The following is a 69,546-nucleotide window of genomic DNA, read 5'->3' as shown; positions in this document are numbered from 1 at the left end:
GTCTTTTTTTACTGAAGAGGAAAAGAAGCGTGGTTGCAGTTCTAACAGCTGCCTTCACTCAACGCTTACATAGCTTACAGAGCAGAACAAGGAGAGTTATGGCCACAGAGAAATCACTTGCCATTTAGAGAGCTCTCAGCACCCTTAAGTAAAACTTTCCGCACCTGAATGAATCACAGAAGAACCAGGAAATGACAGAATCGTCCCGAAGTGTCAAAAGTTGACCTCTCTTGGTAAAAAAGTAGGTGTCTGTGCAATGTATTAACTAATCAGGAAGACAGAACAAACTGTTCATTCTTAAGCAATTACCATCACACCTTGGGTATTGCCTTGGGACAAGATCACGGCCAGCTGAAGAGGTGTGACAATACCCTAAGTGTATGGCTGCCTGGATTTGTTGTCAGAGAACCCATCTTCAGAGAATGCTAAATTTCACTCTGGAAGGTAGTAACTGAGAGGCAATGAGAAAGCACTATTTGTGTTCTTAATTTTGCACCATTTCATAATAGTACAACTGAGCAACACGCATATATATAAATGCTTCATGACTCTTTCTGTGGAGTCTGAAAGAATAAAGAATACAACAGAGCAGTTACAGTTGTCATTGTTTTGTCAACTGTTGCACAATTTTGATTGCTATGCCAGTTAACAGTGCTTTTGAAATGTGGATGTTTATTTGTTTAGAATTACACTGATTTTTTCAGTATGTCCATCACAAATATGGCCACATCTCTAATGTCAAGTCTTAGGTAGAATCAGCAAAATGACAGATAACTCAATTAAGAACTCACACTAAATACTATACTAAATGCACTCAAATTACTCAAATTCCTTCTTGAAACACTTCTTTTTTTCAAAAAGGCTTCCTGCACTGACTTGTTCCTCATCGTATCTTGTGTCTTAGGGCCCAACTGCACGGATCCTGTCTCCCTGAATGTTTTGTAAATTAGTTTGCATATTTATCAGTGCAAGATGTTTGAATATGACCAAATAATGTACTGGCATTTACAGGAAGACGGAGCCTAGAAACTGGGCTGGGAGTCTAAGGAACTGGTGCTGTTTTACTTCATACCTGGATTAGAAAGGAATTCGGGCCGGAGCCAGACAGCTTGCTGCACCGTCTGTCATGCTCATCCTAAATTCAGATGTCCAGGGAAAAGTGTCGTCCAAAATGTAGGTTCTGGATGAATTTATTTGGCTCTAAGTTTAGATAGCCTCTGCATCATGGGCTTTCTGGGTTATTGGCTATAGGATCCTAAATTCTGTCTAAAGCTCATTTTATGTACTAAATTAGTCTCCCTAGATCTCACGTTTTTAACTAGTGTGTTAATTTATTTAGGTTTAATAATTATATGTTATATTTTTGCTCATTTTACTGGCAGACATGGCACTAATTGTAGTAATTTATAGAGAAAGTTAAAAATTCTAGGTTAAACAACTGAATTGTACCCTGTAAATTATCCTTTAATAGCCCCTTCTTCCCCAGTGTGAACACCGCATTAAATACGTACTGGCAGGGAAGGCCATGGGTCTAACAGGTGCTCGTAATTGTTGGGCAGCTATTTAAGCGGTGAGTGTTAGAAATAAGTGTTTCAGGTACAGCCCATTCAAAAGTGAGGGCTTTACCCCAATCAGCATTAGGCTTCTAGTCTTCCTAAATCTTTCTGATTTATTAATTCCGGATGAATGTGAACACATTTATATTGTTGGAGAACAAATATTTATCCCTGGATCAGTTAAAAAAATAAGTGCTGAAGTGACAGGTCTGGAGATTGATGACCTTTCTTTATCCTTAAAACAGAAATAGGTGATGACAATTCTGGCTCTCCTTGCACATTGGCTGTGGTCAGAGTGCCTCATCTTCTGCCTGGAGGCAACACATTTAACAGTGAGGAGGGAGTCTGATTAAGTCCCTGACCTCAGTCAGCAAAGGTGCCAGATAATGCCATTTTCCAAGCCCTTTTGAAAAAAAAATTCTCAGGGTCTTGAGAATGCCAAGTAACCGTATTACAAAAAGGGGGGGAAGCTACAACATCACATTATGGAATAGCTTTGCTTTTTGCCTCATATGGCTATGTAAAGTTAATTGCTCTGATTAGTCACAGAGATGGTTACAGTGCTAAATATGTTCATTATGAATACAGATTAATATTATGCTTAAATTTGAAGATACGTGAGTTTGGAAGAATGAAAGAGTTACTGTTGAATGTTAATATTAACTACTGGCAAGAACCAGAAATTCTCCTTTTAATTATAGTGAAAACATCCATAAGGAATTTGTCGCTGCTGTTTTCTTAATTACAATGAAGTATTTTTCCATCTGGTTACATAAGCTCATTGGACCTAGAACTCCTGTAGTTCCATTGTCTGCTGCCTCAGGAATCAAAGAAATGAAGCACAAGAGTACGTCTAAAGACAGCATGCATGAAAGAAGGCAGTCTCTTCATTTCGCCTGCTTTGTAATTTGCTGAATACATGTGCAGTCAAAAAGACCAAATTCTGCCAGACATAGTTGCTCAAACCACGGTTTCATGTACAGAAATGAACACTTGGCAGCATGTAAATCTCTTTATACTATCGGTCTTTGCAGAATCCCCTCTGTCTCCTTCCAGCCTTTCTTTCTTACCCCATTCTCCTCCTTGAGAACACAAAGGATGTTTATGCCCAGGTCCTGTAACAATTTTCATTAGTATTTCTAACATTTAAAAGTTTTTTTTTCATTTCCTTTAAAGACTAGCCATCAGCATAAATGAGTACCCAGCGTGTAGAATGACATAGACCCTTATAGCTCTGACTTACCTGTCTTTGCATGTCAGTGATGCTTTGCTCGTATTGGTTGAAGTCATGCCTCTTGCTGTGAGACTTTGTCTTGTGCCACTCTTGGATGCAGCTTTCAAGCTGAGCATTAGCTGCTTCTAAAGAGCGGACCTTGTCCAGATAGGCAGCCAAACGGTCATTCAAGTTTTGCATGGTCTGTTTCTCATTCCCACCCAGGAAGATGCTCTCCCCATGGTGCTCGCCGAAGCCTCCCCAAGATGCCCCTCCTCCAGTAGCCAGCCAGAGGGGTCTGGCAGAGGAAGAAGGGATATGTGTGCTGCTGGCACCACCATCTGCACTTGAAGGTCTGTAAGAGCTTCCTTGCTGGGCCAAACCACACCCTGAACTACCCCTGAGGGACCCAGAAAAAAACTGAAAAGGGCCTTGGCTGGTACTCATGTTTAGCTCAGTTATGGATCTAACCCAATGTTTCACTGACTAGCACTCACTGAGCAGCTTCTTAGCCTCCCCTGAGCAGCTTTATGCCTTTTCCTGTGGGAGTTCCCTTCGATGAATGACTACAGCAACAAGATTGTGTCATCGTGAAACGTGCTTCCTCTTGGTCAACTCTGAAGCATTTATGAGCCTGCACACACTGTTGTTATTATTTGGAATCGCAGCCGCATACCAGATTGCTTTCCTTTTGGTTGGTTTTTTTTCTTCTTTTCATATTATAATAGTGAGGTGTGGCTAAAAGCAGTAGGTGTGGAACAGGATCAGCTCTGCCTCAGATTTTTTTCTAACCCTGTAGTAAATATATTGTATTTTCATGTTTATGAGGGGAAAAATACCTTCGACTGTAGAATATATGAAGAACTAGGGCAGGGACGGGTCTCCGAAGACACTTGTAATTATCTGCCTTTTTTGGTTCTGTAAATCTCAGGCTTTAGAATTATAGCAGTTTGTGAATCTTGAAACACAGCATTTCCTATCAAGCAGTCATTAACATACCTGACAGCTTTAACCTGTGTGAGACAGTGAGGCTTTAATGAAGTCATCCAAGCTCTATCTTTTAACTAAAACTCCAGCCCAAAGTGAGTAAGGCTTAGCTATTCCAAGGTTTCTTCTTCCCCTTTAGCTGCCTATTTCCCATTGAAGTATATGGGAATTAGATACCTAACGATCTTTTCTACTGATTTTTTTTGTGCTTCAAGGTGCAGGTCAATTTTCAATTTCAATAGTCATGTTGAAATAGGTAGTAATGCAGGAATTTACTGCTGTTATTAGTATTAATGCTATTAAAATATCTATGTGTTTAAGATGTAAAAAATATTTGGAATATGAGTTTGTAACAATACTCCAAAGATTCAAGTGATTAGTTGAAGTTACTGGAGCCTAAAAATTGATATTGCAAAAATTGATATGTGCAATTGTGTGGGTTGAGTTTAGGATTCAGTTTTAGAAATGTGGAGATGTTCAGACTGAAAAAACACTAACATTGTTCAACACAGTACAGTTCCAGAAAATTATATTTAACTAGTAAAAGAATCACAACATTAAAAACAAGATATTATAGGGGACACAAACTGCAATTTTATAATGACAAAGTGTTTCTTCCATATAGATACTATTTTGGGATATTTTTTCCTTCATTCTTTCCTGCTAGAGTAATTATCTATTACCCTAATATACTGTTTTGGATTACATTTACCTCTAGTAAATGAACCTGAAATGTTACTGTCAAAGCATTTATGTGTAATTGTTTTCTGTGCTCTGTTATATAGGTACATAGATGATTGATATTGCTAAGCAGTCACTGCTTCTGTAAAGTTTAATCATTTTTAGAGAAAATATATTTTTTGTGGTTTAGGCTTCTGCAAAGATCTTCTCATTCCTCTGGCAGATGGACCCATCATCTTCTTTGTAATGATGGTGAAAAGAAAAAAGGCCAGCAGAAAATCTTGAATTCATTCCATTTTGCTGCCTTCTTGTGATTCTCACACCAGTATGGTAGATTAAAATTCATTTGTATTATGTGTAAAAGCATTTGATCTTATAACACTTTCTGTGAAAAAGATGGCAAGAGAAATCAATCTTTTTAGAAGATTATTAATGTCCTAGCTAGACTAATTGCACACAAAGTTTGGCACCAAGAGTTAGGCTAACTTTAGGGGGAGACTTATTTCCTTTAAGTCAGGTTAGGAGTTAACACATAGTCAATGAATTTAACTAAGCCTAAGTATGGCTGTAATCCTCAACAATTCCAAACAATTTGGATATGAACATAATGGAGATAAGTCAGTGATTACACCCAAAATAGTGATGTAGTGATCATTGTTTTAGGATAAATGTGTGAGGTATGATGCTGAGATAATACACTCAAAGAGAAACAGGACTACGTGCTGATAAGCTGTCATAAGTTATGAATGGTACCCTGGGGTTATTGAGTTTACATTTTCTTTTTCATAGTAGTTCTACAGCAGGATTGATGGATATGATAGAGGAAGAAGATTTGGGAGGAAGTGGAAAGCAGTGTGTGAGAGCGACTGGGAGTGGGCTCTCTGAGAAGCGGTACAGCATTTCTTCTCTACAGCTGTTGAAGGCTCAGCTCTTTCACAGGATCCTTTTACTTAGCACTGTTACTGGTTCTGAATGGTAGGGTCAGACTGACTGTATAAAATAGAAATACATCCTCCTGCAAAAAGCTTGAAGAAAGCTCTTTTTCTGTGGTTCTTTTTTCAGTTGAAAATTTTCAGTAATATTGAATAAAGTATTGGTGCACTTCATCTTTTCCTGGGGAGGCAAGAAAAGATACCTGCTGATCCTGATTTACTGAATTGGGCAGGATTTGAGCTCCTCCTTGTGGTTCTGTGTCAGCTCTGCTCTTCTCAGCAGCTGTTGATTTCTTTTTACCAATTACATTTCCATTTAGTACCTCTTCCTTCTTATTCCCCATACACTTAATTGTATAGAAATGCTAACATTTTTAATTGTTTGGGGAAATTTATCAGTGAAGATATTACTATCCAGTAAATACAAGGTGTGACTGCTACAACAGGTAGCATTAACAGCTAAATTTGAGTATCAGCACTGTTTCTTGGTAGTAAGAAGAGCTTGAAGTACCAGACAAAAATGAAGATGTAACTTGAAAAAAAAGAGATTATGTCAAGGCAAATGATATCTTCCTGTTCAGTTCATCTGACAAGTGATTAATTCCAGATGGAGTTTTTTAGCCTGGCAATTCAGTAAGCTAATGTTCTATGAAATACTATCTGAATGCTAAAATGAATCCTTTGTTTCACATGAAATCACTCAGTGCAAGTCAAAACTTGGTTTGAGGCTGACAGTTCATGAGAAAAAATAGCCTCTCTCTTACTCCCTAATAGCTTCACTGAATTTCATGCAATTATGAAAAACAGAATTGTATTTTTTCTAGCAAGTTATACAACAGCAGTCTGGCAAATGAGAAGTGATAGTGTCTCCTTTGAAGCTCAGCTTTGCTCCAGAAGTATGTCTTTGATACCAATGGCAGATTAGTAGCTTGCCATTAATTTCAATGGAAAAGATGCCACCTCGTATTCAAGCATATGTGTTGAGGATCCACAGAAAAGACCAAAAAACTTATCTGGAAACCAGACATGGCTCTTCTCTGTTGGGTTGCAGCTATGGGGTTTGGTTTTAGTCAATTATTTTGTTCACAGAATACAGAGTGAAAGTAATGATCAGGGTGAGAAAAGGAAACGTCAGGAGGTGGCACCATTAGATGACGGCTTCTTTTCTTTGTTTCATATAAACCGCTTTTTGTAAGCTGGGGAGGTGCTAGGCAGGTCCAGCTAGGGGGACCTGGGGAACGTATAGTCCTGAGTTGCTCTCGTTGGGAGGGGTGTTTTTGACCGTCCCATGGCCGCTGAGCCAGTGGGCCTCGACGCTGCCGCTCGGGCATTGCAGCTCTGCTGCCTGGCTGCTGCAGCGGGGTCCTGCTTCTGCCAGGCTGCTTCTCCGAGCAGCACTCTAAGACCAAAGGACCAAATCTAGGGAAACCAGATTGCTGTTTGTACAAGCCGGTTCTTGAATTCTCAATTCTAGCTTAGGAATTACTGGTATTCCCTTCCCACTATTTTGGTTTGGGTGTTGGGGCATCAAGGCAGGAAGGTAATAGAAAATTCCAGATGAAATGTTGTGCATTTCAAATAAACTGAGATAGGTGGCAGCAATGATTTGAAATTTAGGTCAGTAACTAAATTCTGTTGCTTCCCAACAGAACTTTTTAATGTATATGTCTGAAATCTGAGTGTTGTTTCAATGCAATTGTAAGAATTCTTAGCTGTACAGATAAAATACAGTCACCAACAATTTCAAACTCTAGTTACAGTGATGTGTCAGCTCTGGCACCTTGTTCATTTTCAGAAGTACCAAACACATCATAGGTGTTGAGGGCTCTGCCCACCATGCAGTGTTGTGTCTGTAAGTTAATGTCCAGAGCCTGGAGAATGTGTTTTAGCCAAATAATCTCTGACTGGCAGGTCTGCAGCTCTTCTCCACTTAAGATCACTTCCTTACTCCATTTTTCCATCTGACATATAAATAAAATAGGAGGAAAAAATTAGACAATGATAGCACTGGTTTGGAATTTAGGTTTTAATGGTAATTACTTTTTTTGGAATTATGGTATGATCAAACAGGCTCTAACTGGGATCAGGGTCCCATCACCTTTCAGATAAGTATTCATGAAATTTCCGTGATAAAAGCATTGACAGGAATAGTAATGATGGAAGCTAAGTTTGCTTCACCGGAATAGTGAAGTTTATGGAGAGATTAACAAAACAGCTTCTGCTTGCCTGAGACGTTGTAATACAGCCAAACATAGAAAATGCAGTACGTGGGACACCTTGAAAGCAAAAAAGTTTGTGGATGAAGTTCAGCACTTTCAAGAGAACAGATAGATTTTTAACAGTATAGAATTATCCCCTGCTCTCCATCATGGTGGGCAAGGATACTTAAGACTGAAATTACATGTGTTGGGGAGCAAGGAGGAGAAGGAGCCTCCTGCCAAGCCGTAAGTGGTGTAGATCCAAAACACGAGGGCAGTGGTGAGGAGGGAGCAAAATCTGCAGGTGGTGCAGCTGCAGAGCAGGGAGGACAGTTAGGTCCTGACTGTGATTTCAGCAGTCGCCTTGACCAAGTGGGCCTGAATCTTCTCCTGCCAGCTCTGCTCTATGTAATTATCTGTGCTAAAATCTCCTATTTCTTTTCGAGATAAATTCTAAAATACTAATTTAAGCTGGACTTTGCGTTTATATCTCTATTCTTGGAATTGTGACACAAATTGTTTAATAACTGAAAACTGTCAGGATCTTGGTTTTGCACCTTATCTAATAGGTGGATTTCAGTATCGAAGCAACAGGAAACAGGGGTGAAAGCAAGAGCCTTTCTTTCACAGGCTTCAGGAAAACAATCACGGGCTGTTTCTGATCCAGTTTTGGTAAGACCTCTGCCTGTAGGGAAACTGCTCTGGTCTTTACACAGGAAAATCAAATTAACTGTGTGTTTAACAGCTAGTTTACGAAGCACGCGCAACAAACGCCCAAATGAATAAATGCGAACGTTTTCAATGCCTGCGGAGATTTATTAAGAAATTGGCAAAGGAGCTTCCTTGCACCTGAGAAGCTGCCAAGTTTACAGGAACCAGATCCATAACGTCAGAGACATTTGGAAAGCAGAAACATAGTTTGGAGTGCTCCAGTGCTAAAGCCATGCAGGAAAATAGAGCTTTACTAAAGAGAATGCTGTAGCACGCTTAAGCATATTGGTAGGACCACTGTATTTCCACTTTCAGGTCGTGAGTGGGTTTCATCGTCACATCTTGTTGTTTGTTTTAAACAGGAGGGCAATGCTGGACTTGTTCATGGGAAGAAATGACTCTTCCATCCTTAATCTCTTCTGTGATGGTGCGGATTTTTGTGGTGATTGGAGATACTGGTGCAGTCTCCGTTAGACGTGAGAAACAGGGAATTCTGCAGGGAGGAGGAAGTAAACATGCAAACACTTAGTAGAAAATCAAATATAATTTAAAAAGATTGTGAAGGGAACATCAAGAGATGATGCTGTAATTTTTGTTGAATCAAAATCATTTAATTAGTTTGGTCCTTTGATTACTTCAAAGAAAGCCCCAAAGTAAAAATAATAATCACTCCGAACATTTTTTGCACACCTTTAAAGAAGCAGTAGAGTAAGGCCTTGTAAAGCAGCAGTTAATGGAGCTTACAGCCCTGAAAGGTGGGGCTTCTGCTTTTTTAAAAAAATAAGGAGGAGGGGAAGGATTTCCTTGGATATTCCTTTTGCCCGTTCCTTTAACTGGTGAAACTTTTTTGAACTCCACAGAGTTACTCTGGTCTCTACTGGCAGAATATTAAGCTGTGTGCTTTTGAAACTTATATTTTTCCTAAGTTATTATTAGCAATGGCTTCCTCTTTCTGAATATAGCTTTGCCAGTAACCTTTTGCATCATACACACTTGCAGTCTTCTCCATCCAGCAGGCGGCGGTAGGTGGAGATCTCACACTCAAGACGGGTCTTGACATCCAGAAGAATTCTGTATTCCTGGTTTTGCCGTTCCATGTTGCATCGAAGTTCAGCTAGCTGAGCCTCTTTGCTGGTGATCAGGCTCTGGAGCTGTACGAGCTGGGAGGCATATCTGTTCTCTGTTTCTTGCAAAGTACATTCCAAAGTAGATTTCTAAAAAAGAGAAGAAAAGAAAATGAACGTAAAAGCAAGCCAATGATGTCAAATCTCAACAGTATCCATTCTGACCTTTCAGGATAGCAAAGAGACTGGAGTTGGTCTAATCACATATCGATATCAATTTTGTGCAAATTTATGATTGCTGTATTTCCCTTATGCTACTTCCATTTCAGCCTCATTCAATGATTATTAATAATTATTAAAAAGTTGTTAAGTAATAGGACAATTTTTCCTGGCACATGCTTAAATAAAATTGTCCTCTCCTTAATGCTGCAATTACTCAGCTACTTACATATAGTAACCTATAAGCATCTCTTTAAATGTGATTGTCCACACATAATAGCCTAAGCATCTTGTTTGTTTGTGTAATTAACATATAAGAAGGGATTCTGGATGAAGACCCTTACACACCATGCTCAGCTGGGTTTCCAGCTCAATTTCTAGGCCCTGAATGGTCCGCTGCAAATCGGTGATCTCTGTCTGGCAGTGTTGCAGCTGTTCTCCACTGGAAATCACTTGTTGGTTCAATTCCTCCATCTGAAATACAAATAAAAACAAAGAGAAGAAAGAGAAGATGATTCCTCTGCTTTAGAGGAAAGTCAGAAAATTGGTAACTTGGAGTCCATTAGATACGCACCTTTGTGCAGAACCAAGACTCAACATCTTTACGGTTATCTTCCACCAAGGCTTCATATTGGCATCTTATTTCGGTCAGCACTTTATTCAAGTCACATGATGGGGCAGCATCAACCTCCACATTGACTCTGGTGCCAAGCTGAGAACGCAGTGGGCTGGCTTCCTGCAGAAGCAAAGGAGTAGATCGAATGCTCTCTTAAAATTGTAAATTGCTTTTGTAAACGGGATGCTTTTACTCATCCTACTGTAAAGCTAAGTGAGATTAAGTTAACTCCTGGAGAGTGAAATTGCCAGTTGGGCCAACAAGAATAGCAGAGTTTCCCTGTGTCCGTGATAGGAAAGGTGTTAAAGAGACACACCAAATACAACAATAGGCTCACCCCCGACACAGATTTTCTTTTTAAAAATATGTATTAAAAAGCGACTACAGATTTAATTATCATGGGGAAATATACAAACAATCGTACTACATGTCTTTTTGTTAACTCCCTCGTCATCTTACACATTTCTCCATGTATTAGTGTTTTCTTCATTGCCTTCTGTCTAATATATTCACTCCTGTCTGCCCTCATATGCTATTCTGTGCTGCTGGTTAGGCTCAAATTAGTTTATATTTGCTGCTTTTAGGCTACATATTTATTTATTTATTTATTTTACCTCTTCATGGTTCTTTTTGAGGCAAAGTAGCTCCTCCTTCAAGGTTTCCAGCTGCATCTCCAGGTCAGCCCTGCACAGCGTCAGCTCATCCAGAATTCTGCGCAGCCCACTGACATCAGCTTCCAGAGTTTGGCGAAGAGCTTGTTCACTCTCAAACCTTAAGATGTGATGTAAATAAATGTGAAACACTGGGATATAAGCACTGGGCAAAACCCAGAAGACTGCAGTTGAGCCTCCTTTTAACACTACAGATTTGTGTTAATGGTTTTCATTTTTTAAATATTTTTCTCCTTTTTTCCCTCTGTAACATTTGGGGAATCCTCAGATCTTTCATTCAGAGAAGCTGGGGTGCTGCTTAGTGCTATCCTTCTGAAAAGTACTATCACGTCCCCTGTGCAAAACACTCATAAAACATTTTTGATTTGTTCCTAAGAAAACTTAAGTCAGTTTTGTCAAATGACACATGATAAGTTATTAGATCAGATATAGTCCTTAGAGGAAATGCAGAAATTAGATGGCTTTTAAAGTGAATGAAGGAAGACAGAGGCAATCGGCCAAGCTCTCAGGTTCAAGCTGGACTTACTTGGTTCTGAAATCATCAGCTGCCAGCCTGGCGTTGTCAATCTGCAAGACTAGTTTAGCATTGCTCGTCTTGGCACATAAAATCTGGAAATAAGACGTAACACTGAAAAACAACTTAAAAAAAACCCTTTCAAATACAGAACAGCACCATAATAGAATTAAATATTTCCTATGCCCAAATTCTGTCCAGGACTGCTCAGGCAGAAAAGATATTTAAAGCACACAATTCCTTACAATTGGATATATTTAGAAGTTACATTGCTGTGGGCTTTTCTTTCTGTAACACAAATAATATATTATGATCCTCCTATTTTTCTGTGAAGAGAATCTTATGCCATTATTCATCTATAGTTAAAATAATGAGACCTCGCAAAGGCTTAGGTGGATGAATATTAAGAGGAAATCTCAAGTGAAAAATGACCTTCAGAATAAGAGACAATAGAAATATGATCTCAGTCTATGCATTTCGCCATTTTGTTTTTCAAAGTAAAAATGGTTTAATAAAAATTTATTTATAAGCCACAGTTCCCAACGAACAATTTCCTGCTTCAGTGAATCTAACTTGTCAATGAGTTAAAAAGCCTTTACCTGTTGCTGTAGGTCTTCAAGGGTCTTGTAGAAAGCCTGGAAGTCAGTGCATACATAGGGAACTTGACAGTCGTACCAGTCTCTGATCTTGCGCTCCAGGTCAGCATTCTCCTGCTCCAGGTGATGCACTTTCTCTAAGTAGCAAGCAAGGCGGTCATTTAGGAACTGCATGGTTTCCTTTTCGTTACTGTTGAAGATCCCTCCATCATGCCAGCCAGCAAACCCTGGGCCATAATAGCTAGTAGGCAGAAAAGAACCAGATAAGCATGTTTCTAGGCCAGAAGGTCCCAGTTTAGCAGAGGTGTCTGAAACTTTTATCATGCCATATGAGAGACCTGGAATCCTGGAAGAACCACCAGAGTGTACTGAGGAAATCCTAGTGAAACCACCACCTACACCACAGGATCCCTTTGCAGACCCTGAAGAGACAGTCTGAATATAGTGCTTGGAAGTCATGGTGTTAGTAGCTAAGGTTAGTAGACCTCAGATTAGCTGGAGAGCCCAAGTTATGAAAGCCTGGATGGCTCGTTCCTCAGCTGAGCGTTTTTATATCCTGTGCACTGGGTGTTGGCAGGTTGCAGAAGCCACTTCTCTTGGGAAAGTTTATACCAGTTTTCTAAACAATCTCATTAGTCTGTTATTTAGTTGTTTATAAAAAGTCAATTTCCTCATAAAAAGTTGAGATAAGTTAGGACTCACCAGGCTAATTTTTGCCACTCCAATATTATTTTTCTTGTGTCATCAAAGGGACATTTCATCATGTCTTAAAACAAAATTTGTTTATGGGTATGAGTAAGTTAAGTAGCTGCACAGTTTGTTTGTTGCTGTCCACAGGAACACGTTCCCTGCCGTCAGTTCAACGCTGCTTGTACGGAAAGCTCCAAAATATTAGAGATTGTGGTAGCTCCACTGTTAGTTGTTCCATTAGGACCCACCGATAGCTATTTTTTGCTGTGCAATTTCTGTCTCTTCCTCTCTGAACAATATATTTAGAAGTCTGATTTCTGGATTAGGAGAAAGGATAATTTCTATTGTTTGTTTGGTTTTTCTTTTCTGATTCCCTGTGATGTTGCTTTGCTGGAAAACAGTTTGCAGGAAACTGTTCTCAGTTCTTTTCAGTGTGAGTAATAATCCTACAGAATATATGTTTCCTAACAGCGATGGGTTAATGATCCTGCAGGCTCACTGATGGCTAAACTGTGAGGCTGGTGCTAGCAGTGCATATTTATTTTTTCTAAAATGTCAGAAAACAGAATAGATAAAAATATTGATGACTATATTTGTGTGTGTGTGTTCAGAGAGCAGAAAGGGACTCTTAGTCTCTGCATGGGAATTAAGCAGGTAGGCAATATTCCAGACATCTGAAAAATCTGGAAGTAACGCTGCAATAGAATCTAGTAGGAGAAATGAAAGGGGAGCAGAAGCGTGGGGATAACCATTAGAAATTTCGTAGGCGCAGAGGTTGTAGTGAGAATAAGGACGTAGATGAGAATGACATGGCTTCAAAGAGCTTGGAAGGAAAATATAATTCTGGAAATGGTACCATTTTTGTAGATACTATTCTGTGAAATAGTGCAGGGTGAGGGCTAACAACACATTTTCCAAACAGTTTATCTTAGCAAAATACAGCATTTATGTAAATGTTTTATATGCTTCTGAAGTTGGGGTTTAGTAGTCTCTTAAATCTTTATAAGCGTCTCTCTTCAATTACAGTGGTGTAGATTTACAAACCAACTTATTGCTTAGAAAAGGGCAGTGTTGCTAATGCAAAAGCTGCAGTAACGATGCGTGCTGGCGAGTTCCTTCCTTACGCACAGAAACCAAAATAGTCCCAGCAAGCTCTGCGTGAGCCATTCGTTTCACGCAGCCCCTGCTTTGCCCTTCCTGCCGAGCTCTGGGAACCAGCCTTGCGCTGCGGGAAGCGCAGGACCCATCGCTCCTGGTCCAGGTATCTGGTTTGGGTTGCAGGAAGCAGTGTAGTAAGAGGTGCAACAAAAAGAGTGTATATGGCCACGGGGATGGCAGTGCCATACTGACTATAAAAAAACAACATAAAACCGAATGTATTTGCACAAGCAGGAGAGAAACTTTATTATGTTCTTTCATAAGAGCACTATATAGCTGCTGACAGAAAACAGGCTCTTCATCTCTGAGCTGCAGAGCCAAAAATCATGTAAAAAGGGAGAGCAAATTTAAGGAAAGACACCAAGCTGTTGCACATTATTGGATTAAATTCTTGTGATTTGGCGAAAGTAAAAGGATATTTCTGTTAGCATTAGCCAGTGTGTATACTGAATGGTTTCCTTGTCACTTTGTAGAAGCTGTTTCCCGAATTCCCTCTCAAGTGTGTACTGTTTTCATAACTGGTACAGTACAGATGATCTCATTTACAAGAGGGCATTCAGTATTTCTTTTTATGGGAATTTCTTTTCACGAGTAGAAACAACTTTTCCATCTATTGAGTCTTCCATGCTGATGCGAACTCTTCCGCTGCTCAGATGTGCTGTGGTAGGAGAAAAAAAGGTAATTCAAGCAGGGAAAAAAACCTGCACTGCTAACACCCTGAAGAGCTGTGTGAGGTTGGATGGTTGTTTCCTGACAAGATTTTTTCCACATATCAAAGAGAGTCTTGAAATAGGAGAATAAAAGATATAAAGGAGGAGTGCACAATTTCCTCATGAAAATCTCATGTCAAAGTTGGATGTATCATGTTTATGTTATATGACAATATAACAATATAACAGGAATTCAGGAATCTCTGGGAGATTTCCTCATTTTAGAACTATATTAGGAGTTCATGTAATCATTTTGGCAAACTGCTGATTTCAAAAATATAAAATATTGTATGTTGATCTCTAAATGGTAAAGAATGTGGCCATAGTGGAGAGACTGTGATCTATATCTGTGAGAAGAAATCCCAACCAGAAAAAGATAGGCTCATTTAATTCTGTTTTGTCAATTCATTCCAGCCCCTCTTTACATCAAAATTTTTCTTACCTTCCTTAGAGCTCCATCCCGACATCCTGCAGAAAAAAAGAAATGTTTAATTAACGACTGCCACTGAACCTGTCCACTGATCACTGATCGCTGATTTAGGAAGTGGGTTGTTCATTAGATCTTCTGTTACTAATGTTGTTGTTAAGGCCCTCTCATGTGCTTTGAAGGCCCTCAATAGGAAATATGAATATACTCAATAGGAAATATGAACATCACTCAGACCAGTGCTTGTTCTTGATATGTCTACATGGACTTTTCCTCTTGATCTGGAGGTTTAGCTTGAGTAATAGCTGCTCTTGGGATTTTACTGGGCATCTGCTTTGACAGTGCACAAAAGGCTATGTATGCTATGTATCAATGTAATTTAATAATCTGGAGTCAGTTTAGCAACCACAAATTAGTGCTTTACAATATGTTATGTTATTAACCTTATCTAATCTGCATAGCATTTGCATAGAGTAACATACTGAGAGTCCTGGCCCTCCAGCAGCTGGCGGTACGTGGCGATCTCCTGCTCCAGGCGGCTTTTGATGTCCATGAGCATCCGGTACTCCTGGTTCTGGCGCTCCATGTCGCATCGGAGTTCACTCAACTGCTCCTCGACGTTGGTGATGAGGGTCTGAATTTGTGCTAGTTGTGCACAGTATCGTGATTCTGTATCTCGCAAGTTGGCTTCCAGTCCAGCTTTCTAAAGCAGAGCAATATTAGACTAGGTTATCATGCAGATTTGTCCCACAGAGAAACAGTTTAAGGGAAGGGAAGACAGAAAGGGAGGAAGGAGAGTGTGTGCTGGTTGTAACTTGTGATGTGCCTGGAACGGCTCCGTACCATGCTGAGTTGGGACTGGAGCTCTATCTCCAGGCCCTGGAACGTGCGTCTCAGTTCTGTGATCTCCGATTTGCTGGTCTGTATCTGTTGTGTATGTGTGGCTACTTCACGGTTCAGCTCATCAGTCTGAAAGAAAAAAAATACTGTGAAAATCAAATACAAATTGTATCAAAATTAAAAAATATGTATATTTTGAGGAAGGGAAGGCCCATCCCATCTTCCCCAAAATACTGCGTGGAGTCTGTTGTACTCTTCAGCGTTTTGTGTATTATCCTTCTGAATTTATTGTTTCAGTTTGCCTGGGAAGAAGCAAGTGCTGTTGCTGAGTACTTCTGGAATGATGCTTGCGATGCTAGTGCCAAAAAGCAGCTTAATGGTGTTTAAAAGTGAAAAGACAATGGACCTTTGAGAACTGGGTATGCTTCTCAGTACACTTCCCTGCTTGCTGAATGCGGAGACTCTGATCAGCAAACCTGGGGTAGTAATAATGAGGCAGTGCATCAGCTGAGTAACTATACCTGAGTGAAGAACCAGGCCTCAGCATCTTTACGATTCTTCTCTGCCAGAGCTTCATACTGTTCCCTCATCTCTGATAGTATTCTGGTCAGGTCGATTCCAGGAGCAGCATCCATTTCTACATTGACTGTTCCACTTAGCTGATTCTTATATTCTTTCATTTCCTGCATGGGCAGAAGGCAGAGGACACAGAAAAGATTATGCTCTATATTCTCATATACTTTCTGCCATCAGGAATCCACACAGTGGTGTGTGGTACTTTAGTTATCAGTGCTGAAGGTAGGACACACTTAGAAACATTTACCAGTTTCTCTCTTTCATCACAAATACTTTTACTCTCTGTGTCTGTATATACACACACACATAAACACACACACGTGTGCATGTGTGTATATGTATATACACATACATATATACACACGCATGTATATATACAGGTATGTTCCTTTTACACAGCTTTATTATCTCAGTGGCCTGTCACATGCTTATGCATGTAAAACTGAAAATTCATAGTTCTGAATAGTTTGGAATTAGAGAAGTGCTTTATAGGACACAGTTTGGATTCTTTTGAGATCACAATTTTCTTAATCATTTAGCTGTAAAACTGTCATTCTGGTTTGTTTTTTCCCTGAAGTGGGAGGGGTAAATTCTAAACGGAAGTAATTTTCTCTCTTGATGGTTAAGGACTCTCACCTCCTCATGGTTCTTCTTGAGGTAGGCCAGCTCCTCCTTCAGCGTTTCAATCTGCATCTCCAGGTCAGCTCTGGTGAGAGTCAGCTCGTCCAGGACTCTGCGCAGGCCGTTGATGTCAGACTCCACGCTCTGGCGAAGGAACAGCTCATTCTCATATCTGCAGTTTTGAAAAGAAACAAACGTTGGAACACACAGGAGTTGGTATTCAGTGGAGCTGTAAAACTATGACATTTTATGCTGAATGCAGAAGGAACAGGAGGATGTAAATAAAAAAAATACATTAAAAGGAAGTTTAAAGGGAATACAGATTTTTTTTTCCACTTTCAAGTGTGACATTGGAAAGAACATGGATTGCCATCTGATTTTATTCCGGAGAAATACATGACCTTTTCAGTTTGCAATATCTAATAGTTATTATCAGCACTGACAGAGAAGTTACCATACAGGACAGTCCATTTTCAGCATCTTCTCAAGTCTGGCGTGAAGGAAAGCATAGATTGCCCAGCTCTGCCTAGGGCACTAGAGGAGAAAATACAAACCTGCAGGTACATTGCTGTAAGAGAAAACAGTTGTGCAAGTATCTTTGTCACCTTTTCAGCAGTGCCTGATGGGCTGTTCTGAGTCCCTGAACTGGGTAACACAGAATCACTTTGTCTTTCCTTTCTTAATTTCACATGCTATGAGAGAGAACTACCGCAAGGAACAGCCATCTCTTCACACCATTCTGTTCCTTTTAAATGAAAATTCCAACCTGTTCCTGTTTTCTTTTCCCGAGTGATTTAGCCTAGTAAAAGTAGTCAAGAGCATTCCCCAAAACAAGACATGAACTATAGTTTATTATGTAAACATCTCAGTAATCTGGACACTATGTTCCATCAGGTTTCTTTTTCCATTTCTTCCTTCACCACATCAGTTCTTTTGCCTGGGTTTTTTCATCATAAGTTATAGAAGAAAAATATCTGTCCGTAATTTTGAAACGTATCCTTTAGTGACTGAAGAACTTTTTTTCTAGATAGGAAGTAATATTAAATTTCAGAAAGCAGAGAGAATGAGGGAGAATACAAATGTGCTCCAGCTAAACTTACTTCAGTCTGAAGTCATCTGCAGCCAGCCTGGCATTGTCAATCTCCAAAATGATTCTGGAATTGTCAATAGTAGCTGCAAGGATCTGGCAGTTGGAGATACAGAAAAAGATTCCTGTGAATAATGGTGAAATACCCCTGTTCCTGAGCACCTAGTAGGTAGTTATTGAAGCTGTAAACCATTGAACAAAGCAGAAAAAATTAACCTCTGTTGAGATTTCATTAGTTAAACGTGCTTTTTGCATTGCAATAACCATTTCATTTTATTATATTGCCTTTTGGTCACATTGTAATTCTTATGGCTTTTATGTGGGAAAACCAAAAAAGCTAAACTCTCTTCCACATTCCAGATGCAAACCAGATATCTGAGACACCTCTGCTGTAGCCCAAGAAAGGGCAGTTATGTCTGTGTGAAATTAAATACATTGTTGTTGCAGTTTCTGTGTGTAACCTTTAAATCTTCTTTCTTTACCAGTTCATAAGTACTAAGTGGATTAGTGAGAAGATAAGCAATGTGTACAGTTCACATTTAACGTAATTGTAAAATACGTTTACACAATACCTGATCTTATCTTTGCCCTGGAGAATTATTTTTCCAGACTATGGGATCTATGTATCATATTTTTGCTGTTTGATTATTCTATAAATATATTGATAATTCTAAACCCACTTTGCCATGTTTTGCTAACTTTTAGTGCAATCATTTTAATTTCAACAAACTTCACCTTTTCAGGATGACACATTTGCTTTATAAATTAGGAAAAAAATACTCTTTTCTGCTGGAAAGCTTATAACTACAATATATTTGAGTTTGGGGAATCATTTTTTTATTTGTAGTTATTTTAATTGGTTTGAAAGAGCTGGAATGTGCAATTTAGCAATTCTACTGTATTCTTATAACTCCCTATAGCTGTGAGTGGCATACCTTGTCTCGGAGATCTTCAATTATCTTGTAGTAATGGCTGTAGTCCCGCTCTGGGCTGGTGGGAGCTTGCTTCTGATACCAGTCTCGGATTTTGACCTCCAGATCAGCATTTGCCTCTTCCAGTGCTCGTACCTTGTCCAGGTACGCAGCCAGACGGTCGTTCAGATTCTGCATAGTTATCTTTTCATTTCCAGAGAGAAGGCCATCACCACCGCCACCAAAGTCAAGACCTCCACCAAAGCCAGCACCTCCACCAAAGCCAGCCCCTCCACCAAAGCCACAGCTTGCACCCCAACCAAGGCCACTTTGTAAGGCGCTAACTCCTCCGTAGCCTCCTCCATAGCCGCTACCTAAACCAGAACACAAGCCACCACCATATCCACTTCCTACGGAGGAGACATACCGAGCTGAAGAGACGGAGACACCCCTGCCACCAGATCCTCCATGTATGCTGGGAGCCCTGCAGGATCCTCCCGTTCGGATTGAGCAGAGGCGAGAGCTGCTGCTTCCACCACCCCCAAAGCCACCACCATAGGTAGAAGAAGAGCTCTGTCTGAAGGAAGTAGTCATGGCAGCTGCAGGGAAGGACCTAGTGCCAGTTGCTCAGCTTGGTCTAGAGGGAGAGCGCGAGTGCAGGGGCTGCCCTGGTGCTTCATTTATATCCCTAGGCAGGGTGTTCGGAGCCAAACCCACCCTGCAATCTCCCTCCGGAGAATCCCCTCCCTTGGGGTGAGGCTACTTCTGATGACATTCCTTACAAACGGAGCTGGCTGCACATCCCAGGGGCTAGGGCTTGTTTTTTTTCTTTTAATTAAACAAAAGGGATGATTCAGGTTACTGTTTTTTCTTTAGGCTATAGTTCTGAAACTTGCAGTTTATCTCTCTCCCATTCAAGAATGGAAAAACAGAGTGAGTTCAACCACACCCACTTAGCCATCTGCAGCAATTGCCATGCCTAAAAATGAAGTTCATTTTCAGTAAAATTCCACTTTCATTGAAAAATGTACTGTCATCATTTCATCCCACCATTTCTTCTTCATTTTTATCCATATTCTTCCTGTTACAAATTTGGAATTGAATTTGTCGTGTTCTTATTCCTGTTCTTTGCTCAGAATTAATTTTTAGATTTTGGAATCTGAATTTTTAGTAAAAAAATTGTATAAGCATATCATTGCTTGGGGGATAATGAACATCCATCAGTGTACAGGGAATATAAGATTGAAATAATTCAATTAAAAGAATAAATGTCAGACTAAGTTACCATTGCTTTGGGGAACCCTAAACAAATTGGGTTTAAGATGAAACTGTTCAGATAGCAATTGATGTGTATAATGCCAATACGCAGTAGGAAATGGAGTAAATCTTGAAAATAAGGTTTAAGACCCACTTATGAAAGTGATGTTAATCCTTCATTTAAACTTGGAGTTTGAAATATTGGTCTGTTTCAATCCTAATAATTTTCTAGTGAAATTCAAAAGTCAGTAATTCATAATTTGTTAATTAACATGATTTAATACTGCATAATTATGGGAAACCAGATTTTGGAGATTTTTACAGAACACTTAGCTGTTTGCTTGCACCGGGGTGTGTCGGTGGGAGAATGTGTGTGTGGCTGGTGTGGCAATAGCGTGGGCTTTGAAGGAAGAGCCCCGTTCTCTTTGCACAGCAAGGTGACGTTTGGACAAGTGGCAGCTGACAAGCAGGGACACGGTGACTCCGTCGTCTGCGGTTCTCAGCGGTTTGAGGAAACTGAGGGTTGAGAGAGGTGGGACAGAAGCAGGGACAAAGCAGAGATGGGCGGGACGTTTTCTGGTCTTCAGCTCGGAAACACCAAATTTATTTTAAAATAAAACTTGGAAATAAAGAAAAATTATACATTTGCTAACAAAATAAAGGGTTTTTTTCACAGCTTTTGACATAGTGATAGAAAAAGAAATTAGAATACAGGGTGGGTGTTTTGAGGTAAACTGAGGATTGTATCAGTTGCAGCAATAAGCTGAGGGGTTTTCTGCAGTTTACAGCTGACACTTTAATGCAATCTCAGGGAAATACCCAGCCTTTTTGCCGGGAAGAGGCAGGAGTGTGTGCACTGGGAGGAAAGATGTGCCAAAAGTCTGGCTCTGATATGTGGCTTAACAACCTGCTTCTGGAAATGTCCACTTGCTCTTCAGCTATTTAGAAAAGACAGGATATTTCAAAGTTGTGGAAACATGTTTCAAACTGAACCTGGCCCTTTGCCATAGCAGTTCAGTTTTGCCATGGGGAAGATTATTAATATTTCTGAGTATCTTGCCAAATCTGTACATCTCCAGGAGTTCATATCTCAGGAAACAAGTTTTGACAAACTCTCCTAAAGATAAAAAAAAGTTTCTTCCAGCCCCCTGTAGTGTGAATGTGCTGCAGTGTGCGTGCTGCTAGGCTGTTTCGCTCCAAATGGTCCCATAATAAGCCAGATCAAATTCCATTTTAAAAAAATCCAGCAAAACCACTTCTAGAGAACATCATAAACTTTAACAAGGCACTTTGGGGATTTTTCATTCAGTCTTATTTCATTTAGTCTGTATAATTTCTTTGAAAACTTGTTGGCAGAATACGCTTCGCTGCTTTTTAAAGTGCCTCGTGCTGTATTCCAGATTCTTATCAGATGAACACACCAGGCAGCAGATACAAAGCTGGGGGGTTTTTTTGTAGAATATTAACTGTTGGGAAAAAATAAAAATAAATCAAAAAGCCAATACAGATTATTGTCCTATAACATAATTCAGAAAACCACAGTGGTGGGGAGTCTGTGGCTTTTTCAGCTTTCTCCGAAGCATCGAGCTCAGATCCTGAGATTGTGTCCCACAATCAGCAGCCTGGGAATGCCGCGTGCAGCCCTCGCCAGCCCGAGGCTCGTCCCTGCCTTCCTCGTCTTCTTCTCTATTTGTTCTTCCATATTAAACAACAAGCTCTGAATAGTTCCTAGTATTTTCCCATATGTTGTCAGTAATATCTTCAAACCAAAGCAGGATCCAAGAAAAAGTTCCTCAAAGAAACACTGTGAAGATCAGAGGTAGTCAGATATGTGTTACTTATTTGCAGCTTGTGCCAGCCACTGTACTTCAGAGATACTTTCCTAATCAGAAAAAAATGTAATTTTGGGGAGTTTTCTTATAAACGTTTCTTCTGAACATTTTCTTTTGGTAAAAGAAAAATTATAAATTAGTCTACATTGCCACACTGACTGCTGAGAAATGCTTTGTGTATTTTCAGAATTCAGTAACCTTAAGTTATTTATTTATATACAACTTAGTGTTTTATTACTGTCTCCGGGTTGAGCACTTCATATCAAAACCCACATGAATGATATCATGTAATAATAAATCAAGTGTTTTGATGAATCTAATTTCATATTTGAATTTGAACAAATACTTTATGAAAATGATCTGTCTTTAGCTCAGTTCTAGATCTAGTTATAATTCTGCTTACAGGCATATTAGGCATATTTTTCTTTTTGGTTATTATTTCTCCATTTTAGCCATGTTCTATCATTTAAAGTCATTTACATTTCCCTAAATTCGTGAGGTTTGGAATGCTTCAGGGTTCATAACCTCTTATGGTTTTAAATGAACTTCCCAAAGTTCTTTTTTTTACTTGGTGCTATCTCTGTATCAGTAGAGATTTGGATCGTTCTGTGCGTTGCTCATTTAGCTCTTTTCTGCAGCTGGAGCACGAAATGAACTCTACAGAGTTTTCTTCTCATAGTCTGTGCGGGGAAACTGAACCTTATCACTTGTCAAAGTAAAAAAATGGTATTTCAAGCTTATGCCTTTGTGCTGTTCACACTGTCTTCACACAAAGATTTCTTATCTAATGGCTTGACACGCTGAGCTTGTATTTATGGGGCATAAGCTCCTTGGTTTGTCTTGCTTCCGCAGAGGTTTCTAAGGAGACATTTTCTGACATGCCTATGCTCTGCAAACTCATTACTTCTGTTACTGGATTAATGAAGTTGACACACTGTAGCCTCTCCTTCCATGAAGACAGAGTTTCATTCAAGAAGCAGCTTGTTTATCATCTCGGTCTTTTGCTGATAAAACTATCACTCAGACATTACATACCTTTAGAAAATCCTTTTTTTCTGAACCAAGCTCTAAATTGTATTCTCTGGGTGATTTTATGTTAAACGTTTCTCCAGAAAGCCTTCATTGCCCTACAAATTTTGGACAAAATCATTAAAATTATAAACTAAAATTCGAATTAGGATATCAAAACATAAATGATAGCATTTTCAAGATTGTTTCCAATCTCTGAAGCCTCCGGTTACTTTAACAGAGTTTATGAATTCATTCAATTCTTGGCACTTTTAAGCTCTTAAACACTTTTAAACTTTTAACCTTTTAAACTTGTTTTTCCTAAACATGCATTTAATTTAGTCTTTGGAATTTAAAAACCAAAAATAACTTTTTGGTTGGAACATATGTCTCATAAGTGTCCTTATACCTTGTATTTTGCATTCTTGGAGAATAAGAGCTTGTTCTCAGACTCTTAACATTTGCAGCTATATAACATGCAAAATCTGGACCAGTAATCACATGTTTTGACTGGTTTTGTGACAAGAATTTACTGCCAGGGAATGGGCTTTTGTCAAGATTATAAAAGAGACCTGGAGTTGTTTGTTGTTTGATCTGAAAGGGATTCCAGGCCTAACCGCTGGAGGGAATAAATTGGGTATGAGATATTTATTAGAAAGTGTGTCAGCAGTGTTGAAGCATTTAATGCACAAGAGCTCTCTTCTCCCTGATCCTCCAAAAGCAGATACCGTGTGCAAGGGTGTATTTCTGATGAACCGCTTTCATCTCACTTTACTGCCATTGATCCCTTTTGATTCTGTACCTGGTTCCCCCAAAGCGCCTTAGTCCAGCTCTTCTTTCCATCTTAGACTCTTCTTCTCTGTATGTCTGTGTTGGTTCAAACTTTTCATGACTGTTTTTTTCTGTCATAGTTTTTCAGTGATGCCACTGTCTAATGTTACCTTGCCAGATTTCCAGAGGCTGAGCTGGGATTGTCTGTGTCAAGACTTGAAAACTGGTGTTGACAGGTCCCCTGAGTCACGGCTGAACCAAGAGCGGGCATCAACGTAGTGCTCGCCCCTGTGATTGAGAAGGATTGCTCAACCTTGGTAGAGGTGATCCAAAGCTTTGGGATGGTCCTCGCTATGCAGATGTTCCATTAAGCTGTAAACTAGTTATGAACAAGAGTGAAATAATTTATATAGGGGAGAAGTGATGAAGGACTTGATGGTGTCTCCCTGAAACACAGGCTGCAAGAGGATCCCCGCTGCGAGGGTCTGGTATCGGGGTGCTTGTAGTCAGGGCATACTGTCATTTTGATTTTGCCCTCGGGTGACTAGTTAACTTTATGCCTCTTCCAATACCTGGAAGTGGGAATGTGATACTTAAGCTATAGCCCTGATTTGGTTTTAGCACAAACCCTGAAAAGTTTCCTTTTCCTTGCTTCTAGAGTGCTGGTTGGGAATGAAATTACTGATTTGTAAGGGCTAAACTAAAAGTGTTTACGTTTTGAATTTCAGCTATGATAAGTATCCTTTCCATGGTTTGGGAATGAAGGTTGCTAAAGATTTGTTACCTAATTGTATGAACTGAGGATTTTATTTTTATTTGAAGATCAATGTATCAGAATAGAAAGTGAATGAAGAAATCTCACACTAGTTTCTCACTCCAATTTGTTTCCATAGGGATATCGTCAAACCATTTTAACAGCTTTGTATTTTACCCTAACAAAATGTCTCCCAGCCCCTCCTTCTTACCAAAGCCACCTAACATCTCGCTGTTCCTGCTCTTCAGAGCCCACAGCCGCTGTAGTTAGGAACGTAAGTCACCCCTGCATCCCCCACGCTGAGGAGCTGAGATGCGGTTGCCTCCGTATTCAGAGCCCCTGCCAGCAAGAGAAGTTAGACAAGGAGGTCGGGGATGGAGCTGAAGCCACCCATGTGACGCTGTGAGCATTAGCCTGTCGGGGAGGTTTACTTTTTCTGATTAAAGTCAAATTGCAATAAGCATATCACAATAAACAGAAAGAAGTTACGTTTGCAAGAAACAGATCATTTTTATTAGAGTAGATACAGCAATTCAGTACATGAAAGAGCTAGAAATGACTGAAAACCTAACCTAATTCAAAACTTAATCAGGACTAAATGGACCAATCTACCTAAACTTTGTGTAGTCAAGATTTTTCTGTGCTTTGACATGCTCATTTCCACCAGTTTATAGTAATTCCTCTCCATTTTAATTCCTATGTGTTGGCTTTTTTTTTCCATTTTTAAGGTGACATTTTGAAGACTTTCAGTACTTTTTTCCATCTGCCAGCTTGTCTCCTTTGTCTGCAATAATACGGAAAGAAAGATCAACAATTACTGAAGTGTAACGCACATGAGAACGCTCTCTGCAATGGACACTGAGCTTCTATTCTGTCTCATCTCTCATTCCCTTCTCCCAGAAATTTTCCTCTTCATAGCATTGATTTGAATCGTACATCACTTTTACTATACAGCTGACACTTAAAAGCTCAAGAAATATTTTACCTACATGTTCACACAATACCCCTGAGCTGGCCAAGCTCAAGTTTCTTGTATCCTTTCATCTGGGGGAATGATGATTCATTTTGTGATGTACTTAACCTTTACTGTAGCATAGTCTGAGATTTTTTTCTGATGTCTAGCATCTTCTAATGACTGTAATTTGTTAAATTGTAGCCAGAGTCATCATTTATTACTACTTAGATTTTTTTCTGAGTCAATGCAGCAGTCCAGTCTCTAAAATTGACACAGCTACCATAATGAATGTATTTTTCTTTTTAGAAAATAAAACTTGACTCTTCAAAGTTTCCCTAAAGAGAAAGGAACCTTACCAGCAGTTGCAGAAAGGGAGCTGAACATCCTGTAAAACAAAGAGATAATAGATGAAAGGAGGGGTAGCACATCAAATGCTGGGTGAGAGAAGGATATATGAAAGCAAAATCTCTGTCAGGTACATTTTATACATAGTCAGACAGGAGATGTTCATCTCCTTGCCACCCCTTTCAGCTCAGGAGAGGGAATTGTTGAAAGAATTTTTTTTTAACAGCTGAAGTGGGAAAAGACATTTCTGGAAAACAGGGAATAAAGGAAATCAAAACCTTTCAACTCCTACCTCATTTCTTGTTCTGGGCTATGAAATATTTTCCTCCTTGAGGCTATATGTGAAATGACAGAGAGCTATGAGCACTTAAATGGCTGTCGGAAATTAGCTAAGCTGCTCTGCATTCAGTTCTCTTCAGAATATTTATTTCTACAGTGAATCCTATGAGGAAGAACTATTTACCTGGCAACAGGATGTTTGTGGGAATTTGGTATTAATCCATATATTTTTTAAAGCGTCACTAACTGCATTATGTTCCCTAAATGCTAAGCATGTGATTAGTTACCACTTTAACTGTTCATTGTGTTTGGTCTCTCGTACTGTTTGTCAGGGCGTCCTGCGGTTTAGAAGCTCTTTGAGGTACCTACTTAACGTAAATGGAAATTGTAACATTTCTAGCTCTAGCATGGTCCAGAAAAATTAATTTGTTAAACATTTTAGAAAACCCAGGAGTATTGGAAGCTGGGTTTGCTGCGGTGCTGTGACACAGTTATCTAATGAGCACCATGGCATGGTCAAACTTTATGAGCCTAAGCACAGAGGTCTTCCCAGTGAGCAGAGGTACTTACTGGCTCTCCTGGCCTTCCAGGAGTTGGCGGTAAGTGGCAATCTCTTGCTCCAGACGAGTCTTGATGTCCATGAGGATCTTGTATTCGCTGTTCTGGCGCTCCATATCGGCTCGGAGTTCAGCCAGCTGGGCCTCGATGTTGCCTATCAGGGCCTGGATCTGCGCCAGCTGGACACCATAGCGCCCTTCTGTGTCTGCCAAGGTGTTTTCCAGCGCCGCTTTCTGAGAGCAGAGAGGTTGGAGGGGAAACAACAAAGAAAGAAGTTGCTGCCAGATACAGGATTGCTCATGGGAAGGGGAGTATGGACATGTTTCAGTGTGTATGTGTTTATGCGGTGCGTGTTTGAACACACCATGCTGAGCTGGGACTGAAGCTCTATGTCCAGCCCTTGGAGGGTGCGTCTCAAGTCAGTGACTTCAGACTTGCTGCTCTGCAGTTGCTCGGTATTGACAGCTACTTCACGGTTCAGTTCTTCAGTCTGAAACAGGGAGAACATTACATGAGAAATGCAAGGCCTCTCACTGGAGGTCATGAGGCTTTCACAGTACTTTTCTGTACGTTTTACAAATTATTTTCTTTCTTTCATGGATCTTTTGGTTAATATATTGTATATGTGTGGAGTGTTTTCTACCTTGGTGTGGAACCAGGCCTCCGCATCCTTCCTGTTCTTTTCAGCCATGTGTTCATACTGGTCTCTCATATCCGCCAGGATCTTGGACAGGTCAATGCCTGGAGCAGAGTCCACTTCAACACTGACTTGGCCAGCTACTTGCCCTCCCAGGGCACTCATTTCCTATGTTAGCATGGCAGAGGAAGACAAAAGGGGGTACAATCATAAACTGAAAACATTTTGCAACTTCCTTCCTTTCTTTAGGGTCTAATGCCTGACTAACTACCCTTAAATACTTGCAGAGGGTGTCTTTAGTTACTTAGTCTACACAGAAGTCTTTTGTTCACTGCTGGAGAGCCCAAGGCAGTCCTGAGGACTCCACGTTCACACATGGTGTTTTTCTAATGTCATTTTCAGATGTGTGTCTTGGGGTTTTTTTTACCTCCTCATGGTTCTTCTTTAGGTAGGCCAACTCCTCCTTTAAGTTTTCAATCTGCAGCTCCAAGTCAGTTCTAGCCAGGGTCAGCTCATCCAAGACTCTGCGCAGGCCGTTGACGTCAGCCTCCACGCTCATGCGAAGAGCTTGCTCTGTTTCAAACCTTAAAAAAAACAAAGCAAAACAAAACTACTGAGGTTAGCTGATAAAGGCAGCCCACTGTGAAACACTTTGTACGTTGTAAATGTGTCCAGTTTTGTAGGACTGAAAACCTAACATTTAGCAAATGTTGTTCAGTATTAAACTGTTCTCCACATGTATTGCATGATATAAAATTGTCTGTAGTGTAGATGAGGCTTTCAGCAACTGCATAAAGGGTTAAATTGCAACGACAGGATCAAACTACTGTTAATACACAGACTTTTATTGACATTTCTTTGCTTTTTCACAGCCACTACCCTGTGGCTCAACAAGGGTACTCACCCGCACAAGGGACCTTTTTCCTTTCAGAAAATACTCACTTGGTTTTAAAGTCATCAGCAGCCAGCCTGGCATTATCAATCTGCAAGACAATCTTGGAGTTGTCGATGGTGGCAGCAAGGATCTATGAACAATGAGAGTGATTCACTGCTGAAGCTGAAACAATTCTGTTACCTTCTTCCTTGATACTGAAGATAAAACAGTGAAGATTCTGTTTCGTCTGTAGCTACACCAAATAAAAGTGTACTGCATTTCGTCTCAGCAGCAAAGTAACAGTGAAGTATAGCAAATATATAGCACAGATTTATCGCAGTACTTTTTGCTATAATTACCATTTCTGGACAGGTTCCCTTATTTTTTGTCTGGCCTATGAAGTGGCCTGTCACCGTATGAATTCACCACAGTGAGATGAATCTACATGTTCTGTGAGCCAGTGGGTAGGTGATGTTTTAAGACTGAAGCAAGAAGACTCTTTCCTGGTAGGATGCAAAGGAAGCAAAGTCTGCAGAGCCTTCTTGGCAGAACTTGTTCTCATTACACATTTTCTTGTTAGCAGTGATGAGTGATTGCAAGGACTGTATCATTTTTAAATAGATGATATGTTTGTGTATCATAAACAATATACATTCATACTGCATTTCTGTAGTCCTTGAATACATTTTTGTTTCCTAGACTAACCACTGTTCAGTGTTCAGTGACTCTTCTAATACACCATGAACAGCCGTAAAGGAAATTTTATTTACTTAAGAGTAATCCTGGTTTATTTTTATCTAGAAAACGTGTCTTTTCATCACCGACTTTCAAAAATCAGGTCATCTAGAAAAGCAGCTGGAACAACATCTTCTCTCCCCTAACTAAGGGGAATAAAAGACAAGCGGGGAAAGGATACTAAAATGAGAAAATCTAATTTCCGGTTCTGCTTTTTTCTGGAACTCGATTTCTGAAACCAGTACAGAGTGTGAATGGGTTAAAGCAAGGGAAAGTAAACTGTGTGGGAGGGGCCATGAACTCCAAGCTGAACCTCAAGTTTTCTTTCATTTATTTACATAGTTCGGTCAGCTACTATGTATGTTTTCAAGGTGTGTATCCTCTTAAAGTAACCTGTTATCACATACTCATGGGCTGCTGGGGCAACATAGAACCTGCATTTATGTATGAGATTGATTACGTCATGTCTGCAGCTGTCTTTATCCGTAAATCAAATGTTTGAGTGCTCTTATTTCCATTCCTAACTCAAGGAAGTGAATTCTACAAGACAAATATATTGATGGTGATGAAGTCCTGAAATGTTCTCTTCACATTTACAAAATTGAATTGGACCAGTTTTTATTTTTACTGTTAAAGCAGTGTGTATGTGCCAGTCCAAAGTTTTGTAAGCTATGTGGCAGAGACAGGCAGGTTGCTGTTATAGTTTGGTCTGATCTAAAAGGCTTGCTTTATACATACATACATACACACACACATATATATATACACACACACCTGTTAATTCAGAAAATAAGTGAATACTTTCCAGTAAGTACTATCTGCTGAAGCTATTGAAATATAGAAAAAGTTCTACACAAAACTCTGCAAAATTAAGTGAATGCTGTTAGAGAATTTACTGCTGTTTACTGGACCACTATTTAGATCTACCTCTGTCTGCAGGGTCCTCAAATCCACTCATCGCTGACTGTTTAAAAGCAAGTATTATCAGGGAACTAAGCACTGAGGCATCTCAGACTGACTGCTGTATACATTCTCTTAGCTAACATCTTAAAAAGTAGATAAGTCCATACTGAACATGCTCTTTATCCATCCCTGCTGACTCATTTGATGTATTCATTTCATCTTCCTATCCTTTTCATAATCCGCAGTCCCTCCTGGCTGTTTTTCTAGTAAAGATTTTCTCTGAGTGTTTGTGCAAACTAAGCTGCTTTTTAATAAATGTTAACACCTACCTTTTCTCGAAGGTCTTCGATAGTCTTATAATAAGGACTGTAGTCCCGAGCAGGCCCTGGTCCTTGTTTCTGGTACCAGTCTCGGATTTTAATTTCAAGATCAGAATTTGCCTCTTCCAGTGCACGCACTTTGTCCAAGTAAGATGCTAGGCGATCATTCAGATTTTGCATAGTTGTCTTTTCATTTCCTGAAAGGAGGCCATCACCACTGCCCAGGCAACCACCATATCCACCACCAAAGCCACCACTGAAGCTACTGCTAAAACTACTACCATATCCACCACCCACGCCACTTCCTAGGCCAGAGGAGACAAACCTAACGGAAGAGACTGAGACACCCCTGCCACCAGATCCACCATGGATACTTGGGGCCCTAAAGGAACCTCCGCCAAGACGGGCTGAGGAGCCACCAAGTCCCCCTGACACAGAAGAGGTAGTTTGCCTGTAGCTGTAGCTGGCCATGATAAGAAGTCTCAAGGACCTGACCCAAATTACAGTTCACAGAGTTTGTGATCCTGGAGCAGGAGTGCGCGCTCCTCTCCCCCACCCCACTTCTTTTATGCCTGGAACAATGGGAGTTGTCTCTCGAATGTGTTATCTGAGCCCCGTGGAATTTATCAGCCCTAAGCCTTCTGCCAACACCGAAATTCCTCCCATTGGTCAGCTGCTGTCAAGTGGGCTGTGTTTCTTTTCCAAATACCTTGTTACATGGGAGCTGATTCCCTCCCCCCAGCCGTTTCCTCTTGAAACAGAAGGTGGGATTCAGAGAACGTGTCTCCCTGCTAAGGGCAGCGTTCATAAATCTAGAGTTGTGGTTCACCTGTATGGAAACGAAAGGGCTGGGAGCCCACACCTCTGCTGCAGTGTACACTGTGTCCATGGTGAAGTCACACGATGGCTTTTGTCACGTAATCTCGGGAGAGGGTTTTAATACAGAGGAATGCAGGTGGTAGACTGATAACAGAGCCTGAAAGGAGCCCAGATGGTAAACAGTACGTGTGGGCCTTGGGAAAACAGCTTCCCACCTCATCCAGTTTTCATCATTTCCCTTGTGAAAAATCCTTCTGTCAAGAATAAGATTTTCACCATTTGTTTCTTTGCTCTTGGTTTCTTTTGGGTAGCAGTGGAAGACAGATACAGAACATGGCTTATGTGAAAAACTCTGTTTTTATACAGAAATGAGAATTCAACCATAGTTGTAGCAGAAATAAGCCTTAAACTTCCTGAGTACTTCTGGTGTGAGCAGCAACAGAAACAAGTGCCTGATTATACATTCAGTCCTTTCATTGTTATTGAAAGAGGAAAATAAGGAGAAAAAAACATAATCACTTAGTCTTCTGGTCTTTGAGATTCATGAAAATGTTATTTCTAAAATGTTTAAATCCTCTGTTATCCAAAGTGAATTTTCAAAAGAAAGTTGCTTTTGCTATTCCAGGCTCCTCCATGAGCATCCCTCACATATGAGTGGATATTTTCTTCAGTTCTCTTTCTTTCACTTGTCCCCCCTCACTCCCTGCAAACCTCTGGGATTCCCCAGAAGATGCTGTTTTTAAGAAAGGGGGAGTGAGCTGCTTCCCCAGCATTCACAGCTTTCAGGAAGCAACCAGGCTGGGATGGGAATTCTGCCACATAGATGTGCTTCCGCTAAACAGAACACCTGGAGCACAAGACGCCAGGCTGCGATGTTTCAATGGGAAATCCATTTAATACCAAAAGAAGGAAGTAAGCACACACCACATGAAATGCATATTCTGTATGAAGGCCTGTCTAGTCTTGATACACACATAAAAATGCATCAGATATTTTAAACGACACACTAATGCTGCACTCACTTTGTACTGAGGGAAATGTCAAACTGCAGGGCAAATATGGGGAGTGTGAAAGAACAAATATACAAACTGGAAGTTGGCCAAGACACCTGTATCAACAATTCCATTTATCCTTCTCCAAGATTTTGGGCACAGCTAGCGCACTGCAGCCTTCCCCGCTTTGTTCTAACTAACCAAAAAATGGTTGTAACGTATGTACATGGTTAAATTTGGACCTTCTCCCCTTTTAGTGCTTAGAAAGCCCTGAACTGTCAGTGAAATTAGAGCAAGTGCTCATAGTATTTATGATAGGGACACATGTCTATAGAGAGCTGCATTGAGCCACAAATTTATTTCATAGAGCTAGTAATTATTTAAATACCAGGCAGTAATGATTTTTTATCATTACTTAGTGATGGTCCAGAACCTGTTACATATAAATGAAGAGCTCATAGTCTACTATTGCCCTGAAAGCTGTTAAAAAAATCCTTAGAAAACTTTGTAGACTTCTTGGGTAAAAGTTACTTGAGCTTGCAAATGAGAAATTTTGTTAATAATAGAAACTGTTCAAAATCCACTAGGCTGCTAATGGGGGGGAATATATCTGATCACTTTATTTACTTCCAAATACTGCAAAGAAATAATTATTGAATAGAGAAGTATGTATTTCTTTATCCTGTAATTAGGCACTGAATTCCTGTTCTCCCTATATACTTTTAAAATGTATTCATTTTGCCATAACATATACCAGCCACTTTTCTTTCCTGCTGTCATTAGCCTCCTGTATTAGCTTTCTGTGCTTCATAACTCTGCATTTGTGTGGACTGATACTTACCTTTTTTCCAGGTTATATGTTGCTTTTTCACTTGTAAATGATGGAATTAATTTGCCACTTAACAAGAATTTAGTAATTTTAGTCAAATGTGCTTTATTGTGAAAGTGTGGCTGTCTAGCTCTCTTACATACTATTCTTAAGGAACTCTCAAACATGTTTCTATAGCTATATTCTATGTGGGTAATCTATATCCCAAAATGAGAAAGAGTCATATCCTAGTGGAGCAGCTTCTTCGCTTACAAAACTTTCTGCATCTGATTATTAGGCTGTATCAAAAAGAGGAATTCTGCAATGACTCAGGTACAGAATATATCATTTAATATAAGTACTGCCTATCACCCGACTGCTGCTGCAGCACGGCACGGCTGGAGCAGCACACCTGAGTTCTGTTCTTTCGGTAGAGACTGCTGCATTCACACAACTCTCCAACTTGCGCAGTAAAAATATACGGCCTTTCTTAGAGATGTGGAGGATAGTTCTGCCCGCCAAAGACACGACACACTGGTCGTTCCTTCCCGTAGATCTGAATGTCCCATTCAGCCTTGGGTAGGAAAAACCTGCCCAACAGGAAACTGTTCCAAGTCCTGTGAATAGTGTCAGAATGTTAGTGTCTGCATGCAGACAAAAAAAAGCTACACAAGAACAGTTATTTTATTGTTAACACTAAAGCCCCTAGTTAGAGCATAGAAGACTTAAGTCCATGCGATTTTCTTCACTGAACAAAAATGCAAGAGGCTCGAAGGATATATTCTGGTTTGTGTGATGCAGCGAGGAGAAGGGGACATCCTTTCCCCTAGGTAGTTCTTTGTTATTCCGTAGACTCCCTTGTCAGGTCCTCAAAGCAGTATATTTTGAGTTTTTGCAAAATAGAATGCACATTTATTAAGTTTGCATATAATATTATACGATCTGGTTCATGGAAATCAGGGTCTGGAAGGCCTCTGTGTTCCATGTGAAAAAATTCCCAAAGAACGGATTGCAGCTCTTCTTGGCAGTTTGGGATTGCATCTGAAAAGGAGTGTCATCAGCGGAAAAACTTGAGAGACACTGTCATATGGAATAACTATTTCATCTTATTTATTCCACCAAATACATCATAAGCTACTAGACTGTAGCAAAAGAGTCCCTGATGCAGCATTTCTAGTAAGGCTGTGTTGTACATTCCCAGAAAGATTCTGCTTTTTCTTTTATGTATCTCTTTGACCTCAGTGGCTGCGTTTGTTTTTGCTAGGACTCCTCCGAGGTGGTATCACGTACTTAAATGCTTGGAAAAGCCTTTTTGGCTTATGGCAAAGTCTTTGCTCAGGAAAGAAGGTGCTTTTGTCAATATGCTCAGGTCTTTTCTCCCACTGCAATAAACTTAATTTGTTGCAGGGTTGGTTACCTATGAACTCTGAAAGCATTAGAACAGCCTTTCCCTAAAGGAAATATAAGGAGCGAACAACACGGGGAATTTTGTGTATCTACAACCTATCTGAGAGTAAGGGAGACTCCCTTATTAAAGCCAAGTCATCCAGTGTGCTGATGGGAAAGGTCCACACCTAAACTCCTTGCTGACACCTGGTTTGTTCTGCTTTAGCTTTAGCTACTCTGCTTTACTTTTCACTACTGCTCTTAAAAAATTGTATGTACTTTTTCAGGGTATTTTTATGAATTCTTTTTATAACCCCTTTTTTTTAATTGCCCTTGATTGACACTAGCATATACTTCCCTCTTCTCATATCCTGCTAAATTTGCTTCCAGGGAAGTTCTTAAATTGCTAATGTAATTACAATTAAATGAACTCTGTGAACATTTTAATGTACATTGGTAGTGCCTGCAATTTTGCAGGTATTTCAGTGAAAGAATCAAGAAAGTGATATTATTCTGAATTTAGCATGTAATTCTTTAAGTGTCCCTTCTGGTAATTCTTCCTTTCACAGCTGCCTCCATCAGTGAAAATGTGCTCCTTGAATCTTTTGTCTGCACATTTTATGTCTTCATATCTTCTCCTGCTCATCAAAACTTTGGCTGCCCCAAGCTACTGATCATGAAATACGCCTTCTTAAAAATCACAGCTCTGTAAGTTTTTCTCTCCTATCTAGAATTTGTCTCTGATATTTAAGTAAACCGTGATCCTCAGATTCATTGTGTACATATTCTTTTTTGAGAAAGTAGCGAGTGATGGATTGTTACGGAAGAACATTTTATCTCAGCTGCAGATGTATTTTGACAATACGCCCCTCCCTGCAGCAGGGGTGCTCAGAGTCATTGGACCATGGTGGGGGGAGCACGAAAGAGGGGCGCGTACCTTTTAGTTGTTGCCAAAAAGCAGCTCCTTGCTATCCCATATACACTGCTGTTGTATTCAATGTATTAAGGATCATAGGCATGAGACATTTGAATCTCTTTAACTCAGACACTGATTTTCCTTCTATTTTTCTTTAAACTTCCTTGTGGCAAGAACCAATGATATACGGAACTGATCTGAGGCTGTTTCTGAAATGACTGTGTGTTCAATGTCAGCCTAAAATACAATTCTTAGCTTTCTTGCTTTCATATCTCATCATTAATCATTTTTGTGCAAATCCCTGCAGAGTTTGTCTTGCCACATGCTCACTAATTGTGCTAACAGATTCAAAGACAAGAATGTTTATTGTGCCAAAAAAGGCAGGTTCTAGCACATACATGTAAAACTGTTAAAAGTTTAAAGAGAGGGTGGATAGAAGCAGGGCTGTATGCAACATTGTTAACTTTCTCAAAATTACTGTTTTTGCAAATTAGAGGGAATGTGATTAGGTGAAGGCTTTACGGTATGAGAAATGCAGATTGGTGCCCAGATTTCTGTACTGAAAGATATAAGAAATAAAGTCATATAAGGGTTCAGTTTTAAAAGAAGTTACAGGACAACTTTCTCATTTTTATCTGGGTGTCTGAGCTGAACTTGAAAGATCTGGATTCCTGTTCAGCTACAAGCTTCTTTATTGATATTGGGGCATAAAATTTAATTTCTCAGTGTTCCTCATTTCCTCATGATATATTTCAATAGAGTATTATGAGGAAAATACACAAAAGATTATGAAGTACTCAAATACTTCAGTAACTGGGAGCAATATAAATACTTGAAAAATACACGAAACTGGATGTGCTGTGTACTTTTGGAAATCTCTCAAGTATTGTCTCTGTTTCCCTAGAAGTGTAAATAGCTTTAAACTGTGGAGTTGATTTATTTCTCAAACCAGAACTATAATGATAATGCACATCAGCGTGTGAAGTACCCAAGGAAGAAAAATAAAATGGATTAAAAATTATACACATTGATAATGTCCCCCCTGAGCCTTCTCTTCTCCAGGCTGAGCAGCCGCAGCTCTCTGAGCCTCTCCTCGTGTCGCCCAGTCCCTGGAGCACCTGGCACTTCCGATCGTTCCAGCAGTTTGCTCAGTTTTCAGCAGGGAGACGGGTATGGGCAGCTCGGGCAGTATTTGTGTATGTGCATGGCGTTACCTTCCTGGCTGCTAGCTGTAGCTGAGATCCAGGGTTTCCCACCGGCCTCTGACACTTCAGCTTTAAATCTTCTCATTTTAAACAGTAAGATCTGTGTCTACTGTCTAGATAATGTAATGCATCCAGCTTTAATAACTGATAAAACTGTAAGATTCTGCTGACATGGTATCTAACAGCATTTTTAACAGAAAATTTTCAGCAGTTATTTAAGATCTTTGCATGTGTGAAATCACTCTGAACTTCTTGGTATTGCCATCATGAAAGGACTTCAGCCTTTTCAGCAGTCTGACTGACATTAGGCTGTGGGGAAGACTTGAACTGAGATTAGAAATACTGTAAGAAAAAAAGAGGTTGACAAGGCAGTAAGCACCTCTGATCCCTGGCTCTAGTGCAGCCGGGGCAGTTTAGGCGCAGGAGCACATGCCAACGGAAAGGTGTTCCCCGCAGCCAGTCTTTGCGCTGCTTCTCTGAGCGTGGGTTCATAAATAATGGGCTATTAACAATAATTGCAATGTGCATAAACTTCTCTTAAGGCAGTATTAAGCAAGTTATGCGGGTCAGCTGCAGTGTACTTGAAATTGCATGTTTGCTGTGTCAGTCCTGAAAGAGTATTTGCCCTGAGGTCTATCATAGTGTGAGAACACTTAAAGAAAATCAGAAGTTTGCTGGGATTTACACTCCAAAATGTTTTGTGTAACATGAAACTTAGTAGAAATGTGTTATTTGCGACACAGAAAGAATGGATTTTTCTATAAGAATTTTTGTACTGTCTTAACTTGACTACTGTTATTTTTTATGATTATGGTAGGCTAGTAAATACCAGACGTATCACAAAAGCAGCTTTTTCTCATCCTTTCCTTTTGTCTATTTTTTTATCAGAGGCACAGTGAATCACGAGATTTTCTTTGATTACTTGAGATAGTGGTGACAGGCAAGGGGGAAGGTTGCCTTGGAAAAGGCTGTCGGGAGTTCAGTGGAAGGCCCTGCCCAGGCTGCTGCCTGCAGAGCCCGGCTTAGTGGTCCCGTTTCCTTGTAGCCAAGAGTGCAAGAGACTCGGGGCAGCGCGTGCCCACAGCTGCAGGAGCTGGAAGCAATGCCCTGTTGTGCCTCTGCCTACATGGACAGCTGCCCTGTGAAACGGCTGCGTTTGGCGTGGGTCTAGATCCTGCAGGCATATGGCACTCCTGATCCGGAGGAGCTATCTCAGGGAGTTCAGTCACCGCTAGTCCACGGTTCTTGTTGGGGATCTTCTCTGTCCGGTTAAGTTCGCCTCTCAGCTGTGATGTTACCCACGGGAACGGTTATTATCTTGCCCTATAGCTCAGGCTTCATCTGACTTCCTGAAGATTTTATATTATGCGGCTGGAGATGATTAATTTCCAGAATTAAGAAACTCAAACACACCCAAAGATTGTAATGCAGAATACCTTCGGTTGCCCTTGGGAAGAGGAAGAGTGCAAAATGTCAGTATCTCCACAGTCCCCCCTGCAGGCCTGAATTATAAACACACCACCACATAATTAAGGCTCATTCTTAATGAAATTCTCTGCCTCTTTAATGGGTAATGTCAGGTTCCCTGTCTTTCTATGACTATCCGCTACTATTTCTGCTAAATGAGTTGAACACAGAGACAAAACAGCTTATACACTAATTAAAAACATGCAAAAACAGTCCACTAGGTTTAGACTTAGCCTGAATTTGCTGATTTCATATGGAATTACCTCAAAACCTTCAGAGAGCATTACATAAAACAGGTACTTATTCTCTTTCCTGTTCTTCATAATGAATGAATTTCTATCAAATCAGCATCTTTATTAAATCAGCATCTTTATCCTTTTTAATGTCAGTCTATTATTTTACTTTATTGCCCCCTCTGGTACTACAATATTACTCTTGGGGAAAAAATGATCTATTTTATTACCGTATTTTTCCTTAAAAATGTCAGATTACTTATGTATTTTGTTAGAAAAATTTTTCTTCCATTTTTTTTTAGCAGCACATTTTCCTTGTAGAAAATGTGACCATGAAACACATTTTAAGCTGCATCTTTGTATAGTTGTCTCTGTTTGAATCAATGATTTGATTTCTCAGCAGGTAAGTATGATAGCCAAGTAGGAAATGGTGCTGTCATGGGCAAAAGTAGCAGCAACCGGGATTTTATAATATTCCAGAAAATACATGTTGCTTCTGCAGGTGATGGGTAGGTTCCTTAGCTGTAGAGACAGGAGATCAGAGCCTGTGGGAGGGCAAGGAAATACACCCTGGGGAGGAAGGCGATGTCAGGTTTCAAGACAGGCTGTTGTGTCAGTGGAGGCAGAAGAAAGAGCAGGTAGAGATTTTCTTTTCCAGCAGAATTATTTGCAGAGTTTAAAATTGCTCCTTTGTTGGCCTGTTTCCCAGGGCCTAGACTTGGATTTGATTTTGACACGATATTAAAGAGTTTCTGTCACAAATCCAATTGTATATTTTCTGTATTTGCCACTAGAGGATGCTGTACAAACTGACATACCGCTTCATCAACTTTGAAAAAAGCCTATTCCTTGTAGCAAAGTAAAACATTCACATGCCTGGAAACTGCAAATGTTTCTGCCAGATTTCAGCTCACCCCATCTTGCTTTGATGGGCTTTGATATTACGACAGGCAGATTATGCTCTGGTGTATCCTGCCTTAAAAACACCAGCCAGCAAAGGCCAAGGAAAGCCAAAGGTGGTGGTACGCTCAGCTGAGCTGTGGCGGCAGCCTCAGTGTAGCTCATTACCATTAAAACGACGTGCAGGACCTGAGGGGTGGCACACCCAACCCGAGCTTTCTCCTCTTTCCCACTTAAGACGGGCAGCAGAGCGGGGCAGGAGCCTCCATATCGCTCCTGACGGCCAGCCAGGCAGCAGGCAGCACCCTTGGGGGCTCAGCAGCGTTCTTTCTACTTAAACTGCAGTCAAGTAGGTATTTTATCCCAAAGCACATTATAGTTAGGTAATGTTGAGGTTTAGATCTTTTTTTGAGGTAGTCAGAACTGGTCGATCTGAGAAGTGCATAGCGTAAGGTAGAACATGAGCCTGTATGAGCTTGTGGCATGAGAGTCCCTTTGTGACTCAAGGGAGAGGCATTTTTGCTTTGACTTTGCAAATCCCTTTTGTTTTCTAGGGAATGAGTTCCTCTCACCTCCTTTTTTTTTTTTTTCCTGCTGTGTTAAGAATGGATTGTAATCTATAGGCAGTTTGATGCCTTTCTAAATGGTAAATTGCTGTCTGAAAATATGAAATTTTAGCTAACCTGAATCTGTTTGCAAACCAAAGTGCAAGTGCAATGTTGTTTGACAGAATAAAAAATGTTAGTGACTTGTGTTCAGTTCAGGGAACAGCGAAGGCTTGTGGGACCCACCCTTATTTGCCTGTTGAATCACTCCCCTGATATGTGGCAGACCCTGTTCAGCTGCTTTCTCAGCACAGTGCGAATGAAAGGCTGAAACCCAGATGTGTAAGTTTTGAACGAGAGAGTCATTTCACCAATTCTTCTTCCACTGTCTAGCCCACATCACACTAAGTATGTTATATGAAGTGGAACAGTTTGAGTAAGAGCAGCTGAACCTCTCCTCCCCGCCCCCATCCAGAGTACTGCACAACCATGGAGCTAGAACACTCTCTGTATCTCGATCTCCCAACACGTCAGGAGGGATCATCCTAACAACTGAACTTCGTGTTAGAAGGAGAACTTCTCATTCTGACTTGTTTCATGGCTCTAATCCTTCGCTTGTATTGAACAAGAGCAGACAGTCCTCATCTGAAAGTGGTAGAGAAGGCTGTCTGCAGAGGATTGATTTTTTTTTGTTGTTGACCCAGAGGCAAATGTTTTCAATTTAGCAAAAGTTTCATGATATTTCAGTTTTAATTATTCTAAATGATTCTTTCAGCTCAGCTGCTGACCTGGAGATTCAACTGCTTGCACATCCCTTGCCATGTACACTATGAAAAAGGATTTTTCCCATCCTTTTTTCTTCCCCATAGGTGTCACTCTTGTGTTCAGTATGAATGTATTTCTTCTACTCCAGATAGTTTTTCCAGACATCATCTGATTAAGTTAGGACAACTTTCTTTGGGACCATATTAAATAATATACACAACCTTAATTTCTGTGTGAATGTGTCTCTCACTGGTTCCACCCAAATTTGAATATTCATTAAATTAATAATAAACCAGATAACTTGTTGGACACATATTTTTCTTTGCGTTGCAGAAAAGTAAAGTTTTATTAGAGATGCTGTTATCAGCAGAAAGTAGATCACTAACTTTGGTGCAGATTAATGACTATAAATTACAGTGATTGCATATGAAGAACAATACAAAAAGGAAGAAGTAGATAGTTTTAGAAGAGTCCTAGAGAGGAGTCATCTTAGCTTCATGAATAACTTCCGTAGAGCAATCCATGTGTTGTGGAGGCACGCAGTGAATGTGCTATGTGTGTTATCACCGTGTACACTGGGTTGGTCAGACAGCGGTAGGTAGATCGGAGAACACCAGCGTCATTGCTTGTATCCTAACACACTCTTGACTGCCCTGTGAAAAGAAAGAGGAAACCATTACTCTATTTGATGGGGAAATCAAGTGTCTCCTGCAGCACAGATGTTTCAGATGTATCCATTTTATGTAAATGTCCATCTGTATTAGCAAGAAGGTGGAGAAGAAGCTTAGTCTGTTTCTGTAAGTGAAGCTAAGACACCCTGAAGTTAAGAGGTTTGATACTGAATGGTTTAATACCTGTTGCAATGACAAATACGGAAACCATAACACAGGGAATAATATTTACAGGCAAATAGAAATGAAGCACAAAATGGGAAAGCCATGGGGAGAGGATAAATTAGGATCCTCTTTGGAAGGGGTTTCTTACCTGTCTTCTCACCATACTGACTATGAGAGTAGGAAGTAGAAGAATAGGAATGGGAGGATCCTCCCCCTCCTTGGACAGCTCCTTGAGACGTCCTGTGAAAGGGAAGGGATTTTAATGAATGGAACATAACGACATTAACAAACAGACACACTGCGACATACTATGCAGTGGGTGTAACAGCTAGACTTTTTCTGAAATTTGGAGACAGTTCTTTTCATCTTATGATTCCATTCCCTTCCAGCTATATTTTCTTAGAAAGCTGTAGAAGCAGAAATAACAAAGGACTATAAAAGTAAAATACTTCTTCTCTCCCATTCCCACTGTGATTGTTCATCTGTTGAAAGAAGGAAGTGCATTACAGTCTGGTTGTGCTTGGTGATTCCTCTCATGAGATTTATTCTCTGTAATTATGCCAAGAAGAATTGGATAAACTGTAAAAGCACATCAGTAACTGCATGCTTTATTTTTTCCTCTGTGTTTGGTCTGCTTATTAAACTTATAAAATACACATTTCAATGCAGATACTGTGAAAAATGTGTTGTGTTCAGATTTCAACAACAGACTAGTAGAACATTGTACTCTGTCTTCTGCAAGTCTTGATAGAGACAAGACTGTGATGAAATTAAGCCCTTATTTACGAACAGAATACGTACGTAAGGTCTTGCTGTCCCTCCTGCAGCAGTGCCCGGTACTGAGCAATCTCCTGTTCCAGGCGGGTCTTGATGCCCAGGAGCATCTTGTACTCTTGGTTCTGACCCTCCATCTCGCACCGAATACTGGCCAGCTCCTCCTCTACAGAGTTAATCTGGCCTTGGATTTGTTGCAGCAGCAAGCTATAGCGAGATTCGGTTTCTGCCAAGGAGTTTTCCAGAGAGCTTTTCTGAAAGTGGAAATGGGGGAGCTTAGGACCGGAGCACTACCTCTCCCTACCCAAGGAGGGAGTGTCCCGCTCAAAGGAGGAAAGGGCCCTCAGTGATCCTGCCCCACGTACCGTGCTGAGCTGTGCCTGCAGTTCAATCTCCAGGTTCTGCATTTCGCGTCTCAGTTCGGTGAGCTGGTGGCTGCTTGTCTGGATGTCCTCATTGCTAGAGGTGACCTGCCGATTGACTTCTTCCATCTGCCAGAGTGAGATACCAAACACACCTTCTGAGCGAGAAGACCCCCTCACGGAGCAGATCTGCTAGCTGAGAACTAAGATAACCACAGTGCCTCTCCTTCTAGTTCCATCTTGCTGGAAGGCAGCCCAGTCACTGCTCCTCAGATCCTGACTTGCCACCCAGTCTTTGTACATCAGACCCGGCCTGCTCCCTTTCTGCTGCTGGAGTCCTTCCCCAACACCTTTTTCCTTGCAGTTCCCCGAGTTGTGCAGGGGCAGGCTGGTGTTCCACCCAGCAGCCTCTTCTGATCACGGGCAGCCAAAGGACTCCTGTTCATGTGAGCAGCCTCCCCGGTATTGCATGCCTGTGTTTTCCCGCAGAAGGAGACTTCCACTCTGAGCATTGCTACATACCTTGACTTCATACCACTGCTCAACCTCTCTGCGGTTCCTCTCAATGATCTGCTCGTATTCGTTTCTCAGGTCATTTAGCGTCTTTGTCAGATCTATGCCAGGAGCAGCATTGACCTCCACGCTCACGTCGCCACCAGTCTGGGACTGCAGCTGCCTCATCTCCTGCAGAGAGTCCGAAGAGAGGAACAAAGAGTACAGGTCACTTCTTCAACTAGGGACAGTGAGCCAGGCAACATGGAGGTAATAAAGGAATGCCATTCACGTGACGTAAGTCCGAACTGACTTGGTACCTAAACTTTAGGAACCCTGAAAGATCAGAAGACTATTTCTTGCAGATACTATTTATCATTGGCTCTTACCTCTTCATGGTTTCTCTTAAGAGCAATCAGCTCATCCTGCAAGGCCTCCAGCTCTGATTCCAGAGAAGACCTAAACAGAGTCAGCTCATCCAGCATATTTCTCAAGCCATTAATATCAGCCTCCACACTTTGACGAATGACCAGTTCACTCTCATACCTGTACCACACAGAAGAGAGACAGAGGAATGGGGAGATGAGCTGACAACCGTTGTCAATAGCCCTCACCCTTCCTATGTCTGTGTGCCAGTAGAAGAAGATGGGGGCTCAGTCACTGCACTCGGGGCAGTGCCTCGACTCCTGACTTCCGTGAGCAGGACGCGAAAGACATGCAAGGTTCACTCACTTCATTCGGAAGTCATCAGCAGTCATCCTGCTGTTGTCGATCTCCAGCAGCAGTTTGTTGTTGTCCACAGTGGCAGAAATGATCTGCAAGAGAGTAAGTTGGAGTGGATTCTCCTTGTGCCCAACACACCCAGAAGAGGAAGAGAGGAGATGCAAAGCTTTGGTGGGGCTTTCTTGTTGGTCTTGGAGTTCTTTCCTGCAGTAATGCAGGAACCACATGAGAGGGTTACTCTCCAAGAAGTGCTTTCCAAGGAAACCCAGGTTATCACAGAGTCACCGTCAAAAGACATAGTGGTATCTTCTGTTGCTCAAGTTAGAGACAGTTGCCCAGGTGTGGCCAGGGAATGTGTATTCTGCCCTTTCTCTGTAACCTGCTTTGTCTCGGTCCGTTTACTGTAATTTCTACCAGTACTAAAGTAAGGTTTTGTGTGGGAAGGCCTTGGTGCTTCCAGCTGCTCTACGTAGGAGTGTGCGGAGAGAAAGGGAATTTGGATCTTGCAGTCCAGGTGCTGTGGCTTTGCACACCATCCAGCTGAACTGGATTGGAGTGGAGGGAAAGACTGGAAACCGCACATCCCTGATCTGGAGCCACCGGCACAATGTGAGATTTCAGTCACGTGCACGAGCATGTTTGGGCCTGGGGAGTGCTCCTTAATCCCCTGCGCGGTGGCCCCGGAGCACTTGCCTTTCCCTTGTGGGCTGGTGTGTGGGCTCGCTTACCCAAGGGGTGGGAGACATGGCTCCGCAGGTTTCTGCCAGTAATACCACCAGCAAGGCCGTTCACTAGCACCCTCCACCCCCTTAGAGCCACTTCCAGAGGGAAGACGGAAGTGCTCGCAACTGAGAATTGCGTGTCAGAGATGGAGGCCAGTTAGTCAGGGCTCTCTTACCTGGTTCTGGAGTTGTTCGATGGTCTGGTAGTAGGAGCTATAGTCCTTTGAAACGCTGGGAGCTTGCTTCCTGTACCACTCCCGAATGTGGTGCTCAAGCTGAGCGTTTTCTTCCTCCAGTCTTCGCACTTTGTCCAGGTAAGAAGCCAGGCGCTCGTTCAGGTTCTGCATGGTGACCTTCTCATTGCCGCCCAGAAAGACATCCCCACCACCACCAAAGCCACCTCCCAGGCCACCACCGAAGCCACCTCCTAGGCCACCACCGAAGCCACCTCCCATGCCTCCACCAAAGCTGCCAGCGCACAGGGACCCTCCATAGCTAATGCTGCTTGCTCCCCCACCATAGCTTCCGCCGCCTATCACAGAGGAGGCATATCGCCTGGAGGAGGCGGAGGAACTCCTGCCGCTAGCACCACCACAGTGGCCTCCTCCTCCACCACTTCTGTAAGAAATGCTAGACATTCTCTTGATGCTGCAGCTCATGGTGAAAGCAGTAAGGTATCCAAGCCCAACCCCAAAGCGCGCTGCACAGCTAGATACAGAAGATCAGACTGCAGCCTTTCTGTCTTTGCTGATCACTATTTATACCTTCTTGGGTGGGTGTCACCTGCAAGGCAGTCCAGCTTCCCATGAAGTTTGCCAGCCATAGTGCTCATGCCAAAAGTGATGTGCTAAGGGGAATTTCTTTTGGGATTTGGGACAACCCTCCCTATAGGTATTGTGTTTGCAGGCTGATTCACACAAAGCACGCGCTATAATTTCAGGTGGGTGGCTGTGTGTTAGATTTTGTTTCAGATAGTATGTTGCTGGCTGCTCAGTGAGTGAGACTCATTTTAATACTTCCTCTTTGATCTTTGTAGTCATTTTTTCTCCTGAAAAGAGGTGATTAAAGCACCACCTAGTTACTCTTCCTCCTTTAGTTTCAGAGTTGGAGAAATATGAACTCATGCACCCTATGCGTGGATGTTACTTCATCGTGCCTCAGAACTGCCAGCATCTGGTTTTGGAAGCATGGTCTTATAAGGATTTAGGCCCTAAACTAGTGCGAAAGCTAATCGTGGGTATTGTCTTTCATGATACTTAATGATAAAATCCTATTAGAGTAATTTCTGAGCAAGCAACGATACTTCTCTTTCTTTACAAAAAGTTCTGGTAGTATTACCTTTAGGAAACAGTTGTATGTCTTGTACAAAGGCGTATGGATATGCAGAGATGTCATCGTTTAAAGTCATGGTGATTTTTGGAATTTTGTGTAGAATTTCAGTCACTCAAATATTATTTATTTATTTATTTATTATTTATATTGAAATGGATATGTAGAATCTACAAGGCAACACTTAATCTGTCTTGTGAGAGGAGATTAAAAGGATTTAGCTTCTTAACTTAGCAAGGCAAAGTCTCAAACGGTATCATCTTGCTCTCCTTGCGGAAGGAAATACCACAGCTATAATAAAGGACAGTGCTGTTGTCTACAGAACAAGGGGTGTAATCTGGCCTTATCCATGGGAGACATAAGGATCTAGAAGAGGCTTCCATTTTGGGGGCTTTGGATCAAAAAGGGAAGTAGTTTTAAGATGATTGGTTTATGCCTGGGATTTCATCCTTGCATAGTAGAGACTCAGCTGTGATGGCTGTGATGACCCTTTAGATCCTCTTCCCCTCTGTCTTTTGTCTCTCTAACACTGCAGAGGCTCTGTGGCACAATTGCAGCACTTCTGTAAGAGAACACGATGTGATGAACCTTTGTTTGGAAATGTAATTTTGCCTTTAAATGACTCTTGGAAAACATAAATTTTAAGTCTAGAAGACAAATGGCTTCTTTGTGTGACGGTGACACTTTGATGGGAATTCCTCTCTTTGGAAGTTAAAAATTACTATTTCATTTATTTGTCAGTTTTTTTCACTTTATGATTTTACTCACATATGACTTGTAATTGTGGCTGGAGCAACATTTTTACTTATCCACAATGATAATGAGCCCCATAAAAGTCAGTAATGCATGTTATAATTGACTGAAGAATCATGGAAAGCCATTTACCCTCTTTCTAGATCCCCCTACACATATTTTCAGATACGCAGAACATAATTTCGTACTTCGATCTTCATAATTATGATTGTTCTTTTATTAGTAGCACTCTTAATTATCTGCTTGTCAGAACCAGTTGCTTTGCATATTTTATTGAAACTGAGTCATTATTATTAAAAAATAAAAATTATTTTCTCACAGGGTGTGATTCCTTAGTCATATTTTCCTCATTAGATTGTTGAAATGCTCCTTTATTCTTCCCTATGAGCTGTTTATTGCTGATTGGCATTAATGCCAGAGGTGTGATTTTTATGTGTCCTTCTTGGCCTTTTTGCATCATAGCATCTGACCCAACAATTCCCAGTATTTCCCAATGCTGTAATTTTATGCCCTCAGCAGATTCCTTTTCTTTGTCTCTCTGTCTCTGTCTCTGTCTTTCTCTCTCTCTCTCTCTCTTTTTTTTAACAGCTGATCTAACTATGCTCAGTGCTGTAAATGTATCACAAAGACATTTTTATTCTTTCTGTTCTGGAATTCATGGGCATTTCCATGTCTCCTGTGGATTTTTGGTCCGCTGTGTTGTGGACACAGTGCCTTGGCCTGAGATGGCTGTTGTGAGTCCCTTTGGAACAGACACAGTGATTTATTCTACAAGCCAAAAAACCCAGGTCCCTCTAGGTGCCATTAACATTCCTAATCCTTGCAATGACAGAAGAAGTTGAGACATCTTCTGTTTAGAGGGTTAAGCAGCCGTTCAGCTGTTGAAGAGAGTGTTAAAGCTTTGAAATCATATCTTCCTTGGAAGACTTTTTGCTTACAGTGCACTCCATGAATCTCTATAAATCAGAAAGGTTTCTTTGAAGTAACAGTGGTATAAAGCCTTTCCAAGCACTGTTTACGCACTGGTGAAATTGGATGCAGAGCCACAAACAGGTGCTGTGAACTGGCAAAAAAATCAAAAATAGTCAGTGGTTTGCACAGAAACTAAGATACCATTGCTGAGTATGTGTCTTTAGTCACACAAGAGGGAGAGGAGAACCTCGGCAATATTTAGTAGTAATTAATTGTTCTACAAGAAGTGAGGCAACTTTGGTCTGGGTAAGAGTACTACTCCCAGCAGCTTCATCAGGAGCTCCATCTGTGCATTCCTCATCCTTCACCTGTCACCGTTCAGCGTCATCCATCTGTGAATCTCTTAATTTTATTCGCAGATGAATGGATTTCGTAACCCCAAATTCTGTTCTTATTTTTCTCTTAGGTGATTCACTGAGATGGAATCTTACACCTTGCACATCTGTAGACATATAGAAAATACTGCTAAATGTGAACTGTTCTAATTCTCCAGTCTATCTAAATTGTTAGTAAGTCAAATTGCTTTACACATTAAATCCCACGAAAGAAACGGTTTTGATCTTGAACATTTGCAGCATCCAAAGATTCAATTTCTGTTACTCTTTTCTTGAAGCAGCCTTTCTTGCTATTCTTGTCATTCACAGCTATTGAAAATTTTATAAATGTGACCTGACTTCTCACAATACTTTTAATTCCAATAGTCTTTCCTGCCTTTTAGAAAAATTTGTTTTATGAGTAATTCCCAAGGTAAGTGAAGATCTTCCAATATAGTGATCCTTTCCTTGTCTCTTCCTCTCTACCTGCTATAACGTGCTGTCATTATCAGTGTTAACTAATTGAATTGTAAACTCCTCACTGTCAGAGTCCTCTTTTCTTGTAGGTCTTTTCAGAACAACAGGCAACTGTATCACCTTTTGTAAAGAATCATTGACATGAAATGAAGTAAGTGGCAGGAACCGACAGTGGTATCAAGATACCTGATAGAGTATATTGCAAGGTTTCTGGAGCATCTGTCAACCTCAGATGCTGGCAGTGATGTATGCTGTACTTTCAGCACAACTATGGCATGTTCCACGCATTTTCCCCAGGAGGGTCCTTGCGCTAGATTGGGTGGTGGTTAGTTCCTCATGGATCAATGGTGATATGCAAAAGAAGTTGTACTGTCATCAACAGGACTCCAGCAGTGATCTAATACTGCTACACTAACTGGTGGTTTCACTGTGCCTCCACTCCTTTCAGTCTGAAGATTTTGCATGGCTTTGGTTTTGCAGATTTAACTGAAGACTCTTTATAGTGCCATCTATTTCACAAAGTCCTTACACTCTTAGAAGTTAGTTCTGAAATTACTAACTCTGAGATTACTGAAAGAAAATCTGACCTAAATAGTACACTTCTAAATGGTTTATGATGAGAAAACTTTTCATTTCATTACTCTAACAGAACAATACCCTCAGACTTAAATGAAGCAGCAAATACTAGAGACCAGATTTGGTCAGATGAGGAGGGAACAACAGGCACTTGGATGAAAACTGGCTAATTTTGTGAATTTACTTGAGCATACAGTTATGGATTGAGAAGTGGTTCACTATCTACAGTGATCTACAGAAAGTAAAATTTGTAAAAAAAAATCTGTTCTAATTTAGTATTGTCCTCTCTTCTCCAAATTTAATTGCAAATTTTACCTTCTTAAACAACCAGAAAAATGAAATATAGAAAATACTTTTAGTAGATGAAACGTCTCCAATTCCTCATAGGGCATGGTATCAGCCATTTGATAATGTTGACAAAAATTTGGTTCTTGGGGTTATATTGGTATTTAAATTGAAAAATCTATCAGAAAACTAATGTTTCTGTGCTTGACACTAAAGGAAACAGGCACATTACGTTTTTGACTGTATTGCCTAACAGAAGTTAGCAATATGTAATTCTCTGTGCAGTCAAAGTTACAGAAATACTTCATATCAGGAAGCCTTATACATATTGGCGCAACCTGTACTGAGTCACACCTTCCCACAGGAACTCTAGCTGTGATGAGCTGAGTAAAGCCAAAGATGAATGGACTCAGATGAATCATAGTAGTGGCGCTGAGCATAATTTAGTATATTAACAGATAATTAAATAACCTTCAAAAAGTTACCCATCATTGACATTTTCTTTCTCCTTTCACTCACATCATTTAGAGTGTATTTAGCAATAAAAAGCTTGATACACCAAGGCAAGAGGCTGGAAAGCAACCCGTGAGTAGCCATTAGAAAACAAGGTGGTAAATGCCTTGTAATTGCGCAGGAATGAGAAAAATTGTCTCAAGGATAACTTTCTGTTTTCAAGCTTATACTTCTTGCTTTTAAACAGAGGGTCTGTCAGATGATGAGAGGGTCTCTGACTCTTTGACAGTCCCCGTAGGCGTAGTTTGGTACATGTCACACTTCTCTCCCTTCAAGAGTCATGCTTATGGTTAGTGACATTTCCTTTAGCTCAGTGACATTACTTAGTCATATTGTCCATTTTGTTAATACAAGATAGATTTTTCTGAGAGTATGTTGCAAAGTATAACAGGACCACGTGTATTTGATTAGGTAGCCTGATAGATAGACACATGCTGAAAGTTTGCTAAATGAAATTAATTCTCAGACACGTTTTTTATTTGCATCACAGAAGTAGCGCTTTATTAGAGGCAGTGTTATCAGCAGAATATAAGTCCCTGAACAAAGGACGAGTTGAGAAAGACAAGTTGGATACATGCATTGCAGAATGGAAGAAGGTCGGGTGACCAAGCACGCCTTCAGAATTGCTCTAGTTGCACCAGCTCTGCTGCAGAAGTGCTTGTCCGTGGGTCAGTTCAGTGAGTCTGAGTTGGAGGATGCCAGCATCATCATGCTGTTGCTCTAACACACTCTTGATTGTCCTATGTAAAGATAGAGCAAATCATCATCTTAGGGGGAAATCAGATCTTTCCTGCTGCACTGAAGAGAGCAGTGAGAGAAGCTCAGATGCCTTCAAGCCTAGAAGCTTTCTCAGGACTGTATTTTTGGTATCCCAATTTGCGAAAGAGCATATCCAGTCCTATAAAGCTTATTACTTGCAGTTTACTTTTAGATAAAAGGCAGAAAAAAGCTTTTGTCTTTTAATCCTTGATTCTTCCATGACAGAATCAGTGAAGTTCTCTCATTGCTGGGCTACTTGAGCCGGGCAACTTCCCCAGCCCAAAATACAAAACTTCTTTCTGACCAAATATATTGTAGTCATCAGAGTAAGGATAACCCACTAATGGGCATCACCATACAAAATGTCATCTTACCTGTCATTTCACCAGACTGGGAGTGAGAGTAGGAAGCAGAAGAATATGAATGGGAGGACCTTCCACCTCCTTGGAGAGCTCCTTGAGAGGCACTGTGAAAGAAGAGGAATTAATTCACGAAAAAACAACTAACCACTGGATATTCTGTGAAAAAAGATGTTAATGTAGCTCCACACACAGGAAGCCTGTATTAAGAGTGGAGTACACAAGGATTTCTTCTTATTGCCTTGCTCCAGTACAGAATACGTACGTAAGGTCTTGCTGTCCCTCCTGCAGCAGTGCCCGGTACTGAGCAATCTCCTGTTCCAGGCGGGTCTTGATGCCCAGGAGCATCTTGTACTCTTGGTTCTGACCCTCCATCTCGCACCGAATACTGGCCAGCTCCTCCTCTACAGAGTTAATCTGGCCTTGGATTTGTTGCAGCAGCAAGCTATAGCGAGATTCGGTTTCTGCCAAGGAGTTTTCCAGAGAGCTTTTCTGAAAGTGGAAATGGGGGAGCTTAGGACCAGAGCACTACCTCTCCCTACCCAAGGAGGGAGTGTCCCGCTCAAAGGAGGAAAGGGCCCTCAGTGATCCTGCCCCACGTACCGTGCTGAGCTGTGCCTGCAGTTCAATCTCCAGGTTCTGCATTTCGCGTCTCAGTTCGGTGAGCTGGTGGCTGCTTGTCTGGATGTCCTCATTGCTAGAGGTGACCTGCCGATTGACTTCTTCCATCTGCCAGAGTGAGATACCAAACACACCTTCTGAGCGAGAAGACCCCCTCACGGAGCAGATCTGCTAGCTGAGAACTAAGATAACCACAGTGCCTCTCCTTCTAGTTCCATCTTGCTGGAAGGCAGCCCAGTCACTGCTCCTCAGATCCTGACTTGCCACCCAGTCTTTGTACATCAGACCCGGCCTGCTCCCATTCTGCTGCTGGAGTCCTTCCCCAACACCTTTTTCCTTGCAGTTCCCCGAGGTGTGCAGGGGCAGGCTGGTGTTCCGCCCAGCAGCCTCTTCTGATCACGGGCAGCCAAAGGACTCCTGTTCATGTGAGCAGCCTCCCCGGTATTGCATGCCTGTGTTTTCCCGCAGAAGGAGACTTCCACTCTGAGCATTGCTACATACCTTGACTTCATACCACTGCTCAACCTCTCTGCGGTTCCTCTCAATGATCTGCTCGTATTCGTTTCTCAGGTCATTTAGCGTCTTTGTCAGATCTATGCCAGGAGCAGCATTGACCTCCACGCTCACGTCGCCACCAGTCTGGGACTGCAGCTGCCTCATCTCCTGCAGAGAGTCCGAAGAGAGGAACAAAGAGTACAGGTCACTTCTTCAACTAGGGACAGTGAGCCAGGCAACATGGAGGTAATAAAGGAATGCCATTCACGTGACGTAAGTCCGAACTGACTTGGTACCTAAACTTTAGGAACCCTGAAAGATCAGAAGACTATTTCTTGCAGATACTATTTATCATTGGCTCTTACCTCTTCATGGTTTCTCTTAAGAGCAATCAGCTCATCCTGCAAGGTCTCCAGCTCTGATTCCAGAGAAGACCTAAACAGAGTCAGCTCATCCAGCATATTTCTCAAGCCATTAATATCAGCCTCCACACTTTGACGAATGACCAGTTCACTCTCATACCTGTACCACACAGAAGAGAGACAGAGGAATGGGGAGATGAGCTGACAACCGTTGTCAATAGCCCTCACCCTTCCTATGTCTGTGTGCCAGTAGAAGAAGATGGGGGCTCAGTCACTGCACTCGGGGCAGTGCCTCGACTCCTGACTTCCGTGAGCAGGACGCGAAAGACATGCAAGGTTCACTCACTTCATTCGGAAGTCATCAGCAGTCATCCTGCTGTTGTCGATCTCCAGCAGCAGTTTGTTGTTGTCCACAGTGGCAGAAATGATCTGCAAGAGAGTAAGTTGGAGTGGATTCTCCTTGTGCCCAACACACCCAGAAGAGGAAGAGAGGAGATGCAAAGCTTTGGTGGGGCTTTCTTGTTGGTCTTGGAGTTCTTTCCTGCAGTAATGCAGGAACCACATGAGAGGGTTACTCTCCAAGAAGTGCTTTCCAAGGAAACCCAGGTTATCACAGAGTCACCGTCAAAAGACATAGTGGTATCTTCTGTTGCTCAAGTTAGAGACAGTTGCCCAGGTGTGGCCAGGGAATGTGTATTCTGCCCTTTCTCTGTAACCTGCTTTGTCTCGGTCCGTTTACTGTAATTTCTACCAGTACTAAAGTAAGGTTTTGTGTGGGAAGGCCTTGGTGCTTCCAGCTGCTCTACGTAGGAGTGTGCGGAGAGAAAGGGAATTTGGATCTTGCAGTCCAGGTGCTGTGGCTTTGCACACCATCCAGCTGAACTGGATTGGAGTGGAGGGAAAGACTGGAAACCGCACATCCCTGATCTGGAGCCACCGGCACAATGTGAGATTTCAGTCACGTGCACGAGCATGTTTGGGCCTGGGGAGTGCTCCTTAATCCCCTGCGCGGTGGCCCCGGAGCACTTGCCTTTCCCTTGTGGGCTGGTGTGTGGGCTCGCTTACCCAAGGGGTGGGAGACATGGCTCCGCAGGTTTCTGCCAGTAATACCACCAGCAAGGCCGTTCACTAGCACCCTCCACCCCCTTAGAGCCACTTCCAGAGGGAAGACGGAAGTGCTCGCGACTGAGAATTGCGTGTCAGAGATGGAGGCCAGTTAGTCAGGGCTCTCTTACCTGGTTCTGGAGTTGTTCGATGGTCTGGTAGTAGGAGCTATAGTCCTTTGAAACGCTGGGAGCTTGCTTCCTGTACCACTCCCGAATGTGGTGCTCAAGCTGAGCGTTTTCTTCCTCCAGTCTTCGCACTTTGTCCAGGTAAGAAGCCAGGCGCTCGTTCAGGTTCTGCATGGTGACCTTCTCATTGCCGCCCAGAAAGACATCCCCACCACCACCAAAGCCACCTCCCAGGCCACCACCGAAGCCACCTCCTAGGCCACCACCAAAGCCACCTCCCATGCCTCCACCAAAGCCGCCAGCGCACAGGGACCCTCCATAGCTAATGCTGCTTGCTCCCCCACCATAGCTTCCGCCGCCTATCACAGAGGAGGCATATCGCCTGGAGGAGGCGGAGGAACTCCTGCCGCTAGCACCACCACAGTGGCCTCCTCCTCCACCACTTCTGTAAGAAATACTAGACGTTCTCTTGATGCTGCAGCTCATGGTGAAAGCAGTAAGGTATCCAAGCCCAACCCCAAAGCGCGCTGCACAGCTAGATACAGAAGATCAGACTGCAGCCTTTCTGTCTTTGCTGATCACTATTTATACCTTCTTGGGTGGGTGTCACCTGCAAGGCAGTCCAGCTTCCCATGAAGTTTGCCAGCCATAGTGCTCATGCCAAAAGTGATGTGCTAAGGAAATTTTGTCTTGGGTAAGTAATACCCATTACCATTCTCTGCAGGTATGTCTGTGTTGATTCACACAAAGCACACACTATAATTTTATGTGGGTGGCTCTTTGTTAGATATTTTGTTGGATCATATAATATCTCATAGCTTCTATTATCCTGGCAATATATCTCTGGTAAAAGGAGTTAATTAAGTCTCCACCTATGTCGTTTGTCTCCTTCAATCTTATATGTGGCGAAATTCAGTATTTCATTTTTTTGTCTTCCATTTATGATAAAAGACAATGATTTTAAAGTCCAGCAGCTTCCAAGAAACTTTTTATTCTTTAATTTATTCAGGAATTTACATTAGATATTTAGAAATCTACTTTCTTTTACTGAAAGATGTTACTCATTTTAAAAGCTGCCTTCCTGTCTCTGTTATAGAAGAGCAGTTTACACCATTCTTCTTATTCTGTTATTATTGACTGTACTAGGGGAAGCTCCTGCTGTTATTTAGCTTTTTCTGAAAGCACAGGATTGTGATTTCAGTCATTTCCCTTGTTGAAGAAAACTGGGTGAGAGCTACAGAAGTACTTTGCAAGGGGAAACATAGTAATTATTTTTTTCCAGCAAATACATTGATTTTATTTTAGCTGTTTTAAAAGGACTCAGAGGAAAAGTGAGAGGAAACATGTTTAGTATTTCAGATTTTAATATTTTAGATTTCATATTAATAATAGCCATTTTTCAGAGTAGGGTGTAGAATGATATAATGTAATTAAAAAAATCAGTTTGATTAAAAGATACAATGCCAAAGATTACATCTGAAAAAACATAATCATTATCTGAACTCATTACAGTTAACCAGTAACCTCTCCTGAAAATCTTTCATTCCATCTAACTGTGTCTCTTCCTAGGTGCTGTCTTCATACTGCCTGTTTTAATTCCTTCTGAACTTCATCACATGGCACATATTACCTAGTGCGTGTTAAGCAGCAATGTAATTACCAGTCAGGAAAATAAATACTCTTTAAAGATTGATTTAAAGCGTAGATTGATATCTGTGGAGGTAGTTGTAACATACGTGGTGCAACAGGTGACGATATAGTACCCCCTAGAGGGCTGTGGCAAAAGCGCTGTTTGATTACGTGGAAATAATCTAGATACCGCTTGCTGTAAACATCACTTCTCTTTCTACATGATGTATGCAGTGCAAATACCTAAAACAAACAGAAATCGGCATTACTAGAATCTCATTCTTGCTGTTGGGTGTCACTGGAGGTATTTGTGTAGCAGAAAGTCTGTTTAACAAGTCTGCTAAATCGACTTCATGTAAGCGCAACACAAGCAAATACAGACTTCAGTTTGGCGTATATCAAGTATTTCTATTTCTCTGCCTGGTTTCCAAGTATTGAGAAATTTTGCATGGGAGTGTGACGTGTATTTCTGGAACTTAAATTTGCGTCTATTCTCTCCATCCACACCCTTGTGAATCGACCTGCTTAGCCTTTAATCCATGGTGCTCAGTCCTCTTCCACGAAGGACTCGCTTTCCTTGACTCTTTATTCACCACCAGAGGCCACTCCCTGAGCACGTAGCCCTGCATCAAAAGCTGGGCCTGCGACTCCATCTGCTAGTGACCTGCACCCTTCACTTATTTGGCCTCAGGGTAGTTTTGGCCCCTTGATTGCTGTTGGATACCCTAACAGCCTTTGGAGCTCGTACCTTGGTGCTTTTTTAAACTCAGCTTCACCACAGACCTCCTCCCTAGCTCTGGCCAACTGCAGTGCCTTCTGCAGACGCTGAGGGAGCTGAACCGGCCTCCCAGGGCAAGTGCATGCCGAATGCATGCTGGGCAGGTACTGCTCTTTGGGTTCCTTTCCCCATTTTCCACTGCTGGCTTCGCTTGGGAACAGCCTGGCCTATAACTGACTTCTGTTCCATGTTGTCTAGGTGGCAGCTGTGGACTAAGACTTAAAAATGGGCCTGAGGAATTTAGGTGCTAACTTCTCATTAAAGCTGTGGTTGAGGATCTGCCTATTTTGGCAGCCCTCTCTCCTCCAAAATATCATCCAGAAATTCCCGAGATTCCTGAGAGGCGCACAAGATACTGCCCTGAAAGGCCTAGGACTATGCATTTCGCTTCCTTTGACCTCTGAATTTGTTAGTCTCTGGGTTACTTTTTTCGGCTAAGTCTCTGGAAATGGATTTCATCCAAATATATTCCTTTTCTTGCTTTATTAACTTTCTTGGCATTAGTTGGTTATTACTGCAATCTGTGATGAATTATAATAACCTGGTGTTTGTTTTTATAAACAAAATTGTCCCAATTGCTGGAGAAAGGTATACTACAATTTCTTTATAATAATGAATATAAAAATGCATAAAGTACATTTCCCTGGACAGAAGCAAATGCAACTCCCAAAAGACAGATAATAAAGAGAGAGTTCTCGCTGATGATTAGTTTGCTGGGCTGCTCCAAGCTGTTGCAACAGGTGAGCCATCAAACTTTTTGCAAGCTCTAGTCAGGAAAGTTTTTAAGCAACAGTTGAGTGTGGTTAAAAGAGTTTACATTTATTTTCTTCACAGTACAGGTTTTCCTATATACAGAAATTAAAATTCCAATTACTTTCACATGTACTTTATTTTACACAGATAGAAGACAAATATTGCTGTTAGTATTAACATTTTATGGAAGGAAACTTTGTAAAGATCCTAGAAAAAAATACGTACTACAGCACACTCAGTTACTGTCTTATGCTGAGATTCTGGGTCACTACTGCTGCTTCTGATTGCTAATTAGGTTTAAAAAAGATAACTGCAGTGTTGCTCTGTAATTTAATTAGTCAAATTAAGATGCACTGTAGAAGGTTTACTCTCTCCTCTGCAGTGTTCAAACTGTCTGCTGTCAGGAAAGGAAGGGCAGACCAAACTGGCAAGGACTCATTCCGACAAGAAATTCTCTTCTTTGTCCTGAAAGTTGGGTGTCTTTGCTTCTGTGTTTTCTGTGTCTGCTTTTCTAAGCTGATCACTGTTGCGAAACATCATCTCTGTGTCTGTGAGGGCTTTAGAACGTGCTATGCCTTCTGCGACTCTGGCTTGCCCTCGCTCCTCCCTCTAACTACCACTTTTATATACAATAATCCTCTCTAGTCCTAAAATTTTATTCAGTCATTCTGTGTAGATTCTGGGCAGATGTCTATCCTGATTTTAAAAGGTTTTCTTTATGGAAAAAACAGAAGATTTTTATGACAGGGGAATATATGAGAGAGTTTTCCATATACATTTTAAAATCCCGCAGTCCTTCCTATTGTCCTTAGATTCACCCTGCTCCGTAGCAGGCTGACGGGGTAGTAGTAAGTGCGGCATAGGTAATAAAATAATTTTATTTCTTTCACTTTTAAAAAAAGCAATAATGTAAATTGCCATGTATTCAGTGAAATCATTCCAGACTCTGAATTATGTTTCCTTTCTTTTTGTTTTTCCTTTCAGTTAAAAAACAGATCACAAGTTTGAGCATTTCCAGTTTAAACTGAACCATGTCAGTCAAGTTTTTGTGAGTCACAAATTGAAACATTGCTTTCAAAATCACGGTTCTGCGATCACTCGTGTCTCATTGTGTCATGCCTGGGTTGGCACTCATTTGATGCCAACTATATTAGCATTCATATAGTGCTGCAGCCTGTTCTAGATTGGTATTTAGCTATTACTAGGTCTTAGAGCTGAGCTCCACAACAGTATGTGGCACTTTATTAAAAAACAAAGGCATAGCCTAAGATGCTCCAAGAAATTTATGATCTGCCCAGAGTGCTCAGAAATTGTGTTTTAACTCTAAATTTCATGATCAATTGTTGTCATGTATACTAAACCTTTCTATCTGGAGGTATGTTTTGGTATGGCTTTGCATTTGCATTTCAAGTGGTTACACCACAGAATGGAAAAAATTCCTAGACACAGGTTTCTGGTTGCATCAGACAGAAATAAAGTTTTATTAGAGGCATTTTCATGATACAGAATAACCAACAAATTGGTTGAATCTGTAAAGCAGGTAGTTCAAATGTCAATGATTGAGCCCACAAAGCATTACAGGCAGAAGAAGCGCTTAGCATGCAGGGCAGGTGGGAAGGTGGTCCATCTGAATAGCTCCGATGGGCCTTTTTTGGATAGATGGCATCAGGAGCTCTGAGGAGTGGTTAAGAGCATCTCTCTCTCCTCAGGAATGTGAAGAATGCAGAGGATTTGTGCAAATTTCTGTTTGAAGGGTCTTGTGCTGTAGGATCATCGGTGTATGTTCTTAATCAAAAGACTTTCTTCCATACCCTGTTTAGAGACAAAGAAACCATTAATTTCTTCAGTGCTGGCACCAAATCTCTGAGGCACCATATTTAGCAGGTAAAAAAGAAGCCTGACCATTTGATAGATGATCATCAGCTATTCCAAAAGTATAAAGGAAAACTTCAGCATTGTATAAAAATGGTATTTTTAATTAGGTTCTGCAAAGAATTAGAGAGATGAAGAAAACCAGCTGGGGTTTAAACTACATGATATGCTGGTATCATCCACATAATTGAATAGAAACTGAATGTTTGTATCTTAAGAGGAGTTGGTCCTTTGTACACAATTATGAATGAATTTTTAATACAAGTAAATTTACCACAAACAAGAAATATTTGTTTATCCTCAGTACTGTTTGTTCTCAGCTCAATGTGTTGATGTAGCGTATAAATTAGTAAGGTTGTGACAGAGAGAATAGTGTGCCCATATAACAGTTCTCACCTTGGGTTCCACCACTGCATGACTGAGACTGGGAAGATGAAGAGTAGGAGTGGGAACTGCTGACACCTCCTGAGATCCTTCCTCCTCCTCCGCCTCCACCAATAGTACTGCATCCTCCTCCACTTCCCCCTCCTAGTCCTCCTGCTCCTCCTGCTCCTCCTCCAATAATACCACATGATCCTCCCCCACTGCTCCCTCCCATTCCTCCACTTCCTCCTCCCATTCCTCCTCCACCACTTCCTCCCATTCCACTGCCGGAAGAAATGCCACCTCCTCCATATCCACCACTCATGCCACCACTTCCTCCTCCTCCTCTTCCTCCTCCAGAAGAATAGCCACCACCTCCTATTCTGCCTCCTCCCATTCCTCCTCCCATTCCTCCTCCCATTCCTCCTCCCATTCCTCCTCCTGGGATGCTGTAAAGAGAGAGAGAGGGAAAGAAAAAAAGAAAGTTAATCAAACACATTTTTCATCTCGGAAGGAGATCTCTCTCCAGATACTGCACAGAATCCTGCACTTCTCCTGCCTGTGCTCCTCCTTTGTGGAACTACCCAGAGCAGCCAGACAACTGATGCTGTGCCAAAAATCAGGCTGTCTTTTAATATCAGCTTGAATGCAGTAGCTGCTGCCTTTTCCAAATTCTGCTCAGATATTCCTTGCTGGATTTGGCATTGCCACTTTATCAGTTGTGACAGTGGATGCTGTCACTAGGCGCCACACTGGAAAGGCAGAAAATGAAGCCTTAGCTGTTCTTTCAGGCAGCAATTAGGGTGAGAAGCAGGCTCCCTGCCTCAGGGGAACCGGAGGAGCTTGAATTCTCTCTGGAACCTCACACTGAGACTTCTGTGAAGGTTAGGAAAACTCTGGTTGTTTTTCTGCTACCAGTCTTTTCCAAGGCTATGTCTGTCTGTTCAATTCCTAGCCTTTTCTGGAATCAGAATGAAGGTAGGGTTGTGTACATGGGTTTCCTTGTCCAGCCCCAAATAGGTAGTTCAGAACTTCTGCATTAATTTTTCCTCACATGATTTCTATTCTGAACAGTTTTGTCAAGAAATTTATAGTACCTCGGACCTTGGAGGTGATTGATCAAGACAGCCAAATTAGCCCCATTTCAGTACAAAATCTGCTTTGCAAATCTAAGCTGTTGGTTTGCTTTCTTTGTGACTAATCTGACAACCCTGGGTTTTACATAATGCTGTGATCTTTTGGCAGTTTACATACACGAGGTCGTGCTGCCCTTCCTCAAGCAGTGCCCGGTACTGAGCAATCTCCTGTTCCAGGCGGGTCTTGATGCCCAGGAGCATCTTGTACTCCTCATTCTGACTCTCCATCTCGCAGCGGATGCTGGCCAGCTCCTCCTCCAAGGGGCCGATCATACCCTGGATCTGCTGCAGCTGCATGTTATAGCGGCGCTCTGTGTCTTCCAGGTTGGATTGGAGAGAGTCTACCTGAGAATGGAAAACAAAATATGGTGTTTATGGGAATGTGGCAAGCTTAATTCATTTGGGGGGAAAAATTGGAGGTTTTCCTCACAAAAAAGAGAAAAACTTATCTTTGATGATAACGGGTAACCCAGCACCCCACTCTCTACAGGTGGAGCGATTGCTAAATATAACCAGTCTCCTTCAGTGATACATACAGCCTGTGTCACAGGTGAGGCAGAAGCATATGCCTTTACTTACCATGCTGATTTGTGACTGCAGTTCAATTTCCAGGCTTTGATATTCACGTCGCAGCTCAGAGATCTGCTGGTTGCTTGATTGTATTTCCTGGCCACTTGAGTGGACTTGTTGATTAACTTCTTCCATCTGAAAAATGCACATACAGAATTAAGGTATTTTATTTTTGATTATAAGTGAAGATTATGGGGTTATCAGAAAAGCACTGAGAAAGCCGTGAATATGGCTAGAGAGGGATGTAATGTAGACTGTCCGTCTACATTTCCCACACACTAATCCATACCAAACCTCTTTGTAATTCACCTTATTACTGAAACATGCTTTACTACTTAACCTTAATACTCTAGCACTAATCTGTTACAGTAAGCTACTAGAGTCTAAACTAGAGTTTAAAGCTTATGTACCTTAAGTAAAACCTGAAAGGTAGCTTCTCCTGTATTAGGTATGAATAGATCCAGTTCTTTGTGAAAGATTTAGTAAGTTATTGGTACTGTACTTTACCTTGGTTTCATACCAGCTTTCCACCTCTCTCCGGTTGTTCTCAATAAGCCGTTCATATTCACAACGCATTTCATTTAATTTTTCCATCAAATTAATGCCAGGAGTGGCATTGACCTCCACATTGACATCACCACCAGATTGTGTTTGCAGTCCCCTCATTTCCTGCAAAAAACAATAAAAAGCACAGGTTCTCAAAGCATGAAGGTAAGGAGAAACCTCATCATTTGAAATAAAGGAAAAGAAATGGAAGGTGAATCCTCACACATCCGTATTGCTCCTGCAAAAGAGGCCTCATTTGCTCCTGCCATGGAGAAGACATTTCCACCATTCCTAAGCTAAACTTTGCAATGAGCAATAGCCAGACAGCACATACTCATTGACCCTGACTTTTTCGCATTGGGGCCCTAAGGAATCCCATGCAGCATGCTGTTTGTGAAAATCCTTTTGGGTATTTTTCTTCTCAATGGGAAGTATCATCTCAGATAGCATAAATATTTTCTTTTGATTCCTCCATCTATACTATTCAATTTTCCTTCCATGACTTCAGCAACAAAATTGTACTTGGTAGTGAGAGCTATCACTTCCCTGTTCTCATTTTGCCTACTGTTGACCTAGATATTTTGTTACCTCCGTTTCAGGCAGTGAGAACTATGGGTGCTACATACTGCTGCAGATCAAAGCCAGATTGTCTCAAGTTGGAAGATCAAAGCCAGCAGCTAAAATTTGGTTACTCCTAATGGAAGAAATCCACAGGAAATTCTTTAAGTGTTGAGTTTTCATTAGTTATTATTTTAAGGTATGGGGAAACTTACCTCTTCATGGTTCTTCTTAAGATAGATCAGTTCCTCTTTTAGGGATTCAAACTGTGTCTCCAGGTCAGATCTGGCTAAAGTCAGTTGATCCAAAAGTGGACGTAATCCATTAATATCACTTGCCACACTCTGGTGGAGAGTATACTCAGTTTCATACCTAAATCACAGGCAAGAAAGTTAGTAAAAGTTCTGCCAGACTCTGTTACCTTGATTATGAACAGTTCTCATTGGTACATCTTTGGTCTTACTTTAGTCCCATTGCTCAGTTCTTAAAAGAAAGGACCTAATACTCTTTCCATCTCCAACAGTTTTATTTGATTTTAGTGGAATCTCTCTCTTTATGGGATTTATATGATCAGGATTATATTTATAAAGCTAAAAGCAAAGATGGAGAAACTTAGACTGGAGTCCTTTAAATGGCACTCTTTAATAATTTGTCTGGAGCAAAATAATAATGAAAAACTAATGCAAAATTATTCTCAGAATGCTTCTTCTTCCAACAGTTATCTGTACTGTAGCTGGAGTCAAGACACTGTAGTGTCTAGAAAGATTGATTGGGAATATGAATTCATGGGGTAGGGTGAAGGAAGATGACATGAGACAGGAAGGGAAAGACTCACTTCAGTCTGAAGTCATCCACGGTCATCCTGGTGTTGTCAATGTCAAGAAGAATCTTGTTAAGGTCCACACTTGCACCAACAATCTGAAAGGGAGAGGGCAGAAGACATTTGATCAGTCACCTTTTCAATCTGACAGAGAAAGAGGGAAGAAATGCCTGTGCAGATACGCATTTCAGAATATCTTTATGGTGATATCAAGCCTGAGTAGTGCTGCAGAAGCTATGCAGAGAGAAAAGAGTTTGTTTCCATCTCAGCTAAAACAAAGTACTTTTATGTAAAGTCAGTACTGATTGATGTCTTTGTTGTCAATTTTGGTTTACAAATATCCATTCAAAATGTAATACCTTGCTGGAAAAAATAATTAAATAAACTCCTCATTCTCCCCAAACAGTGGAAAACATTATTACCATTGCAATATTCATGTAAGAGATATGAGACTGTTTAGACAGCTGAGGGATAGTGTCAGGTTAGACACTATGGCCCATAAATTGTCTCATCCTGTATATGCACAAAAATATGGAATTCATCTATGGCCATTAGTGGCACAACATAAGCAAGGAACAATTATATCTCCCATTCAAGAGAGTGAGGAGCAAACAACAAGGCCATGGGGTTAAAGGAAGCACTGAGCAGTCCCCACGATGGACGTGCTAGTAACGATCTGTCGTTGCACCAAACAATACTAACTGCACCACATACAAGAATGCCATAACACACGTATCACCCAGAGCAGAGAAAAACTGGTAGGCCAGCTTTGTCACAGTCTGCTTTTTGGCTGCTGACAGGGTGGCTAAAACCAAGGAGGGAACACACCAGCCCAAATAGGGATATTATGCTGGAGGAGGCAAGTGCCAGGCCATTCTCATGAGAATCTGTCCCAATTTAGTCTAATCACATCATACCTGGTTTTGCAGTTCTTCAATTGTTCTGTAATATTGGCTGTAGTCCTTGGTACCAGTGGGACCTTGCTTTTGATACCACTCTCTGATCAGACGTTCAAGGTGAGCATTTTCTTCTTCCAAGCCCCGCACTTTATCCAGGTAGGAAGCCAGGCGGTCATTAAGGTTCTGCATGGTCAGCTTTTCATTTGTGGAGAGCAATCCGGTATCTTCACCAAATCCCATTCCACCAAAGCTGCCTCCTCCATAGCCACCGCTACCAAAGCCACCACCACCAAGGCCACCACCACCAAAGCCACCACTACCCCCAAAGCCACTAAATCCGCCTCCACTATATCCACCACCACCAAAACCACCACCTCCACCAAGGCAACTTCCATAACCACCTCCCATTCCCCCAAAGCCACCTCCACCTGATCCAAAGCCTCCTCCCATGCTTCCACTGCCCATTCCTCCTCCGAAACTACCACCGCTCATTCTCCCGCCATAGCTACTGCGGCTAATCCTTCCACAACTACCACTGCTAAAGCCCCCTCCATAGCTGCTCCTGGAACCTCCTCCACCATAGCTTCTCCCAGAAAAGCCTCCACCTCCAGAAGAGGTGTACCTTCTACTGGAGACTGAGGAGTACCCACCAGACCTACGTCCTCCACTGCTGCCACTTCCTCCACCACCTCCGCCACCACATCCACCACCACCACCACCACCACTGCTTCCACCACCAATTTTAACAATACTAGTTGAAGACTTAGTGCCACAGCTCATTGTGACAGCAGATAGGAGTCTAGTCTCAGTCCCAAATTTAGGTGCACAGCCTGATACGATTCAGGACTGTAAATTTTCATCCCCAGCTCTCTCTACTTATACTTTTGACAGTGGGTGTCACCATCGGGTGTTTCCTTCTCCCAGGGCATTTGCCAACTTTGTTGTTTGTGCCAAGAATAATTTGCTGAACAATATTTTTGTGCCTGTATCTCAGGTAATCTAGCCCATTGCTGGGTTTATGTTGTTTGTTTAAGAAAAAACTTCTTATTTCTTTTGGGTGGCATTCTTTTCATTTAGCTTCTTCTGGGATAGGTAGTCTTTTGCTTTATGCAGCTTCATCTGCTCTACTAGGGAAAAAACACCTTATACAGGGTCCTGTTGGAACTAGTGCTGAGATAATGTGTAGCTGATGGAACTATAGAGAGAATTTTTCTTCTCAGCTTTTCCCTAAATGTGAGAAAGTGGTTCCCAAATATCTCATGTTTAGATTGCGCATTTATTTATTCATTTATTCATCTGCTTTCTTTGCTCAGATTTTTGTAGCTGCTGTTTGTCAAAGACTATTTTTCTCTTTGCTCTTTCATGTTTTGGACATTTAAGATTTTTTGCACTGCTTATATTCGTTTTCTCCCTACACATGATAATGTATGACTTTTATTAATGAGACTGTATAACTGGTCCATTTAGATTGTGCAGCTTGTACATCCCTGTCTTACTAAGAGAACATATTTGTTTATATCAGAAATCTCTTCCAAACAATGCGTTGGGATTCTTATTTTAAAAATCAAAATCCTTCCTTTTTGAAGAAAGTGATAGGACAGCATACAAGACATCTAAGTCCTAGTCTTCAAAGGGAAAAAAATGTGTTGTTTTCACCAAAGAGCTCTTAATCTAAAATCATAGGATGACTAAAGATCCTTTAATTATATTAGAAAGTCAACTGTAGCAGAATTAGAAGTTGTATTAACCCAAACAATGACCCATAAACCACTATGTGGGAAGGCCTTTCATGGTTTAATGTAAAACAGGTCATTCTCTCTATTGTTACTGTGTCATGTGTTACAGGCAATAGAGTCATTTTGCAAACTCCTCATAATACAGGCTCTAAAATAGCATCCTAAGAGAAAAGTTGAAAGACTTTACACAAATCAGTTGAAATCACACTGTTGAGACCACAATAGAAACTAGGTTATACCTTAGTCTTGCACTGATTCCAAAAGAATTTGGCTAAGAAAGACTTGTAGTTGATTTTCTCCTTTAATTGCTAGGTTTGATGCTAAAAGAAAGTATCTGAAGACAGAGTTGCAATGTTTCTGAAAAAGTCATGAGAAGATTCTGAGTTTTGGCAAACAATGCTAACTAATAGCCTTTCTGATGACTTATCACCGACAGAAAATATTTCTTACAATGTTGTTTCATCTTTGTCGTGGGTGAAAACTAAATATTTTAGTTCAAATCCAGAATTTAATTTCTGTAGTATCCACTTTGCTCTCTTCTCAACCTACATCCTTTTATGTGAGATGTACGTCATATTTTTTAATACAGCAGAGACTTCATTCATGTAAACAGCCAGTCCCTACTGCTTCAGCGTAAATGATTGCAAAACCTTTGAGGATCATCCATCAGCACTTGTGGTCTTGCGGTAGATGGACTGGAAGTCATGGACCCCATGCTGTTCCAGTTTGGTCTGAAGAAACTGCACTTGTGTCCATTGGCAGTTTTGCTGTGTGTTACTGAAATGTCTGTATTGCCATTGTGTTACTGTTGTGTTACTGATGTTCTAATGGCTGTAAGGTTTTTATGAAATTTGGCAATCTTACCCTAAAACCTCATCTTCAGGGAACAAACAGGGGATATCTGTTATTTGTTGTCTGCTGTCCTTATCTCAGCATCTTCCAAAAGACATCTTGTGGATGGCAGTGCAGTCCAGCCCTTGCTTTCCTACGGTCACCTTGATTTGGAAGTTGATTATATGTTGCTGTTGCTTTCTGCACTCAGTCTCTGTGTGCGTGAGTCTCTTGCAAACTATATTTCTGCCTCTTAACTTCTAGCCTTTTTTTACTTTAAATTATACATTATTTAACATTTTCTGACTGAATCCATTGTCCTGTCCTTTGAAGCTGTGCTTTTGCCAGCATTGCTTTATTGCTGCTTATGCAATCTCTTTCAAAAGCTCTCTGTGATTTTATCTTGCTATTTGACATACTCAGTGGCTCAAAGGTGATGAAAGATTTCAAGTAGTTTGATGATGCGATAATTTGTCCTTGATTCACAGCTGGAGGAAGGTAGTATCGCTTCAGCAGTGTAAACACAGGTTTTGGGCTTCGGTGTGTTATCTTATTGGTGCTGAAAGATGTAGCTTACTGTATGCAAAACGTTTTTGTTTTTAGCATTGTTTTCCCTCAGTGTCGGAGTAATGTCGTTTTGGTCAATGGGGGCCTTTTTTGACAAATTCCACTGTGGTAAGTAAAACCGATTATCACATTCAGTTTTCCATCACTGATTCCTGTGATACGCCTTATAAATGCTCTTCACAGACAAACTAGAATGACCTATAGGGTTGTTAGTGATAACGAACAAGAAATCCTCTAGAAGTATTGCAACAAGAGGAAAAATGTTTACCAAAAAAGTCTCTTAATCTGTTTATGTACTTTGTGCACATCTACTTTATTTCCTCTTCTCTTTTACTTTTAGACTGTCTTTTTGTGCAGGTAGTTGTTCACAGCAGGGGCTTATCTATATTGCAAAGTCCTCGTGATAGGGCATATCTTACTGTATGCTTGGAAAGTAATTAAATAATAAAAGCAAAGAAAGAAAAAAAAAGTCAAGCTGCTGAGGAAGGAGAACTTGAGATAGTCTCAAAATTTCTTTTTAATTCTATACTATTCCCACTACTTGTATATAAAGGAGGAACACAAGTAAAAGATTTTGGTTTTAGATCTTTTACGGTGGCTTTTAAGTGATGTGCTCTTAGGATGTTCCTTTTTTGTCTTCAGTGTTGCTACTGTTTCATTTTTGTTACCAATTCAATCTTAGTGCTTTTTATAAAAATCCTACTGGCTCTTAGAGTCTGCTGTATTCTTTGAACTATGAACTGAAAAATTTCCTCCATGAAGTTTTGTTTCTATAACAGTCACTATGTTCCCAAAAGATATAGTATGTCTTTTTGGACTATAATGCTAAGATACCTGGGAAATACAGATGGATTTTGACTACTTCATCCTCTTGTAAAGTTGCATACATTTTATCCCCTCCCGGCATATTTTAATTTATTGATTATTAAATGCTTAACCATGTAAGTGTTTACAAATCAGAGAAGATCCTTTCTGTGGGCAGAGTGAATTTTTGCCTTCCTGAGCTTTGATTTCAAGAGCCAGCAATAATCTTTGTTCTCCAGTGCTTTCTGTTAATGTGCTACATGGATGGTGTAAAATTGATAGTTTACTGAATTATCTGAAAGGAACTGACAACTTTAGGACCTTTTCTCATCTGTTTCCTGTGCATGATGCACAGTTTAATCCTTAATGCTTTTGTGCTGATACAGCATCCAGTGTGCTATATAATGTTGCTGTTTCTAAATCAACCCAGAATATTAACATTTATTATCACAGCTGCTAGCATTACTCAGCCTTAAGAGTATCCAAACACATTGCTTACTGCTTATCCTTAAGCTCAACACATGGCACGTTGCAAGAGCAGTTGACATTCTTTGCTGCACTCTCTCTTTTACTGTTTTCCTTTTAATCTGGCCTCCAGGTGTATATCAAAGAAGGGACTCCTGAGCAGCAGAATGAAGACAAAGTCCATGAGCAGCCCACACTCTTGTATATTTTATCAAAACTGGGAGACTTTCACAACAGGCTGAAGCTGCTGGATCCATGATAGACCTGCAGAAAATATATTCGCGCTTTTGTGTCTGTGCACTGAAAAATTAAAACATCCCCCCTAAATTCAATGACATTCTGATGCAGTGCCTCAGGAAGTGTTGGAGTTTATTCTTCCGATCTATTTAATAATCTCTTTCCATTACTATTAACAGAAATTTTTATATGAGAAGAGTATCTGTTTTCCACTGTACTTACTATTCATTCCCGCCTCATCTCTTAAGGTTTTAGTGAAATCACAGTGATTTCCAAGCAGATTTAGACTACACACAGCAGAGGAAACAAGGACTATTGATAGTCATGTTGTGGCAGCACTGAGCTTGGCTGTGAGGCTTATAACCCCTAGCACTCTGCGTGCGAACGTTTTTGTGAAGGATAGCTTGGATCTTCCATGCAAGCAGATTGATGGGAAGAAAGCGTGTTGCGCAGACGCTGAAAATGTACACACCATTTTTGTCTCGTGGACGTGACAGCTGTAGGTCAAGGCTCCTGTGCCTGCTGATAGGCAGTTTAGGAGGCTGCAGTTTGCTCCCTGCCAGCTGCCAGTTATCATTTCTACAGCTTTCTGAGGCACCTCTCAGTTGCCCCTCTGTGACTACTCCAGTCCCCTGCAGGGTAGAGTCAGTTTAGTTGGAATAAATTGCTTTATTTGGTGGTATCAGTGTGGACCAGGAGTTTTCATATTGTCTGTAACAGCTGGAGGGCATGGTAACAGCCTCTGCAGCAGGGTCTCCTGCCTCTCTCTAGAGCTCACGTGTCTTAGTCCATTTGGGGTAAGGAGTCCCAGATCCTCTCTAGGTCGGAGGCATCAACAACTGCTCTTTCATCTGAACAGCTCTGATTAGCGCAATATCCTGGGAAGTGGGACATGCAGGCTTGAATCCCAGCCTGCAGAGGCACTAATCCATGTCTTGTACTTTCTGTTACTACAACTACTGTGTTGTATGAAAGAGGCATCCACTTCTCTTGAAGCGTTTTGCAAGGAGGAAGGTCATTCCGGCATGGGAAGGCACCTGCTGGACGGAGCTCTTCAGAGGATTTACATGCCTCAGAGATGGTTGGCCTGCTCCCCGCTTGCCGGTGGGAAGTGGGAAGGAGCTGGTTCGCTCTTCTCAGTGTGGGCCTGTTGTGAGCAGGTGCAGAAGCAGCCTGGAGAACTTGCTAGCCAAAAAGTAAGATTTAGTGAATTTAGTAATTCAAGGTGGTTAAATACCCACTGAGCCAGGGGTTGGGGATCAGAGCTTTGAACTTAAGACAGTCTAAAGTGTAGCTAAATCCTGTTTGTGTCCACTGCATTTTAAGATCCTGCCCATGCTCTGATTGTCCAAGTAGAGAATTATTATCACTAAAAATAACCACGTTAAGCAAATGACTCCTTAAGCAACCTATGCTCCCCCCTAAAAGCAAAGGAAGACCACTAGGACATTCATGTTGAGATGGGCTCTAGAAAGATTAGCTAGTTTCTTCTGCCCCCACAACAGTTCAGTGAAATGACATTTTTACTGTAGTGATTCTGCACAGGATGCAGTCTTCTATATTTGCACGTGGGCTGACAATTAATATTAAACAATAAAGAGATCAGCTGAATATACGCATAGGCAATTTTGAAATTTGCTAATGTAATTACATCTATGCCTCCAAATATGCAAATAAATTGCTTTAAGAGTACTGAAGCCAAACATACAGGAGTGTGTATGCTCATTTATTTTTGCCTGAGGTTCTTCTGAAGGTCTTGTTCCAACACGTGCTGCAATTTTCTT

General features: G+C 41.2%; 6 protein-coding genes across 6 annotated transcripts in view; all 6 read right to left on the bottom strand.

The window, feature by feature from the left end:
• KRT23 (keratin 23) overlaps window positions 1–3,348 on the bottom strand; it is an 11,504-nt gene extending 8,156 nt beyond the window's left edge. The window contains exon 1 of the mRNA XM_013946394.1: window positions 2,800–3,348. Within this exon, the coding sequence (XP_013801848.1) occupies window positions 2,800–3,216 (417 nt within the window). The 5' untranslated portion in view covers window positions 3,217–3,348. The remainder of the gene's footprint in view (window positions 1–2,799) is intronic.
• Window positions 3,349–8,381: 5,033 nt separating this feature from the next.
• LOC106487616 (keratin, type I cuticular Ha6-like) lies at window positions 8,382–12,417 on the bottom strand. The gene is made up of 7 exons (XM_013946392.2): window positions 11,962–12,417; window positions 11,375–11,457; window positions 10,792–10,948; window positions 10,136–10,297; window positions 9,910–10,035; window positions 9,272–9,492; window positions 8,382–8,771 (listed from the first exon to the last, which is right to left on the bottom strand). Exons 1-7 carry the CDS (start codon window positions 12,415–12,417, stop codon window positions 8,633–8,635), a joined length of 1,344 nt encoding a protein of 447 aa, XP_013801846.1. The 3' UTR covers window positions 8,382–8,632.
• A 1,608-nt stretch (window positions 12,418–14,025) lies between these two features.
• Window positions 14,026–19,662, bottom strand: LOC106487613 (keratin, type I cytoskeletal 15-like). The gene is made up of 8 exons (XM_013946389.2): window positions 19,003–19,662; window positions 18,081–18,163; window positions 16,996–17,152; window positions 16,305–16,466; window positions 15,787–15,912; window positions 15,426–15,646; window positions 14,959–14,984; window positions 14,026–14,464 (listed from the first exon to the last, which is right to left on the bottom strand). Exons 1-8 carry the CDS (start codon window positions 19,570–19,572, stop codon window positions 14,376–14,378), a joined length of 1,434 nt encoding a protein of 477 aa, XP_013801843.2. The 5' UTR covers window positions 19,573–19,662; the 3' UTR covers window positions 14,026–14,375.
• A 5,423-nt stretch (window positions 19,663–25,085) lies between these two features.
• LOC106487614 (keratin, type I cytoskeletal 19) lies at window positions 25,086–30,808 on the bottom strand. Its single transcript, XM_013946390.2, has 8 exons — window positions 30,216–30,808; window positions 28,317–28,399; window positions 27,802–27,958; window positions 27,381–27,542; window positions 27,102–27,227; window positions 26,750–26,970; window positions 25,912–25,940; window positions 25,086–25,384 (listed from the first exon to the last, which is right to left on the bottom strand). The coding sequence occupies exons 1-8, from the start codon at window positions 30,675–30,677 to the stop codon at window positions 25,347–25,349; spliced, it is 1,278 nt and encodes a 425-aa protein (XP_013801844.1). The 5' UTR covers window positions 30,678–30,808; the 3' UTR covers window positions 25,086–25,346.
• Window positions 30,809–40,875: 10,067 nt separating this feature from the next.
• Window positions 40,876–44,810, bottom strand: LOC106487618 (keratin, type I cytoskeletal 13-like). The gene is made up of 8 exons (XM_013946393.2): window positions 44,328–44,810; window positions 43,439–43,521; window positions 43,096–43,252; window positions 42,737–42,898; window positions 42,218–42,343; window positions 41,880–42,106; window positions 41,227–41,318; window positions 40,876–40,895 (listed from the first exon to the last, which is right to left on the bottom strand). The coding sequence occupies exons 1-8, from the start codon at window positions 44,808–44,810 to the stop codon at window positions 40,876–40,878; spliced, it is 1,350 nt and encodes a 449-aa protein (XP_013801847.2).
• A 5,228-nt stretch (window positions 44,811–50,038) lies between these two features.
• Window positions 50,039–63,902, bottom strand: LOC106485654 (keratin, type I cytoskeletal 10-like). Its single transcript, XM_067311777.1, has 15 exons — window positions 63,141–63,902; window positions 62,239–62,321; window positions 61,619–61,775; window positions 60,807–60,968; window positions 60,309–60,434; window positions 59,848–60,074; window positions 58,627–59,042; window positions 53,202–53,725; window positions 52,313–52,395; window positions 51,970–52,126; window positions 51,611–51,772; window positions 51,092–51,217; window positions 50,754–50,980; window positions 50,504–50,595; window positions 50,039–50,110 (listed from the first exon to the last, which is right to left on the bottom strand). The coding sequence occupies exons 1-15, from the start codon at window positions 63,900–63,902 to the stop codon at window positions 50,091–50,093; spliced, it is 3,324 nt and encodes a 1,107-aa protein (XP_067167878.1). The 3' UTR covers window positions 50,039–50,090.
• Window positions 63,903–69,546: the final 5,644 nt, after the last annotated feature.

The sequence above is a fragment of the Apteryx mantelli genome, chromosome 28 (genome assembly GCF_036417845.1).
Source record: "Apteryx mantelli isolate bAptMan1 chromosome 28, bAptMan1.hap1, whole genome shotgun sequence".
Taxonomy (NCBI): Eukaryota; Metazoa; Chordata; class Aves; order Apterygiformes; family Apterygidae; genus Apteryx; species Apteryx mantelli.
Note: the sequence above shows the minus strand (reverse complement) of the source record. Positions and strands in the feature narration are given on the sequence as shown.

Coding starts and splice junctions, on each gene's coding strand:
- LOC106487614 (XM_013946390.2), bottom strand. CDS start 30,677: ATGGCCAGCTACAGCTACAGGCAAACTACCTCTTCTGTGTCAGGGGGA. Junction 27,543..27,801: donor TAAAGAAGAACCATGAGGAG/GTAAAAAAAACC, acceptor ATGCTAACATAG/GAAATGAGTGCCCTGGGAGG. Junction 25,385..25,911: donor CTCCCTTTCTGCAACTGCTG/GTAAGGTTCCTT, acceptor GTATTATTGCAG/ACAAAGGAGACAAGCTGGCA.
- LOC106487618 (XM_013946393.2), bottom strand. CDS start 44,810: ATGAGCTGCAGCATCAAGAGAATGTCTAGCATTTCTTACAGAAGTGGT. Junction 43,253..43,438: donor GCTGATGACTTCCGAATGAA/GTGAGTGAACCT, acceptor TGTGTGGTACAG/GTATGAGAGTGAACTGGTCA. Junction 41,319..41,879: donor GAGGGACAGCAAGACCTTAC/GTACGTATTCTG, acceptor TCCCTTTCACAG/GACGTCTCAAGGAGCTGTCC.
- LOC106487613 (XM_013946389.2), bottom strand. CDS start 19,572: ATGACTACTTCCTTCAGACAGAGCTCTTCTTCTACCTATGGTGGTGGC. Junction 18,164..19,002: donor TTGAAGATCTCCGAGACAAG/GTATGCCACTCA, acceptor TCCAACTGCCAG/ATCCTTGCAGCTACTATTGA. Junction 16,467..16,995: donor TCAAGAAGAACCATGAGGAG/GTGAGAGTCCTT, acceptor CTGCCCATGCAG/GAAATGAAAGAATATAAGAA.
- LOC106487616 (XM_013946392.2), bottom strand. CDS start 12,417: ATGACTTCCAAGCACTATATTCAGACTGTCTCTTCAGGGTCTGCAAAG. Junction 10,036..10,135: donor AGTCTTGGTTCTGCACAAAG/GTGCGTATCTAA, acceptor TTTGTATTTCAG/ATGGAGGAATTGAACCAACA. Junction 9,493..9,909: donor TGGAAACCCAGCTGAGCATG/GTGTGTAAGGGT, acceptor TCTCTTTTTTAG/AAATCTACTTTGGAATGTAC.
- LOC106485654 (XM_067311777.1), bottom strand. CDS start 63,902: ATGAGCTGTGGCACTAAGTCTTCAACTAGTATTGTTAAAATTGGTGGT. Junction 62,322..63,140: donor TTGAAGAACTGCAAAACCAG/GTATGATGTGAT, acceptor TCTCCCTTTCAG/ATTGTTGGTGCAAGTGTGGA. Junction 51,773..51,969: donor TTAAGAGAAACCATGAAGAG/GTAAGAGCCAAT, acceptor GACTCTCTGCAG/GAGATGAGGCAGCTGCAGTC.